Source organism: Alnus glutinosa, chromosome 10 (genome assembly GCF_958979055.1).
Source record: "Alnus glutinosa chromosome 10, dhAlnGlut1.1, whole genome shotgun sequence".
NCBI lineage: Eukaryota > Viridiplantae > Streptophyta > Magnoliopsida > Fagales > Betulaceae > Alnus > Alnus glutinosa.
This window is the reverse complement of record NC_084895.1, coordinates 1429791-1501040: the sequence shown is the minus strand read 5'-3', so window position 1 is coordinate 1501040 and position 71250 is coordinate 1429791. Positions and strand designations below refer to the sequence as shown.

General features: G+C 34.5%; 6 protein-coding genes and 1 non-coding gene across 12 annotated transcripts in view; 2 read left to right on the top strand and 5 right to left on the bottom strand.

Moving 5' to 3' along the window:
• Positions 1–2612, top strand: part of LOC133880578 (uncharacterized) — a 7285-nt gene extending 4673 nt beyond the window's left edge. For 4 of the 5 annotated variants that reach the window (XM_062319562.1, XM_062319559.1, XM_062319560.1 and 1 more), the window contains exons 11-15: positions 315–368; positions 459–548; positions 1101–1160; positions 1241–1279; positions 2144–2612. In XM_062319562.1, coding sequence (XP_062175546.1) covers positions 315–368; positions 459–548; positions 1101–1160; positions 1241–1279; positions 2144–2251 — 351 coding nt within the window. In that variant the 3' untranslated portion in view covers positions 2252–2612. Of the gene's footprint in view, positions 1–314; positions 369–458; positions 549–1100; positions 1161–1226; positions 1280–2143 lie in introns of all 5 variants that reach the window. The other variant, XM_062319563.1, reaches the window with a different exon arrangement.
• Positions 2613–2910: 298 nt separating this feature from the next.
• LOC133879768 (fimbrin-2) lies at positions 2911–13575 on the bottom strand. The gene is made up of 14 exons (XM_062318546.1): positions 13250–13575; positions 12963–13133; positions 11417–11658; positions 11139–11310; positions 10575–10613; positions 10277–10345; positions 10051–10167; positions 8110–8321; positions 7593–7748; positions 7170–7369; positions 6820–6977; positions 5974–6070; positions 4526–4617; positions 2911–3353 (listed from the first exon to the last, which is right to left on the bottom strand). The coding sequence occupies exons 1-14, from the start codon at positions 13334–13336 to the stop codon at positions 3168–3170; spliced, it is 1998 nt and encodes a 665-aa protein (XP_062174530.1). The 5' UTR covers positions 13337–13575; the 3' UTR covers positions 2911–3167.
• A 7506-nt stretch (positions 13576–21081) lies between these two features.
• LOC133880021 (protein PEP-RELATED DEVELOPMENT ARRESTED 1, chloroplastic) lies at positions 21082–31346 on the bottom strand. Its single transcript, XM_062318878.1, has 9 exons — positions 30929–31346; positions 28844–28999; positions 27804–27872; positions 27532–27702; positions 22940–23083; positions 22489–22647; positions 22323–22388; positions 21993–22052; positions 21082–21293 (listed from the first exon to the last, which is right to left on the bottom strand). The coding sequence occupies exons 1-9, from the start codon at positions 31241–31243 to the stop codon at positions 21249–21251; spliced, it is 1185 nt and encodes a 394-aa protein (XP_062174862.1). The 5' UTR covers positions 31244–31346; the 3' UTR covers positions 21082–21248.
• Positions 31347–31438: 92 nt separating this feature from the next.
• On the bottom strand, positions 31439–31511 carry TRNAK-UUU (transfer RNA lysine (anticodon UUU)). Its single transcript has one exon. It is a non-coding gene; the product is annotated as a tRNA-Lys (tRNA).
• A 14289-nt stretch (positions 31512–45800) lies between these two features.
• LOC133880464 (uncharacterized protein At5g48480) lies at positions 45801–47392 on the top strand. Its single transcript, XM_062319411.1, has 2 exons — positions 45801–46217; positions 46889–47392. The coding sequence occupies exons 1-2, from the start codon at positions 45937–45939 to the stop codon at positions 47109–47111; spliced, it is 504 nt and encodes a 167-aa protein (XP_062175395.1). The 5' UTR covers positions 45801–45936; the 3' UTR covers positions 47112–47392.
• A 6947-nt stretch (positions 47393–54339) lies between these two features.
• Positions 54340–56186, bottom strand: LOC133880005 (putative lipid-transfer protein DIR1). The gene is made up of 2 exons (XM_062318848.1): positions 55711–56186; positions 54340–54562 (listed from the first exon to the last, which is right to left on the bottom strand). Exon 1 carries the CDS (start codon positions 56021–56023, stop codon positions 55712–55714), a length of 312 nt encoding a protein of 103 aa, XP_062174832.1. The 5' UTR covers positions 56024–56186; the 3' UTR covers positions 54340–54562; position 55711.
• A 2608-nt stretch (positions 56187–58794) lies between these two features.
• On the bottom strand, positions 58795–69859 carry LOC133880222 (uncharacterized hydrolase YNR064C). Of its 2 annotated transcripts, none has more exons than XM_062319125.1 (13): positions 69604–69859; positions 69252–69309; positions 68940–68995; positions 67547–67647; positions 67295–67364; positions 66332–66401; positions 64725–64781; positions 64572–64639; positions 64371–64451; positions 63670–63747; positions 63415–63570; positions 60220–60372; positions 58795–59114 (listed from the first exon to the last, which is right to left on the bottom strand). In XM_062319125.1, the coding sequence occupies exons 1-13, from the start codon at positions 69730–69732 to the stop codon at positions 59031–59033; spliced, it is 1161 nt and encodes a 386-aa protein (XP_062175109.1). In that variant the 5' UTR covers positions 69733–69859; the 3' UTR covers positions 58795–59030. The 2 variants fall into 2 exon arrangements, with proteins under 2 accessions (XP_062175109.1, XP_062175110.1); XM_062319126.1 differs by having other exon boundaries at positions 69252–69306; positions 69604–69858.
• Between the last annotated feature and the right edge of the window lie 1391 nt (positions 69860–71250).

Below are 71250 nucleotides of genomic sequence, written 5' to 3'. Positions count from 1 at the left end.
AAATGGCACTTCCACCCCCTTGGGTAAGGGGTGGTGGGTGAGAGCTCATGGGTTAAAATCCCGTGAAAAAAAAAAAAGAAGAAAAGAGGATAAAGCCAGGGCTATCCAAAGCATTGCCAAGTATTCCTTTCTTTTTTTAGTTTAGCTGATGAATGTAGTCTGAATTCCAGCGATCAACGATCCAATTTGATCTAATGAATAAAAGTATAACGATATTAATAGCTTCTCTAAGATGAATAAATTTAAGGTTTCACAAAGCTTTGCCACTAATTTACCCCTTTCCACTCTTCTTTTTCCCCCTAATGTTTTGACAGAATGACTTAGTTCATGCATGGGGCTTGGATTTTCAGCTCGGTTACTGTGTTCAGGCAATTTCCACATCCTTTAACTATATACCTATTTTTCAATTTTTTGATTTCCATGAAGATATGTCTTATGTGCAAAGCATTCTTTAACAGGGTAATCGGACTAAAAATATTGGAATTGTTGATTCCGAATACGTAGTCCATTATGGTCTTCCTACACTGGGGTCATCGGTGGCGAACAAGGTTAGAAATTTTTTTATTACTAAATTTAACTAAGCCCTAATCCCACTAGTTGGGATTGGCTGCAAGAATGTTAATTTCCAGGCATTTAACCTATCTACAAGCATATTTCTTTTACATCTTTAATGCTCATGTTGTTCCTCACAACTTCCACCCATGTCATTTTTCGTCATCCTTTATTCCCTTTCAATCCAGCTTGAATCAACTCACTCTTCTGCTCTGGTGTTTACATATTTTGAAATATCTCATTAATTTGATCACTTAGCTTGAAGAACTCATATTGTTAGCTACTTTAGTTTGTATTGCCTCTGTCAAGGCTACATTTTGATCACATGCTCTTCCCATACATTTAATGCACCCTATATGTCATGATGACCAAACAGTCCAAATGCCTATTGTTTTCTCAATTAAAAAATTATTTCTTTTAGAAGAAATGTGGATTGCAGTCTTGCAGATCCTCTTTGATCACATGCTCTCTCTCTCTCACACACACACACACACCACCATGTGTAATTTCTATCTGTTACGAACTTGTAATGATGATCATCAATGCAGAAAGTTGCTGAAGCTCCTAATCAATCTACTCAAGATATGAGCTCCAGTTCAGGACCACTGGTACTTAATCAAAATCCAATATGCCATTCATCACATTCTTTTGTTGTCTGGGCTGAATATAAGCAGCTTTGAATTTGCAGGAAGCATCACAGTCGCATCAATCTGATGGTAGAGCTGGGGTAAGCCTTTCAATAAATCTTCTATTCACAGAAGCTCCTCACTTTATCTTCCCAAAGCCAGTACAAAGGGAGCAATAATGTTTTTTTTTTTTTTTTTCATACACTCAAATGTGATGAAGTATAAATATCTCACTTGATCATATGGAAGTATTTTCCTGTTAGGGTGGAAATCCAATGGAGGACAAACACACAGTCAGAGAAGTTAGAATAGAATAATTTGGTTCTGACCCCCAATCTATATATAGAGTGTAATGCAACTCTTGGTAAAGAGTTGTATTGTTTCTCTTTTCAGTAACCTCCATGGAAGTTATTATCTTCCATGGGAATAATCATGTGTGGGGATGACCACACTTGTTATGGTGTGATCATCCCTATGGCCTATATCATGCCCATTGTGCATTATTAGCTGTGCGTAGTGCCTTTTTGTTACTAATCAGATATTTTGATGCTTTCTGCATCCAAAAGGGTTTGTACTTTGATTGAGGTGTTAAATCACCAGTCATCCCAAAATCTTAAGTGAATAAGAAATAATGAATTTAATTTTTTAATTAATATTCCTCATGTGTGGGTCCAAACTCCTTAATAAGTAAAGCCCAACACAGAATATTTTTTTTTCTTATTATCAAAAAAAAAAAAAACAGAGAATATTTAATTGAGATATGAAGTAAATTACATAAATAAGGTCGATCATGAACTCTATTGTATTGTGATATCATATTAAATTACCACAAATCTCAAAAGCTTAACCTGATAGGAAATGGTAACATAATAGAGCTCCACTCTAGTATGAGTCGTATGACTTCTTTATATGATCCCGGTTATTGAAGGATACACTGGCATCCTTTGATCATTGTTCCTTTGCAGGTGAGAACTCGGTCCTATATTGAACTAGAGATCTTCAAGAATAGATGGAAAAAAGCAGTTAAGGAAGATAATTGCTGGGTTGATTCTTATCAGAAACCACTATTGTGAGAAGTTGCTGGCTGACCAAGACATACACAGGATGACACAGGCATTGACCTAAAATAAGCAAGAGGAGGACAATAGAGCAGCATTGTAGAGATCAAGTAGTGAAATAATACGCCTTCCCAAACATAGATGACGTTTTTCTTCTTCACTAAGAAAATATAGATGAGATACTTAACATTGCTAATATATATGGTACATATTAATGTAGTCTATGTAGACTAGTGCCATGACCATTATCTTGTAATTTTCCTATCCATTATTTGTGAAACTATGTATACAATTTCTTTTTTCTTCTTAAGATAGCAAGAATGAGAACCGAATCCGTTTATTTTGTAACAGTATTAATCGATCTTCATGACCTTTTAATCCTTTCTTCATAAGTCCTCAGAAGAGATTAGGCCGGCTGTCACATGGAAATTATGCACAGATTTTAAAATCAGAGGAAGAGAGGCCACCTTAATCCCCTGGTTCTATCTCTGGTGCAACTGTGCAAACGGTCCTGATAATCAAGTAGAAACTATAAATTTGGAATTTTAAGAAAGTGTAGATTGTTTCTTGGCTCATATAAGTGATGTATTGGCTATACAAATATATGTAAATTGTAGACCATTTCACTTAAATAATTCAATCAAAATAATCATATAAATTCACTTAATAAAAATTGGGGTGGTTAATATTGACTGCCCAGAACAGCATAATACAGCCAATATGTCACATAGTTGATGAATAAAAACTAAGTAAAAAACACTATTCACAAAAGCAGATGGTTTCTGCAAATTTTACTTTAAATCGCTCATACTTCTACACTGTCAAATCCTGATCTTTTCAATCAAAAGAGAAAAGCAGGGGAGGGGGTTTTGATGCAAAAATGAAGTAAAAAATAATAATAATAATAATAATAAAATCAGCCATCAAATATTTACATATTCCCATTCTCCTCTATGGATGACTCCGAAGCAGAGTCATCTATTGTAGAATTTGAGATCGTCTCTGATTGGCTTCCGCTTTCACTATCTGAAGTTCCAGATGGCCTATCTTCCACTGGGTTTTTCAAGAACCAATACATAATACTTGCAGTTAATGTAAGAATCATCTTTTGATTTACCTGACAAAACGTACCACCAAGTCAAAGTTTAGATACATGCACCAGGGCAAAATGAAAAAAAATAAAAATAAAATAAAATAAAAAAACACTTTTTCGGGGTAAAAGTTAATTTTAGAAGAATTTGTTTAGGGATAGGTACATTGGGGATTCTTTTTAGTGAGCCCATGTTGAGACACCACACAACCCCAAAACTTAAGCTTATGAGTTCGGGCCCAATAATGCTATATAAACCACTCACTCTTCTAAAACCTTAGCAATGTGGGATTCAACACTCACAAGTGCACTCACACCAATCTCACACTCACTTGTGAATGACTTCCACATTGACCCAACTCCCCCTCACTTGTGAGTCTTTTTTACATTTCCAAGAGTATCACACGTACCGGAGATGGAATAGACGCATCCAGACACTTGTCCCAAGAAACTAACCATGGCTCTGATACCAGTTGTTGGGGAGATAAACGGTTAGGGAGTTTTTACAAATAGTACATTAATATACATATTTGGACACCACTCTAGCACAAAAGCCTAAATTAATGGGCTTGGGTCCACTTAGGTATATTAACTACTCTTTTTCTTTATACTGTCTCAATGCAAGACTCAACTCTCATTCCAGTTGTTAGGGGATAGACACATTGGGGAGTCTATGTGTTTAGTCCAACAATGTTATATAAACCACTCACCCTTCTTAAATCTTAACAATGTAAGACTCAACACTCACACGTGATGCCAAATTGATTTTGATAAAGCAAATACAAATTATAGCTAAAATTTTCCTATGTAAGAAAAAAGGCTATCATTTTAATTGCTAAATAAAACACAACTGATTGGTACTATTTCCATAATATATCCACCAACCCCAATGCCAAATAAGAAGAAATCGAATATGAGCCCTGTTTGCTTGGGAATCCAACATATATATCTATGGTGACACCTACTACGCTATGATGGGTGTCAAATATAAGACATAAATTTCCTCTAAATTAGATAAGAAGAAACTGTCATGTGGCCCTTAAAAAACCATGTGTTTTTTTACATGCTCAAAGGACACAGTAGTTTTATAGACTGAATTGGAGAAGATTCCTCCGATTCAGTTTGGAGAAAGATTTTGACCTCAAATTTATGCCAAGTACATGAACAAAATAAACCAACGGTTATGATTTCAAAAGTACCTCAGTTATGTCTTCAGGCAGCAAAAATATTGAACACCCCAACTTCCTTGCAATACTAATGATGTAGGTGGCATTCATCTTTTTCTCCTCATCTGCATTACGTCCATGGTTTGGAAAGAAATAATTAGTGGAAAATATCTAAAACATAATAATAATGAATTTCAGCTCAACTTTTTCTATTCAGCAAAACCCAAGATGAAAGTTTACGGTAGTCAAGATCACGAAGAGTTCAGATTTGCATACTTAGGAATGTAAATAAGACTAAATAGTAAGGATTATCAAGGTAATCAAAGAAAAAATCTCCGTGGACAATTATATAACACCAGTAAACAGTATCCCATCTGTATGCTTTCCAGCGGGAAAAAAAAAAAAAAAAAAAAAAAAAGCCTCATGATAAATATAGTGAATTCCAACTAAACTCACAGTTGTGAACAATTCAACCATGGCAAGCCGTGCCACTCAAACCATTAAAACAATAAACAGTTACCACCATCCTATACTGGGAGTCTAGGCTTTAATTGGAAGTTAGGTTTTTGTAATAAACCTAATTGAGAAAAAAAAATATATATATATATATATATTAACTTCTACATGAAAGCCATAAACTGTTGCATATTCACAATTAATAGATACAATTGTATGAAACAGATCCAATAGTTTATTTGAATTCTTGAATTATAGATTGTTTATAACTTTATCTCATATCTACAATTTGAGTAACTTTTTTTTTTAGTGGTTTATGGATTATTGTAGTTACGCCACTCCTGAACGATTCCAAAGCATCTAAATTCTCATATTTTGCATATAAAATGTTTTTTTTTCAAAGGACTTCTTAGTTTCTTATAGATTATTGTAGCTGTTTATGAATTTTCTTTTTCTTTATCCCTTTTTTTTTTTTTTTACTTTCCTTCAATATCACCAGAATTCTTAAATTTATAATAAATTAAGTATATTCTATGAATGGCTTGTCCAACTCAAACCTAAAAGTTTCACAATTCCCACAAAGTCTGTCCGTGCCATATTTATCCTCATTTTGATTCAGGTACCTTGTCCAATTCCACATTCATCTTCAAGCAATTAATTTTGGCTTAATACAGTTATAGGCCTGTCCTTTAAATGATCAAAAGATTTTAATCCAAATTAGCCGATAACAATGATTTACCGAAACTTTTCATTGAATAAGGTCATAAAGTGGTTGGACCCCCATTACTGAGCATGCACCATACATCTACCAAAGGCACTTTATACCTGTGCTTTATGATTCCATTAAGTTAACGAAATCTGAAGCAAATAAAAGATTTCCCTGATTCTGAGAACAAAATCCAATACTTCAAAGGAAGACATCAATTTTGCATTAACACAATAAAAAATTTATAAATTTCCCACACAGTTTAAGCAAATGACTAATTGAAGAAACTTCAATCATGTAAAATTAAAAGCAGACATACCTGTTCTCCCTTTGGTAACAAGACTCCAATTTACAGCTCTAGGCTGCACAGAGCTGAGCAGCTCAAGGAAGAAAATGCCATCTGACAAGCTTTTATCCTAAAAAGTTGAAATAGTTATAATCAACCAATCAAATTTCTGCCACTCACAAAATTAAAATGCACATATTACCAAAGTACTATGTTAAAAGAAAGCATATACTAGTCTCAATCATAAAGTAGAAAGTTCTTATGAATGCCATTTTCTGGATAATAATAACAAGCGGTATCAAGAACAAGTTAAGATGCAAACAAATATCAGTAAGATAATGAAAATGATACACTATAAATCATAAGATAGTCTAGCAATTCTAATCGCATCAAAATCAACCAATTAGATTTATCGAGTATCTTTATAAGATGGTTTTTGAATCTGTGAGTGCTAGAATTCCATTTGAACATTTGAGGAAACCGTTTGTTAACCTCAATCATGACTACAATATCTTACCAAATAAACAATGAAAGAAAAGGTGGAATTCTATATATCCTCCTGAGTGGTTAATACAGTATGCATCCATTGTAGAAGGTTGTACTTTTATGTGTCTAATCATAGCCAGGATGACCCTCCACACAACAAAAATTTAAGGTAAAATGTTTGTGTTTTTAATTTTAGATCGCTCACTACATTCTAAGTAATCCACAGGAAGTTAGAGATACTGGATTGTTGTGTTATCTGATCATATAACCAGGAAATACTCAAAGAAACAGCATACCAATTTTTAGCCTTGAACTTATCAATAATCAAACAGCAAAAGCTAGCACTAGTAGCAAACACTTAAATGAGAGGAAAAGAGCTAAAAAAATGGTTACCTTAAAACTATAGATGTGACTCTGGCTTCCTGAGTTTCTCACTTTGGTGTTAGCCCATTCTAGAATATCAGCATCTGTGATTTCCTTACCGTGAGAGTGAAATCTCAGGTTTTTTAAGAGTTGGAGGATGGTGTATCGCATCAATTGCCACAAATAAGCTGAAGAACAATTAACATTCTCAGAATCAGACAATAACGTAACCTCACCGGACATCTGATAAAAAAATTACTCCAAAAAATTGTGATGCAAGCACATTTGGTCTAAAGATGACACAGTATACTCATTACAATATGTTGATAAGTTTTCACAATAACATCTAGTCTACTGGTAATATGTGGTAGGGAGCATACCTAATATCAACTTTTTATTTCCCTGCACGATATCATTTCCAGCAATATTAACCAAGGAAAACTTCAATTGTTTCCCAATTTTCACTACTTGGTTACAATTTTCTACTTTTTTAAACGGCATCTTAATCGGAGGCTTATTTGCAATCTTCCAATTGACAATCCCTGTTGACACCTTGTCTAGGGTCTCCAGAAGTACCCACCTGCAAGGAACAGCTAACTTCAACCCAGGTTGAAAAACAAAAATAAAGAGACAATTTGCAAGAAGTTCAATTTGATTGGGAAAACTGACATTAAGACACTAGGATTCATGGTTGTGAACATGAATATGTTGAATGAAATATAGCTTATTTACATTCGAAAGTCCAAGATAAAGAACAATGATAAGAATTTATGATCAAGTAGTAATTGCAAAATATACCCCACCCGTTTCTAAGATCTTCAAAAACATTGTTGATATATGTTGAGTTTCCAAGACTATTCATCCAAAGGCGAAATGCTCTCTCTTCTCTGGATACTTGGGCATCATCTGGCAAAGTTTCAAGGAAAGATATCTGTTTTGTTTGGGTTGAGAGCCCATTCCTACATGGAAAAATTAAATATTAGTTTCACCTCTCTCAATTCTTTACAGACGAGAAAAAGTAAAAAAAGAAAGGAACATATAAATCATCAATTCATCTTGACAAACAAAAATGTAAAAAACAAGAATAATAATAACAGCTCATTAAGAGAATTTATAAAAACAAGTAAATGATATAATGTCCGCTATCCATTCGGACAAGTTTACTTTAAGGAATATAACTATAGCATGCATGACACGTATTTCTGGATGCAATCATTTGTTCTCTATATCAACTAGCAGGTTCAGAATGTTCTCAAGTTGCCAGAACATCCACAGCAACCATTTAAAATGCAATTTTTTTCTCCATGGATCCATTCTCACCTATGCTGGAAAATATGTGCAACAAAAGCAAGGTTCAGATTGGGGGAACCTTCCACGATATCTTTTGCAGTTAAGTATCTCTTGCAACCCATCCTATCTGCATGTTCCAGAACTAACTTCGCTCTTGCCAAAGGATCTTTTGCAGCCAAAGTGGATGGATTACTGTGCTCTGGCGCAAGAACATTTAGGAGGTGAGCATAAGCTTCTCCATCCTGCAGGTCAAGCATCTTACACAGTTAAAGACCAGCCAAGTACCAACTACAAATACTTAAACCTGTAGCTGGAAATTTATTTTTAGCACTACCGAGTGAAGTTATTGGTTTTCTTGTTTTTGGCTTCTATAAAGGAAAACATTGACCGATTCAATTCTCATAAGCAAATGGAAGTTAGCATTTAATTTAAGAGTAAAACCAGAAAACCTAAAATTTAATCTGACAATACAGCAACAGTTAGTGGCAGTGATCTTTGAACCAAATGGCTTCTTCTCCCACTGTAACCAAATGGCTTTTTTCTTCTTCTTTATTAAGTCTAGCTGGAAAGCCACCAAAGAAACTGGAAAAAGAATATAGCTACTTGCCATGTGAATTAAACAAAATGGATTTCTATTATCCCATAAGTAACAAATGAGAAGACAGCTTGAAGCATGATCAATTACGTGCAAATGGTATACTCAACGAACAATCTGTTGGGTGGTCTTAGGCCTCTCTCAACCCCAAAAGCTAACTTATGGGGTGAGGTTTTCCCTCACACTTATAAACTGACCACCCAGTCCCTTCCACAACCGATGTGGGATAACTCCAATACAATCACCAATAAGGCCATGATGCGTGAAATCAAAGAGAGAAGAAAAATAGCAATTACTAAAGAAGGTAAAAACTTGCCATGCCTAGGTAAATCTAATTGTGAGATGATTTCAAGCATCCATTTTGAGTAGAAACAATGCTTTCAAATTAATGAAAATATTAAGCATGCATAACCCACAACATACCGTTGCCAATTTAAATTTTCCTAAAGCAATTTTAGCAATCATGTAAAAGGATAAAAAGAAGTCTTATAGTAGTAAATTAATTTTAGGAAGCCAAACCAGTTGACTTCCTGTATCAAAGATCTTTAACAGAAGAGAGGAAGAGAAGATGTTTCTAGTTTTAATGTACATCTCTGTTATACGATCTTTATGAAAACAAGTAGGCTACCTGGGTCTAACAAGCTAGGCTTTGTAGAAACTTCAATTGCCAGTTAAGTGAGGATGACAAAAAAAAGATGCAAGGTCCATATATAGGACATGTAGACACATGCAAGCCCCTCTATAACCTAAATCCATAAACAAATACTATGGCATACATACCATTGAGCACATATATTTCTTATAGCAAAAAGAAGACAGGTCTTTCAGGTCAACGAAAAAAATGGATGGATTTTGCAACCCCAGGTGCCAATCAAGGTGGCTCAACCAATCAAGTAGCAACTAAACTAGCATGGGGAAACCAAAAATAGGAAGATAATATGAGGAGCTGCAGATAGGATGCAGTTGTGATATGATGTTCTTCTATATGACTTGTGTAGTTTGCGCTCTATCACTTGAGACTGTAACTATCAACTAAATCTTCATCATAAAGTATAAACCTGTCAATGAATGGTCTCAAAGTTTACAGTACAATACCTTCCTCACTCATAGAAATTCAGAATATCTTCAACTACAGTTTAAATAACAAGATATCATTAATCTTATTGATAGATGATCATCTAGAAATGCTTAAATGAGTTCAAGTCACAATTTGAGCTACATATATGCCATTCACGAGAAATGGTATTCAAAGTTTTAACAAAAGCCAATAGTTGACAACATGTATTCACAAAACGAAAATAACTAGATAGCCATTAAAGATACAAAAAGTGAATTTTTTTTTTTTTTTTTTTTTACGCTAACTTTTTCTCATCTACCTTCACATCAGAGGAGAAGTTTGTGACTATCTTTTTGTATCCAGCTTTCTTCAATTGAAAATTCATCCACCTCAGTAAGATCTTCTCTGGTGATAGACTCATCAACTCTTCCACATCCTATTGGTTTTAAATATCAGAAGATAATCTATCAGAACGTTTATTGATGTAAACTCCTGTTAAATAATTTTTCAACGAACCAGAATTTCTGATGCAAGACTACATTTACCTTACTATCATCTACCAACTCCACCAGCTGAGGTGTATTCTTCAAGTTGAGATCTGCTAATAATTGTATCTATCATAGCATAGCCATTGGAAAAGTCAAAATTTAATTTCAAACATACAGTATGAATGCTAATGACTATGCATTCTCTATCAACTCAATGGATCCAAAGCCTCAAAGGCTTGCATTAGATAACCATAGTTAAGGTTATATCTTTAAAATAATACAAATTTAAACTTAATGATCATGAATCTTATATCTCCGTAAAATTAACTTAAGTAGATAACCGTGAGACTCTTACCTTAATGATCTGAGAAATCACTCCAAGCACAAGATGACGCTGAAACAAAACAAATAGAACAGTGTTCACATTGACGATTAGAGTTGTTAAAATTGCTGAGACTTATTTATTTTAAAAAAAAAAAAAATCAGTTTATGTTCCTGCTCCAAATATAACGTTGTTCTGTCCAATAGTTTTAAAAAGAATCAGATTAGAAGGGATGGTTCTTATTAACAATTGACAACTGGGCAGATTTTTCACAAAGTCTTCAGTATAGTTCAGTTAGGATAGTTTGAAAGTAATCCGCCCAAACAAACTTGGATAACTATAAAGCATACTTTAACCAGTCGATAAAAGACTCCCTAAACCAGAAAACTCAAATGTAGCATAACCTTTTAAGGCAGGCACCATATCACTAGTCACTTGGTTAGTAGGAAGCTTTTAAGCACTAGGACAGACTCATAATTTGGTAAGATACTTAAACCTTTCTAGATTTAATCATTTTAGCATGGAAATTAAGAATGACCCATTAATATAATGAAAAAATTGAAAAACATTGCATGTATTAAATGGATGTATACATACCCTTCCTTCAATAAAGTCCTGAGTCCCTATATTGACTACGGTACATCCAATAGCCTTGGCAGAGTTGAGGCAGAGTGTATGATTCTCATTCCTTTCCCATGGATTGAGTACTCTCTTAGTGTTAATAGCACGTTCATCAATGGTTCCTGGGACTGCGACATTAATTAGCTTACTGCACACAAAAAAAAAAAAAAAAAAAAACAAGTCCTTTCTAAATAAGAAACTCAAGAAGACTAATCATAAAGCTCAATGAAACAATAAAAACGATAAGTCATCACCAGAGAAGAACTCCATCTTTTGCAATCTCAAAGAGATCGTTAGTTGAAGGATCGATAGGAAGGTATCGGTTCAGAAACTCATCTTGTGCGAGGTAATTATTGATGTGCCCAACATAAGAGGCCTTCTCGGATTCACTAATGGTGTGAAGCAATGTGGTAGTGGCAGCCTTGAGGAACGCAGATGAATTCTTTGCATTACTTCCAGTTCTAGCAGTTGCATGGCCTTGGAGTGTCAAATACACCTGCCATGATTTTAAATTACACAATTATGGTTCACCTACTAATAATTTCTTCCTACAGTATTTTGTAGGCCAAATCATTTTCAAATTTATAAGTGAAAAACTGAAAAGTTACTGAGCAAAACCGAAAAGCTGTGCCAATCTATTGGGGGGGGAAGTAGAAACAAAATTTAATTTCCCTTCTTTCTTACATTTTTTTGGTAACCAAAGAGAGCATTAATCAATTCCTCAACAGCGAATCAGAAGAATCAAAAACTCAGGTCTCAAATACAACCATCAACAAATAAAATAAAAAAGCCAACAATATTCACATTTCTTTCTTGCTTACGTCTTCTCAACAACCAAACAGAGAATATAAGATCTTTCCAGTCAAAAGTACAAGAATTAGAAATTCAAAAAAGTTACTGAGCGAAACCAAATAGCTGTGCAGACAATTCCAAAAGTGGAGCTAAATTTTTAATTTATATTATTTTTTACATTTTCATGGAAACTAAACGGAGCACTAATCAATTCACGTTCCTCAACTAGAAATCAGAGGAATCGAGAACACCGATTTCAAATTCGAACTTTAACCAAAAAAAAAAAAAAAAAGCTGACAAGATTCACATTTCTTTTTTGCTTACGTCTTTTTAACAACCAAACAGAGAATTCATCAACTTTTATAAGATCTTTCCAGACAAAACTAGATGAATTAGAAATTCAAATAGCAATAAGAGTTACCGAGTGAAACCGAATAGCTGTGCCGTACAATTCAAAAGGTGGAACTGGAAGTACAGTTTTAATTTTCTCTTACATGTGGAAACCAAACGGAGCACCAACCAATTCACATTCCTCAACTAGAAATCTGAAGAATCGAGAACTCAGATTTCAAGTTCAAACCTTAACAAAAAAAAAAAAAAAAAAATGAATAGTTGACGAGATTTGCAGTTCTTTTTTGTTTACCTTGTCTCTACAACAAAACAGTTATAAGATCTTCCAGTTTTAAGTGGCAGAATTAGACACTCAAAAAAAAAAGGCTACTGACAGAAACCGAACAGCTGTGCCAAAAATTCAAAAAGTGGAACTAAAGTTTTAATTTCCTTTCTTTCTCAAGTTTTCTAGGAAACAAAAAAACGGAGCACTGACGAATTCACATTCCTCAACTAGAAATCAGAAGAATCGCGAACTCAGATTCCAAATACAAACATTCACAAACAAAAGAAAAAAAAAAAAAAATAGATAAATAAAAGATAAATAATATAAAATAAAAGGCTGAGATCAAAAAACAAGATCTACAGCGTCGTTTTGATGAAGCAGTAGTAACTGACTCTGAGAAAGTACTCGAAATCGACGTCGTCGTCCAAGTTTCGATTCAAATCGTGGATAAACGACGCTCTCTCCTCCTCCGTCAGATTCTCTCCCACCACCTTCAAACGCGACATCTTGGCCGCCAGCTCCCCCACCGTCAGCTTCCCGCTCTCCCTCCTCATGTTCATGAACTGCACATCACTCATAACCAACCAAACTTACCAAAACCATACATCACATCATATCCAAATTTGAAAAAAAAAAAAAAAAAAAAATAGAGAAAGAGAGAGAGCTCGATTAGAATTACGTGAGCTTTCAAGCTGCGGAGCTCGACTTGTGTGAACTGGTTTTGCAGCCATGGATCGGAGACCAGAATGCCTACGAAGCCGGACATTTCTTTGGTTAAGTAATCGGTGAAGAAGAAATGGATGAGAAAATACACACAGATTGATTGATTGATTGATTCAAAACTTTTTTATTTCTCTCTGTTGTGCTTCTCTTTTTTTAATTTAAGTGGTTGGGTTGTACGGAGGGGAGAGGAGAGACACAGTTGGGACGGGGCAGAGCTGTCACAGTTCAAAGTTAGTTTGTTATAGAGGGAGAGAGTCTGTGGGGGAGTGAATTCAAATTATGGCAAATCTCTCCCCCTTGGGCTAACACTTGGGATGGGGCCACGCTGTCGTTTTAAGATTCTTAAATTATGACTTATTTGTCCCTAACCCCCCTTATTTTATGTCCCTCTAATTATTATCTCTTTTGGGCTTAACGGTCGACTGGTCGAGTAATAAATGATCCTGAGCTCTTCTTTAACTCCAAACAAGTGACAAGTGGTCAGAAACTAATGTCGTTATATTTAATGTTATAAATAACATTATATTATTTAAATATTTCGAGTGGCCTATTAATATATTTATTTATTACCTCTATATTGTTAGGTAACATTAAATTTTAATAATGACTCTTTTTTATTTCACTTGAAAATTGAAAAGATTATGTTGCCCAAATTGGGTAGTAAAAAATAAATTCAATCTAATTAATTAAACTCACATCAGTATTTGATTTTCACATGCATTTTTAATAGAATTAATATATGTTAATTTAATAAACTGAATTATAAGAATTTTTTCTAACTCAATTTGAAGAAATTTTTTGTTTGTTTTAATAAGCCGAGATCCTCTAGGGTTCTTAAATAATTGTATTTTTTTTATCATTTTATCATTAAGTGAGATAGAATGAATTAAAAAAAATGTAATAAATACTAAATTAGTAAAATCTAAATCATATAACTTGAAAACTCCAACAACAATAGTATCATAATTATCATATCATTTATTAATTGCTAACCTTTATAAAAATGCCATTTATGATTCAATAAACATGCAATAGTTCAAAAAGAGTGTAATAATTGCTTATCATGTCATTTATTTATTTATTTTAAAATATATATATATATATATATATATATATATATATATATATATATATATATATATATATATATATATATATATATATATATATATATATATATATATAGTAATCTTTATTGAATAAACATCAATTACCTAGGGGTACAAGCTCTCTAGATATAATACCACAGATAGTTATATACAAGTTAGAATTTATTCAACCCAAACTCTATCTATGACACATAGAATAATCAATTTAACTATGGTGTGAGCTGTTATATTCACATCTTGCTTGACAATATCATGCCATTTATTATACGGCTTTTATAGTCTACTAAAACTTCTTATGAAAATGAAATTCTAGGATTTAAACTATTCTTCTTTGGTATACAATTTGTGGCATTAGGCTTTGTTTCATAACACTATTTTCTTTTTCTCTTTTGTTTCCACTTTTCAAAACAAAAATATCAACAAAAAATTCAAAACACGAAACATCCAAAATTATTTTCACTTTTATGTCATATGAAAATTGTAACGACTCAGGAAAAAGCGCTAGCCACATCTGCGTTATTACCCAAAAAGAACTAGTCAATTTGAAACTATCATAAAATCTCTTATAAAAAGCTCAATTTCACCTAATAGCTATGCAATGTAAGATTCAGCACACATGAGTATCTTTATAAACCATTCACTCTATATGAGCTATTCATCTCTTTCCAATATATGACCGAGATGTTATAAACTCCCCCTTAAACCCCTAACGTCATTGTCATGGCCACGTCATGTGATGCTCCAACACCATATGACCTAAATACCATCTAAAAAAAACACCAACAAACGAAAAAAGATTTTCTATCACGTGCGAAAAATTTAAAAAAAAAAAAAAAAAAAAAAAAAAAAAAAAAAAAGCATCAAAATAAAAACCTTATCCAAATCCTATAGGGAAATATTTACTTCTTGATTTTCATTTGACAATTAGTTAGAGTGAAATGAGGTATAATCTTCTCATAAGCATAACGACATGTTCAAATGTGATATTGTAAGGATAGTTCGGTCAATGAAATAAAAGAGGACGATTTCGCCATTTTAGAATTGATGAGGGGTCCACAGGATAAAAAAAAAAAAAAAAAAAAAAAGTATGCGTGCTTTTTTAAAAAGTGGAGATGATAACAGAACGGTCGTTTTTGACGTTAATCGGAGCTTTGAATGAACAATTTGAACCACCGAAATCTCTTGAACAGTAGTAACAAAGATTCAAGCCTTAAATCTTAAAAGTAGTAGGTCACCTTCAACCTTCGATTGTAGTACCTCCCTTCAAGGCTGGAAGATAAGTTTTTTTTTTTTTTTTTTTTTTTTTTTTTTTGTAAGTATGGAAGATGAATATGTTAATTGTACAAAAATTTCTGTAACCCACATATAAAATTAATATGTGTCATTTAAGTATGTGAGAATCACATATTTTTTTATTAACGCTATTAAAAAAGAGTGTGAGAAATACATGCTATTGACACATGTCGATCTTATATGTGGTTTGTAGATAATTTCTTAGAAACCGGTTTGTAGAAAATTTCTATCATATATGTATTCCGTCCTGATTGGTAAATTTTTAAGGAAAAAATGTTAGCAAAAAATAATATATATATATATATATATATATATATATATATATATATAAACAATAAAATATATAAATATATAAAAATGAAAAAGAAATTCAAGGACATAGTCGGACCACCTCAGATTGGCCAAATTGGGCTGGTTCGCCCTCCTTTGAATTTCTTTTTTATTTTTATTTCTATAGGGAAAAGTACACATATTCCTCTCAAACTATCACTATATTGTTAATGTCTCTCTCAAACTATCAAAGAATGTCAATATCTCCCCTAAGACCAACAAAAATATGAAAGAGACCCTATAATTTTTTCAATAAGACAAAAATGTCCTTATAAATTCGAAAAAAAAAAAAACTGAAAATTAGAAAGACAATTTTTTTAAAAAAAAAAATGAAGAAAAACTAGTTTTTGTTTTTTATTTTTTGTTTTTTGTTTTTTATTTTTTGTATTTTTGTGTTTTTGTTTTTTGTATTTTATGTATTGAGTCTCACTTGTTAAATGAGAGTTTAAGCTCACACGTGAGAAAAAAAAAATTAAAATATTAATTAAATGATTAAATTTATCTTTTATTATCAGCTTAAGCTTTTAGGTGGGGCATTATTGGGCATAGGTTAGAAGAAACATCTTTCCTAAAAAAATTTCAAATTCCCAGGTTTATGTTGCCGATGTTTTTTATTTCGCTTGGACAAATATAGCCAGAAGCTATGTGCCAACAAGTATATCTTAATTTATTGAGTAATGTTATAAACAACATTTTTATCCCACAAAGATGACGTGACAATCTCGACCAACCTTTAAATCATTTTAAAATATATATATAAATTAATTAAAACTATCATATCAACATTATAAAATAAAAAATATAATTTTCAGCATTACTCTAATTTATTTGGTCATTGTTTCAAGTCTCAATCGAAAAAAAAAAGTAATTTGGGTTGTGAGATTAGGTAGCAGAAAGGGATTTAATGATAATGATGAATAGAAGTGATTGTAAAACCAACTCCAGCTCCTCGTACGTTTCCCTATAATTGAATAAACCAGTTACTCATTGATTATGATAGGAGGAAGAAGTAGATCTATGACCAAAGTTATTGACCACTCAAGAAAAAAAAGTTAATTATATATATGTGTTCTCACTTTAAAAGAATTAGTTAAATTGTAATTAGAGCGTCCTATAATTTTTTATAAAGTTTCAGTCTCACCGAGTAAGAAATTAATAAATTACTTAAAACCTATTAAGCTCATTTATAATCTAATCACTCTGTGTGAATTAATCATTTTCCCAAACAAAAGTACACACTCATTGTCGGATCAAAATCTTTTACAATTTTTTTGAAATTGTAGATTCTAAAATTTAGTGAATTCAGATTGTTCCTTACATTAAACGACTTGAAAAATGCTACATATTAAAAATGTGGCATGTGCTCATTCTTTGTCACCTACAACGGGTTATCTCCAAATAATGCTCTACAATTATTATAGTTTATGAAATGCTCCTCCAACATCTGAATAAATTTAATCAAATTGTTTATCGGTAATTAACTAGGCCCCAATGGACGAGCTAATAGGGCATAATCTTAAAGAGACGTGTTATACGTCGTTACATCTTTCAAAATCATCACTGGATCGGTGGGATCATGTGTGAGATATACATGAGCTCCACAAATCCAATAGTGATTTTGTGGAAAGATAGAAGAAAGACCATGAGAGGAAAGCAATCATTTCTCAATCTTAAACTCCTTTGAAACCTTCGTGCTTCTGCTTCATCGCTCCTGTTTCGAATTTTGACAATGACTTTTTCGCTTTTACTTCATTTCGATGATTGTTGCATTTTCCTAGTGGGGATCAGATAGGTTTGCCCCTATTAGTAGCCATTTTGTCTCAGTAACCATTTTATGTAGCCCATCAGAAAAAATCGAGTCACTTGTTTGGCAAATTTTATACTATTTGTTTTTACTTCTGCACAACTATTTTTGTTCTGGGTCTGTTTGTTGGGAAGCTCACCCCTATTATGTGTTTTGATCCTTCGTAACCCTTTCTCAATTTGATTAAAAAAAAAAAAAGGCCCCAGTGTGTTAGAATATCAATAATGGGTTAAACATTGTTTTGGATGAAGTTCAATGAGTGAGATTTCTCACCATCATCATAAAAAGAAAAAAGAAAAAAGAAAAAAAAAAAGAAAAGGAAACCCTATCATTTAAAGGATATGTCTAGTACAAGTTAAAAGGAATTTTTTTTAAAAATAAAATAAAAATAAATAAGAGAGAGAGAGAGAGAGAACATTGAACTTTATTGGTGGGGTAGGGGAGATGAAAAGGGATATTTTCTGAGTTTCTCCTCTCTTTCTTTTTTTTCCTTTTTTTTTTTTGGCATGGTTTGCTGGTAAAAAATTTAAGGAAAAGAAAGGTCAGGGAAAACTTGTCTTGCTTATAGGACTCACAGGTTAAGATAAAGAGTACATGAGTAAGGCTAAAAATTATACTATTATTCTATCAATATCCTACTCTATTAATGTGGTAGTGTCAATTAGTCAATAGATTAACACTTACATTGACTGTTTTATTGACCGATTGACATTACCACATTAATATATATAAGGATTGATTGACACTGTTACGTCAACGTAGTAAAATAATAATAGGATAAAAGTATAGTTTCTAATAATACTCTCTGTAGAACTGAAAAAGAATTTTCCTCTCATAGCTCTACCTCTATCCACATAAATGATGGAAAAGATTTCCCTTCATGTTTCTCCATGCAAATTTCTAAATTTGGCATTGAGTAGAAAGCAGGTTTCCAAAGCTCTGTCTCTTAATGAACAATGTGTACTAACCAAAAGCTAATTCAAACATTGGAAGGCAAATGAAAATTTAAACTTCTTTGAGTTAAAACTGAATTGAATGGTAAAATTTCTCTTCCCCAAGGGAAGGATGTGGGTTCAGTTCCAACTATCCACCCAGGGTAATTTTTTTTAGTTGGATAAAAATCAAGTATAGTTGATGGTTACAGGATAATGGTTTTCTTTAGTAACAATACTTCCTATTTTACTTTTTGTTTTTACTCTTATTTTTATTAGATGAAACTCACTTGAAGCCATTAACCATGTTAGAGAATGACATGAAAGGTCATCTCATCTTTAATGTGCAGTTTTCCCCCTTTTTTAGGAGGAGATATTCTACAAAGGTTTCGCTGGAGTCCAATTTTAGTTAGAATTGGACCCACTTGTCTCAATCCCAACGGATCTAATTTCATCTGAAACTGAACCCAAGCCGAATCCATCTACACAGTAGGATTCATGAATCGCGTCAAAATTTAACAACTTTAGATGACACGTGTTAATTTCGAATCATGTCGAGACATTAATATAAAACTATATAAGTCAACTCTAATCCGGGTCATTTAATTAAAATGGGTCAAACTCCTCAACCCTAACCTGCTAATTTCATGTTGCGTTCGTGTCAAGTTTACTGGTAGTATAAAAAGTTGCTTGTCCTAATTTTGAGCCTTAAGCTCTCCTTTGAGATGCCCTTAGACCTAGAAGTCATTCATTTCCATATCATGTTGGGAATAACTTCAATCCGATCATGGCAGAAACTATGCATTTTTTGCCTTCCAATGAAAGTATGACACGTAAGCACGAAACCAAAAAATCAAATAGAAACAAAACAGACGACCACTTCAACCAAAAAGTCAACGTATGCTAAAAAACAAAACACCCTCTGTTCTTCAACCTATGCTAGTTCTCTTAACCGATGAATCGCCGCCCAATCCGAACGCCGTCGACGCTGCCTCCTCCACCGGTCGTCGCCACCCAGGCCTGAACGTCGCCACGTCGGGACTTTTGAAAAAAAAAAAAACCACACTGGTAACTCTCCGGTGTGGGATTTTCTCTATCTGTGTTCTCTCTCTCTCTCATTTCCTATTCGTCTCTCTCTGGATTTTTTTGTTTTTTGTTTTTCTCTTCTATTAATTCATCTTCGGTCCTGATTATGAGAGGCTCTATTGTATAATCTAAAGGAAACAATTTTTTTTTTTTTTTTTTTTTTTTGTATAATCTAAAGGAAATAGAAATGCTAATATGCACACAAGGTGTATGTTGAAATGTCTCACCCACACCGGTGGAGGAGCAGTGGTCCAGTCCAGGCGATGATTTGGTGACAGCGGACGGGCGATCGGCAGACGTGCAGAGGTAAATTGGGGCAGTGGGTTTTTCTTTTTATTTCTTTTAGAACGCAAATATGGGATTTGTGAGATGGATTGGGTATTTTAGCATCATTTCATTTTTTTGTTTTTAGCTGACTTGTTAAGTGATTATTGGTGGGCATATAAACCTACTGTTTTCTGCCACTGACGTATAGAAGGGGCTCTCTATCATGTATAGTTGTGAGGCACTAGCTTGAAAAGACGGCCAACGTGGGCAACTCAACTTTAGAGGCTCATCTCATGGAGAATAGAAGACCCAAGAGATGTACACAGAGGGGAGCATGGTAGGGACATAGGGAGACCAATGTGGCTGAAGCAAAGAAAGAAGGCGTGGTGCCAAATCCTAGTGGGTGAAAGTTGAAGTACATTTCAAATATGCTTTACAGAAAAGGCAAATAGAAAGAGGCATGTGGGGGAAAAAGGCTAATAGATAAACGGGGAATATCCAGGTCCAGCCATTCTTGCTTGGTTTCCTTCTACTACTAAACAACATTCAAAATCATTACAATGATGCAAGTATCAACATGACTTCTAAACTGGGGCCTTTTCACACATGGTGTTCCACTCTTGTTAATTGTATTTTCAATCTTTAATCAATGCTAGCTGATTCGGGACATAAAGAAAATCATTGCTTTGAGGTGTACTAGGACTTGATTTGATCTATCATTAGAGATTCACTCGATGATTTCAATTATGACTAGGAGTGGCAATTCATGTTTAAATGTCGGGTTTGGATCGTGTTGAGACATAAGTACAAGACTATATAGGTCAAATCTAACCCGACCCATTTAATTAAATAGGCCAAACTCTTCAAACCTAACCCACTAATTTCGAATCGAGTTCGTGGGTCGTATAAAAAATCGCTAGCCTTAATTATGACTAACAATACACAAAGATGAAAGTTGAAATCACAATGGAGTGAAAAGTGTTCATTCTTCTATATTTTACATATGCTACAGTATTTTATATTTTAGACTTCCTATTAACAAGACAACTTACTTTCTCTCTTGTCAGACAGCACATGAGGATCAAAAATGAATTTATGATATAAGGGAAGCATTTGGCGGCTAAAACAAAATGGCTAGAATGCTATTTCCTGGAGAACTTGGAGTGTCTTCTGATGAACCTGGATACAAAGATAAAACGAACAAAAGATACGAGTCATTTGAAGAATAGTGAAGGAGATGGCTGATGAAATAAATAGATGTTTATATGGGAAATGATTCAACGAGCCTAACAATATATAACGTTTTGTGATTGAAGTGGGGGTTGATGTATTGGAAATATATGCTGTAAAAGTTTGCCTTCTTCATTGATTCAAGAAACAAAAACTATGAAAAACCGATTAAAAGATAAACAGCTTGCATTACTTTTAAGCACAAAATTACTGACACTACAAGTTTGCATTAAACCAAAAAAAGGGAGGGGGGGGGGGGGAGCATAAAATCAAGTTTGCCAATAGCCTTTGGGTGGCACTTGCCTCTTACACAAGTATGGGATGCTGGGCGAGGTCTCAGTTCAAGTCATAGAGTAGGTGAGACACCAAATTTTATTTTTTTATTTTTTTATTTTTTTAAGCCTTTGGGTCAAATGGCACTTGCCTCTTACACTAGTATGGGATGCTGGGTGAGGTCTCAGTTTCAAGTCATATAGAGTAGGTGAGACACCAATTAAATTTTAAAAAAATAAAAAATCGAAGGAAATAAAATTGAATGCAATTTATCATATTGGCTGTGAATTTGAAAATATATGATGCTAATCTTGCGGGATGGGAGCCAGGGGCAGATAGAAAGAGAGAGAGGTGATCAGGAGAAAGGGAATTTACCCATTCTAGATGTTGTGCTGTGATGCCAGAGTCACTGCCAGCATATATGCCACCTAAGACCTAGAAAGTCCAAGAGTTAAAAGTAATCAGTACTTGTCCATGCATAATTGCTATTCTGGAAGTTACTGTATATATCGATGAGTAGTGATTGAGTTAATTGAGCCCATGTAATACAGAGGATATGTGAAAGAGAATTATGGGCTTGGGAACATTTGTTTCTACATTCAACAGTTTACCCTATTCCAATGCCTACTCGAACATCCTCAATATTGGGGCTTGAAACAATCTAGTCGCAACTGAATAAGCGGATAGCAACATGAAGTGACTTACCTTGGAGACGGTCTCAAGAAACATGCCTGGGCGCACCGGAAGTGGCTTCCTCCCTGTAACACTTTTCTGGGAATCATGACATGTGGGTCAATATACCTAAATACAGTAACTTTTACATGCATATAATAACACCCAAAGGGTATAAATGGAGTGTAGTAAAACCTACCCTTCCTGCAATTCCACTTGAAACCCTTCCACCTGTACTACGTTCCTCATTACTGTCAGAATTATCTGCACCTTCATCTTTTCCTTGCATTACATTTGTTATCATCTTCTGGACAGTTTTCCCTGGTTTCAAAGCTACCAGTTTGGTTAAGAAGTTCACCTGCACTGACGATTTGCAATCATGCCGAGATAATTATTAAAATAATGAAACTAGTACTAATTTGAAGTGACAATAATAACATGTAGTATATGTACAAAGAATTCTTTCTCATCTTTTCCATTGATAGGAAATACAACTCATATACCAGTGTGGGATTGAACCCATTGCCTCAGCCTCCACCCTTGTTTATGGGCGGAGGAGATGCCATTTGGTCAGACAAACTAATGTCAACAAGAATCCTCCGAGTATCTCATAAATTTATCTAGCATCTTAAAAATGCACGCATACAGACCTCTGCTTCAGGAAGAGTATTTAAACCACGGTCATTTCTCTCATCCAATATTCCACCTCCCATCATATTCCGAGCTTCCTCTCTAATCAAAACAAGCCTTGCAAGTAGTTTTCTATCTGGAACAACAGGCCGAGTTTCCATCGTCTGCATGGTAATTGAGAGCTTGATTAGGAGGGGAAAAATGTGCAGACTTTGTCCACAATCCATATGGCCACTTTAATCTAATTCATATAGGCAACTTGTAATCCAATCAGGGAACAAGTAAAAGTCTTACATTTAAAAAAAATCAACAATTAACCTCAAAGAGATGTCCGTAATACATGATGATAATATGAAAAATACATTAAAAAAAAAAAAAAAACATAAGCCATATTAAGTAAGATCACAATAAGAAATAACCATTGTTGAAGTAGGGAAAAGTAAGTTACAACTTACAAGTTGCAATTAATTTAGATTGAGTAATGCTAGAACCACATTTTTATCTCGCAGCTATCCCACAATAATAATGTGACAGTTACAACTAATCATTGGATCGGTCCTAGTTTAAAAAAATTAAAAAAATAATAATAATAATAATAATCAATGATTGGTTGGGACTGTCATATCAGCATTGTGAGATAGTTGTGGGATTAAAATGTAGTATATAGCAATATAGCATTGCTCATTTAACAGTATTAGGAGTCTTTTATTGGATTTTCTTAGGCCTTTTGGTTTAGTAGTCAGATTAGGAATCCAAATCCTAGTAGATTATGTGATCGTCCTCTGGGTCAGCCGCTTGGGTTCCGGCTGTTTGCTGAGATGGAGATTAGTTTTACCGTGGAGTCGAAGACATTTGTCTTCTCGGTTCTGGATGGGGCGTCGAAGATGAGGGTGGGGGAGAAGAGAAAAAGTTTCTCCGGCGTAATTTTCATCAGTCCTTCGTGCTCTGAGTGGTTGGCTTCGACGTTGGAGTCACTTGTGGGTGTTCCGGAAGATCAAGCTTTCATCAAATCTTTCAGGGAAGGTTCGAGAGTTCTGATCGCTCGGAGAGGGTGTAACCAAGCCGGCCGTTTCTTAGAAGCAGCTTCTTTCGGGATGGGTGGTCGGAAAGGGTTTATCCTGATTCCTGAGGGACGTAGAGGGTGGGGATGGATCAAATTCTCCGAAGAGCTGAGGAAGTCCGCTGCTCTTTTCTCTGCTTCTGTGGGCGGGGAGAATGGGACCGTGCATGAACTGGCGGAGAATAAGGGGAAGGGAGTTGAGGTTTGGCCGGGTTTGGTTCCCTTTTCGAAGGGGCCCTCCTTTGTGGAGGTGTTGAAGGCAGGCTCGGTCGGTGTCGTGAAGAAGGGGCCTATCATGGGGGGTAATTCTACTGTGAGCCTGATCTTCTTCCGGCGGCGAGGGTGCTAGATGCAGATCTGAGGACGGCGGTGGACTGTTCTACTTTGGAGCCGTTCGATCCTTTGGGTAAGGACCAGCATCGCCGTCCACTGGGTAAGTCTTATCGTCCACGTGCGAGTTTGAAATTTGAAATCTCTAAGTTGCGCACGTGGAGTAAGCGGGTCATAGGGTCCAACATGGCTTTGGGCCGGGCTGTTAACAAGCTTCTGGGTCGTCTTGCAAGGAATGGACTGTGTCGGAATGGTTTGCGCTTGGGATGCCTCATGCCGAAACCTAGTTCTTCACGGTCGTCGTTGCCGGAGACGACTTCGGTGGATTCTTCTGGGCTGTGCAATGGCGTTTCGTCGGAGATGGTGGTTCCCAGTGGGGAACTTTTGAGCGGAGACTGTTCTGAGCCGGCCACTGCGTTCGTCTTTCCACTGCCGAGTGCGGATTTGCCGTCGCCGGCGACCGCTGTTCCTCCGGCGTCGTCTGGGTCTTTGAGTGGTGAAAAATCCTCTGGTTTTCCTTCCCTCTCAGGAGCCAATGAGCTGGGGAAGAAGCTTCGATCTCCCTCTTCCCCCTTCTTGCTAAGCTGTCCTTTTAAGTATTACTACAGGAGGGCTAGGGAGATCAGGGCAGGGCAGAAAGTGGTATGGAATGATGGGTTGTTAGATGATTCTTTGGTAGCCTCAAAGCATTCCGCAGATCCTATTCCTTTTAAGGAAACGGGTGGAGAGTCTCGTGCGAAAAAGAAGAACCAGACCACAGCTAATCAGGGGCTTTTTAAGAAGGGTTTCCTCAATTTACCCCCGATTGCTTCTGTCCCTCATGTTTTGCCGTGTGAGGTGAAGGACGTTGGGGCGGTTGGTCTCTCCTCTCCTATGAGTGGATGCATCGTTCCATGTTCCATTGAAGGAAATGGTATTTCTCAATCTCAGAGGTGGCCCATCGATTCTGATCATAACGGGGAGATTGTAGTTTGGGAGGAGGAGGAAGAAGATTATTGGGATGGCTTGCCTTTGGATTGGGCACTGGAAGGGGCTTTTGGGGAGGAGGCCTTGGCAATTAGGGATTCCATGGAAGAAGAGTTTCAGCGGGAGAAAATGATTGCGCGCCAAAAGACTAAAGGAAAAAGGGAACTTCTTAATTTGCAGAGTTCCATCAACTATGGTGACGCGAACTATCCCTCTAGGCGTAGGATAGCCGGTCGGAGGATTTGTCAGGGTTCGAACATGGGTTCGGAGTTGGTTTCGGTCCCGGATCCCGTTCTTGTCACCGATTCTTCTCATTTTCCTCTCCCGGTTTCTTCTTTGGCTTCCTCAGAGGCTGGTCGGAAGCATTCTGTTTTTGAGGACTTAGGGAGTGGGTCGGAGAATTCTGCCGTGGGTCCACAAGTTTCCATTGAGATGAGCTCGTCGGAAGGGAGGAAGCCAAAGCCGGTGGTGGGTCAAGGAAAACAACTCCAGCCTTTATCTCCTATGGAGTTGTCTATGGCATGCTCTTTGTTTTTCGGGGAAAAAGATGAAAAATCTATGGCTGTACTCTCTGCCCTTGACGAGGAACATACGCGATGGGATATGATTGAAGATTGTGAGCTTTAGGGGCTTAGGGGTTTAGGGGATTAGGGTTGGGTGGTTTCGTGGACTGTTTTTAATGGGGGCTGTTTCTATTTTGGGTTTTGGGGCTCTCGAGGGTTTTGGGTGGTGTTGGGTTATGGGGTTTTTGAGGGTCTTGTTGGGTTCTGCTTTATGGGCTAGCTGGGCTCTTCCTTTGTATACTCCCTGTGTACTAAGGGGCGCCTTACGCTTTTTTTAATGAAATTTCTACTTACTTATCAAAAAAAAAAAGATTAATGAGGATAAAAGGGAACAAGAATTCACGCAAGTTACAATTAATTTAGATTATTAAGGGAAAAAAAGTACAGAAATCCACGCTCTATATGGTATGATGGAACTTTTTCTTTCATTAGCCCGAGATATAAGCGAACATCACATCAGGAAAGAAAGAGAGTCCATGCTGTTCAATCAGACTAATTATCATCATCGCTGTAGTGCTTGCAAGTTGTAAGTCATCTCACTAAAAAACATAAGCCATATTAAGTAAGATCATAATAAGAAATAACCATCATTGAAGTGGAGAAAAGTGAGTTGAAGTTGCAATTAACTTAGATTATTGAGGAAAAAAGACTACAGAAATTCATGCCCTATATACTTATCAAAAGAAATTCATGCCCAATATGAGGAAACATCAGACCAAGAAAGAAAGAGAGTCCAAGCTGTTCGATCAAGCCAAATATCATTATGGCTGTAGCGCTTGCAAGTTAAAACCACGTTACTAGGAAAAAATTGATGTTTAATGAATGTACTTGTTGTCCAACCTCAATAGTTACTGGGATGTTCTACACCGTGTTCACAATTTGTACATATTGAATCCTAGAGACAGAAAATAGACTGCACTAATGCCACTATTCTCAAGAAAATTTCAGATCCAAACACAACTCACAGCATATTTTATTATATAAACATAGAACGAGAACTTTAGGAAGAGAGAAAGAAACTGCTGACTGAAGTGGTAGACTCGGTCTTTTCTGCAACAGAATTACTAAATCAATTGTTATCTTCAAATCTAAAACAGCTCTCGCACCAGACAAGCATTCATTCTAAAGGAAATAGGTGATTTTGATTCCTGAACAAGAAATCTCTAACCAGATATACTATTTTATAGAATTGTTTTACCAACTAAAAGTTTGAATCTGTTGATTACGCCTCAGTATGTCTTACCCATTCTTTGCCTCATTGTTAAGATTTATTCATGGAGCTTTTACAATCCAAAGATACATCATGCTAGGTTCTTCTTAGCCATACCATTACTGAGTTTTCTTCACAGGTTTCTTTACCTTAATAAATCTCAAATCACATTGAAGTAGGTTCATCTTCTTTATGCACAAGCCACAATGTAATTATCAAAATGGGTTCTATGAATTTCTTTTCAGGAGGAGAGGCAGGAGGGACCACAAAGTAAAAGACAAGAGCTTGACTACATATTAAAATTAAAGCTCATGCTTACAGAAAATGAGCACTCTGTTAACAACAAAATAGACAGTTATAGAAACTGAGAGATATATACGTCTGCAAATATACAATAATATGTGTGTGTGCACGCGCGCGTACTTGAAATGCCTGAATAGTGAACCAGAAGATGATAGCGTAAAGGTTCTTTTGATGGATTACCTCCAGTAAATCATCAGCCTGGTTAGCTATATCATTTAGATTTGCGCCAGGAATATGAACTTTGGTGCCATTCTCACTTTTAAACACGCCACCACCAGCTGCCACTCGGCGTAGCAGTTCATGTCTGCTTTCTTTATTGGGAGTTCTACAGAGCAGGCCAATCACTTGAACCTATAAAAGGAAAAGAAGCACTAAAGTAATTATCTGGCAGTAAAGGAACTAAGTTTTGATCAGAAATAGAATCGAGTATTTGGCTTACGGAGCATCCTTACATGTGGGGGACACTTTTTTGTAAGGTGGGCTAATACTGTCTCCTTGATCACCTCCAACAGTGTCTTACGCTGAACAGAAAGATTAGACAAATGGATAATACCAATTGCTAAATCTCATATAGCAATAGCCAGCAGAAACTATAAATCATGGGACAACAGCATTGTCTCAACAAAAGATAAAATGTTACTGATGACAAACAACCAGTTGTAAAGTTTGCCAAATTTACCTAAAAAACAAGACGTTTATAACGTGCAAACAATTATTTGAGTCCTAAACAGTAACAAAAGTAAAAACACCAGGATAATCAAGCAATCCACAATTTTGGCCATGAATGTCCGACAGCTGCTAGTACCACGGTTGAGTTTACATCATATTATGGCACAGATCAATAGTAAACCAAGCTACTGAAGCAGTTCTAAACAACCATTATTATGGCAAAGGTGCAACAAAATGCGTATTGGGAACCGTTTAAGCACGAAGTAAATAGATTGTTTTCGCAAGAATTCATTTTTGTACAACTTACCCTATTCATTTAAGCAAGAAGTCAAAATCAGAAATGTAATTATCAAACTATTTTGTCAAAAGCAGAACTCTTACCACTGGGCAACTGCCTTTAATTCTAATATTTCTAGGTTTTATGTTTTTCTTGATCTTTTCTCTTCCTATAGTTAAGCGAATCTCTTGTATACTTCTTCTGTACTTGAGTTGAGTCTTTGTGCTTTCACAAAAAAAAAAATGCAAAAGAAGATTGTAAACTAGACTTTATTTGGGGGACCTGGATAATACTTCAGCTAGTGACATGGCCTGACCATTGCATGACTAGGCAAGTCCAGCACTATGTTGGTTGCTTAGTTAGGATGGTCTTGGTACTAACATGACCATCCGGTTCAGAGAGATATCTTCTACATCAATAATTATTGAAAGCATTCTACATCAATGTTGAAATAAAATGGTCTATAATTAGTAAAAGCAACTGAAGATTGGCTCAAAATAGTACATGTCAATGCTGAAGAACCAAAACATGAAGTCGAAATAGTACCTTATCATCTTGGTCCTTCTCAGCAGTTTGTATCATGTAATCTAGGGCCATCATAAAACCTGATTCCATCTGATCAACTCTCTTCCCTATAACACCTTGCGCAGCCAACTCCACAGCTACCTCCTCAGATGCTTCATCCATGCTCATATCTTGCAACTGTACCAACAATATATGATAGAAAGCAAAGATAAGCACCAGTTGAGTCAAGATTTTAAAAATACGCATGAAATGAGCACAAAGAGGTATAATATTGGAAATTCAGTCAAAAAGCCTAAAAACTGAAAGTGGTGCATTGTAGAAGTCATTAGACACAAATAGTACTCAAGAGCTGCAAAGTAGGCATAAGCACATAATTTAAATGGACAATGTATTTATAACGGAAGACTAGAAATACTAGCGAATCCAACTATAAACATCCTTAGAGCCTTGACACTAGACCTGTGCATTACATTCCCTGCATTGCTTTCATAACACTCCAAGCCACCATCAGTCAAAGTGTCAGCATTAAGTACTCAAAGAAAAATCCTACAATCAATTGCACAACTAATCAGGGAGCCATCACCTTGACTTTTGAGGCCAAACGTCCCCTAGCACATAATCACTGATTACTATACTTTTATAACAAAAATAATATAATTTTTAATATTTTCCATGTAGCTGTATTACCAACTTACATGACTATAGGCTTATGAATGGAAGCAGACTTATGTGAATAGAGGCTGAAGAAATGGATACCTGCAGGGCAACACTGTTTCTATACAGTGATAGAACATCAGACACAACAATCCACCAACATCTACAAGTCACAACTCCATGCATTTTGGTGTTCACACCTGGCGCATGACAATTAGACTTGATACTCACATGACACTCCTTGCTACTTCTATGTCAGTCTAAAACTTATTTACCCATTGTTTTTGCAATTGACGATATTTAAGGCCGTGATCTTTCCAATCCAAAGACAAAATTCTCCCTTATTGTTTCGCTGGTCTCTAGATGCTGACAAGGGCACAGAGCAGAGAAGTATGTATATAGACTCTTACCATGGCGAACATTTTAAGATGAATAGAATGATTTTGAAAAATACTAACTTAAAGAAGTAACTAGAGCAGTTCAAACACCATAACTTATGCTTGAAATGACATATTGAGAATAAAAATCTTATTAACATCCAAAATGTCACTCTTAACCAAGTCTCTACAAGCTACTAACATTGCACACAAAAACCTCACTCCAATGAAGATTATTAAAAGAAGAAAAGAACTGTCAGCAACTCAGTGAGGCAACCTTCTTGAACCTTAAAACCCTCCAATAGAGCACCTACTTCAACTTTCCCTAGAAGCCTACCACAAGCCTCGCAAATATTGCATCAGAGAACTCAGACAAGAGAATCACTCTATGGAATTACTCTGAAAGTCCTAAAGAATCATTGGTGGAACCGTTTCCTTGACGGCCTAAACTAAAAAGAATAAAACTCATTCTAGCGGGAAAAAAAATAAAATATATATATATATATACTAAAATGATAATGAATGGCAAATTACTGCAAAACATAGCTAGTACACACTACATAGCAAGCGTCTAGATCTAAAAGTTTGAAGTTTTAAAGAATCTTTGTCCCACATTTTACCACGAAGAAAAGAAACACACACAGACAGACACAAAACCATATTCCCACTAACATAAAGAAGAACCACCAGAAACAAGCATACACCAATTACTATGGAGATCAGCACAAGCTACACGATTACAGAACCCAACAGGCAACAAGGACGCAGTAGAAAACGCAGGCAAAGACTAAACTGTTCAGTCCAAGAGCTATACAGCATGTAGGCAAAATGAACAGCAGACTATGCAGCCAAAAACTTCCAATTTCCGATGCATACTTAAGAAACAGTTTTACAACCTAAAAACAACAGAAATTTAGCCTTTTGGGTGCTTCATTGAAGCATTTTTCAAAAACAGATTATCAGAACATTGAATCTTAATTTTTCTTTTCTTTTTTTTTTTCCATACACTTTCCCTCCATTTTTCTCAGTAACCAAAAATGAAAACTTTAAGAAAAGAGAAGCAGAAGAAGCTTACAAGGGTTATCATTTCTTCCAGAACAGAGGTGACCTGTTCACCTCCTTTGAGGAGAGCTTCATACTGGGAAGCATCCATCTTTTGTTGGGCACTTCCACTTGTGCCTTGATAGCCCAATTCTGCATCTGGGTAGCCTCCACCCACCTCATAGCTTGTACACAACCCCAAAAGCTGCCTCCTTTTCTTGGGTTGCTTTAGTTGCTGGTGTTGCTGGTAATAGGAGGGAGTGCTGAATAAAAGTGAAGGTATGGTTGGGTTGGTGATGGGTAGAGATGTGTGTGAGCAAGCGGCAAATAGCATTGAACTGTACGACATTTTTTTGTGTTTCTGGTTATGTGAATTTCTTGATTTTGTGTTTTGGTTTCAGGGTTTTAGAGAGACACGAACAAGGATTAGAATGAAAAATTATCTAGCTAAGGAAAATTAAAGCCAAAAATAAAAATAAAAATAAAGAGAGAAAATATCTAAAAGTTTTAAATTCATAATAAAATATGAGAAATAATACGGCAACGCCGTCTGTGGGAATCGAACCCACGACCACACGGTTAAAAGCCGTGCGCTCTACCGGCTGAGCTAAGACGGCTCTGTCATCGTTGGTAACCTTATTTTTATTAAAATATTAAGTCTAGTTGTGTTAATCTAGAATGAGTAATATTAGAAATTTGATTTGTATCCTTCCAATAATAATATAGCTTTCAAAATTACCATTAAACTTGTAATTTATCATTGTTAAATTTTAATCAAATTATAATTTAAAAAGCCATCTCATTATTGGAATAACACAAGAATGAGTTATAAAATTACTCTTATGGAATTCCAGAATTAATTTCCTATAGTTATAAGTTTTTTCTTTAATAAATCCAGCAAAGGTAGCATCTAAGTGGAAAGCTTCTAATAGAACTTGTGGTTGTAGCCCAATAAATAAATTGAGTGTGTTTGGTAAAGATTATTAAGGATAATTTTTTTAATAGTAGTAAGAAGTGATTCATATGGTATAAAGTATAAAGAATTTGTATAGAAATATTAAAAAAAAAAAAAGTTTTGTTTTATGGTTAGTTTTTTTTAATTATTTGAATAATAATAATAAATTATTGATGTGATATAAAAAATAAAAAATAAATAGAATGTTTTAAAGTTGACTGAAAGGTGGTTACCAAACATACCCAATGTATTTGTACTTTTATCAATTTGATGAGTTTAAACGTCAACACTGTGAATGAAAGTTTTTCTCAATATTAAGTTGGAAGAAAATCTTGACATATATTTTTTTAAGTAAGTGCATTTTTAAAACAAGTGTGAAAATCATGTGTTTTATTAAAAATGCATGTGAGAATTATATATTTTAAATAAATATGTCAGTTTAATAGATTGAATTAAAGAAAGCTCTACGATACAAATTGAATGAAATGTGATCATTTCCATTTTAACTGAAAAATTGAATATAATCATTTTATGGTCCATATTATATTTTAGAGCATTTGACTATATACATTATATCATATCATTTAAAATTTAATTAATATAATAACATAAAAAAAATTACATCAGTAAATACGTAAAATTTTAATAAGGACCATAAAATAATTCCTCTATGTTTCACTTTTACTTTTCCTTTCTCTTGGTTTTTACAGGTGACTTTAAGATATCGACACTTGAACCCATCACTCTTAACTATTTTCTATCTCTCTGCCATATACACTGATTCTCATGAGAGTAGAGATGTCATATGAATGAAAAAGGCATTTTGACAGCCATGGAAAGGTGCAACCATTAATAGTGTGAACTTGAAGCATTCATGAGCAAGCCTAGTCCTGGCCTGTAATATATATTGATAGAAAATATCTACAATTCGACTGTAACAGAAAGTAGGCTTTGTTTGCCCACCAATAAAAAATTGACACGTAAGCCTGAAGCAAGAAAATCACATACAAGCAAAATACCCGATTTTTTTTTCTCTGTTTGCAGTGAAATAAAGAGAAGAGATCGAGGGAGAGAGATGAGAGATGGAAACCCAACCCCAACCACCGACCCCGACCCAGACCCAGACAACCAAACCGGCGTAGCCCATGGAAGCCGCGCCACCACGTGGCCGACCAGAGTTCGACCCCGACCACATCGCCGTTCACATCTCCGGTTGAACCAGAATGCCGAGAGCACCAAATCACCGACCAAATTTGATCGTCGAAAACCACCAGAGGGCGCGAGAGGGGAGAACGGCCGGCGAAAGGGAGAGATCCCAGGAGAGGAGGAGGCTCAGTTCGGATCTGTGGCCGGATCTTTATCGACGGTGTCGGGAGGTCGCGAGAAAGAGGATCTAGAGGCTCACCTGTGGTCGCCGGATCTCTGTGACCGGATCACTAAGGTTGGAGGACCGGCCGTCCGGCGACGGGGAAGAGGCAGTCGGCTGACGGGTTGGGTTGAGGAGCTTCAGTTTTTTTTTTCATATTTTTTTTTCAGTCCAAGCGGACGTACGGTGATTTGAGGCGGATTAGGGGTGGACCGGCTGACGGGCGGACGGCGAATGGGCGGATGTTGGACGGACGTGCAATGGGGTTTTTCTTTTGTTTTGGAATGGTGGTACTCTGAAGTTGTGAGAGGGATTGTCTATTTTACCAAAATTTCTTTTTTTTTTTTGCATTTTTTTTGCTTTTAGCTGATGTGTCAAGTGATTATTGGTGGGCATAAACTCCCTCTTTCCTGCCACTACCGTATAGAAGGGGCTCTCATATTGATTATGGGTTCTCAATATTTAGGAATAATTTCCTTCTAACTTTGATCTTTTATCATGTTTACAATTATATTTTTAAACTTTAAAAAGTATCAATTTAGGGTATTCATCTTTCAATTTTTTTCAATTTCAACTCCCGTTAAAATTTTTTGATAAATCTTATCAAAAAATTTAAAATACCCCTTTTTTTCAAGAAAAAAAAAAAGGAAAAAAAATGAAGAATTTAGGTGTTTGTCAAAATTTAAGAAAATTTACAAAAATACCCATGTCTGAAATTTGAAAAATTTTATAATTCTTTTTTTTAAAAAAAAAATATGAGTATTTTAAGAATTTTGATAGAATTTAATGAAAAATTCTAACGAAGAGTTAAAATTAAAAAATAAAATAAAATTGAAAGATGGATACCCTAAATTGACATTTTTTAAAGTTTGAATACTTAATTATAAAAGTTATGAAAAGTCACAAGTTATAAGAGATACTTTCCCAAATATTTATTATCAAATTCAAAGGATATTCCTTACTAATAATCCATGCAATTCAGATATAAGGAGAGTCACACTAGGACCACTCAATAGATTGGGAGATCAAATCCAGTCCAAGAGATATCTTGTACCTTTGAAATGCATAGAAGTATTGGTGTGCCCAGTTTTGTTAGGCCTATAAGACTCGTCTATCTCAGACCCTTCAAGCCTAATGCTCCGTTTGTTTTGACGTAAAATAGTTTTCGTTATAAAATATTTTCAACGAAATCATTTTTAGAAAAAAAAATTTCCTTGAAAATATTTTCCGGCGTTTGGTTCGCACGAAAAAATTACGAAAAGTGAAAATGCAATTGTTGCCGGAATCCGGCAACGTCCGATCGTCGTTGCCGGATTCCGGTAGGACTCCTCCGGATTCGATCAGATTCAACCGGATCCCGGCCATTTTGGCCAGATCCGGCCGGCTTTTGACCATGGCCGGATTCCGGCCAGATTCTGCCAGAATCTGGTCCGCCGGCATCCTGCGACAGTGGCCGGATGTCGCCGGATTCCGGTGCCGGCAGTATTCCGGTGGCCGGATTCCGACGCCGGCATTATTCCAGTAGCCGGATGTTGCCGGATTCCGACAATCAAATATCAAACGTGCATGAAAGGACAAAGAGTATAATTTCGGAAAACGATTTACGGTTTTTAAAACCGTAAATCGTTTTTCAAAAATTAAAAAAGTTTTTACGGTCAAATCAAAAATGATTTTCGTTGACCATTATTTTCGTTCCTACAAAACACCGTAAAATACCAAAATCATTTTACGCCGAAACAAACGGAGCATAAATGAAACGAAATCTTATGCCATTAAGGAATCTATGAGGCTCGCTTGCCGAATGGCCCAATGCCCCATCAGAATAAATCAAGGTCAACAGGCTAGGAAGACTTGCTGGTCAAGCTCAAGATCAATCCTATTCCAAAACTAAGATACACATGTACTTCTATGAGATGCATCACAACCGATTTCCTCTCTTGTTATGTTAAACAACGACTTTCCCATGCCAGAGACCTCCCATGATATTTGTGAAAGGGAATCATTCACGTCCTCAATTGCATGACCTCAACAAGTACCAACTCGGGTATATGTATAATTTAACAAAATGAATTATCTCCAACAATACAATTAAAAGCATTTTCATTTGAAATAATTTCATTTTTGTTATATAAATGAATTGAACAATTAAAGGACCCATTGTTTTATTTTTTATTTTTTTTTTAAAAGAATGAACCTTAAATATGTTCAAATTTACCAAATTCTTTTTTAACATAAAAAGAAACATATAGCTCTCTTTCTATAATATTGTCTTGAGATTTAAAAAACTTCAAGAGTGTCCATTTGCAAGAGTAGCAACCAAGGTTTTGTGCGTGCTTTCAGATGAGAGAAGCCCTACACTTCCCTTCTCCCTAGTTGTTTTGTTCTTAAGATCTGGCTATCAATAAGTGTTCTCCCAGCCTTTAGGGCTGTGGGAGTTTCTGTTCCTCCCGGGCTAGATCCGATGAAGGTTGTGTGTCTCCGAGCCTTAGGGCTTTGGAGTTGTTTTTTGTGTTTTTCTTGGTGTTCTCTGGCAGGAAGGCAATAGAGTCGTCCTTTGGGAGTTTCGTTGCCCGACAATCTCTGGCCGTTTCTTAATTCGTCCAATATGCATCTTTGAAGCTAGATCTGTAATTATTCGCCGATATTCTCTCGACATGAGCCCCACCGCTGTGTTCACCGTCATCTTCCGGTCCTACCGCTTTAAACCACGGCATCATCGGAGTTATGGTGCCCAGCGCGTGGCCAGCACGCGCCAGTGAGTTTTATCTCTTTGGCTGGCGCGTGTTCTACACGCACCGTCTCCGGCGACGGGATCTACCTTTTTATGATGACTTTGTGTGTGGTTTCCTGTTGTGTTGCTTTCGTTTTGTTGTTTAGTTGTTAGAAAGTCTATCAGTGATTTTCCTGTATTACTGGACTGTTTATGGCTTGTTAGCTCGGATCAACCCTCTTTTCTTTGTTAGAGGAGCGTTATTGTCAAAGAGTGGCTCAAATGTCTGTCCCTGTAATATTTGTGATTTTGTTGGCAGCACTCAAGTCAATCTTCTAGCTTAGTGTGTAGGGTCTCGTTGTGCATTTATTCATTGTATTTGCCTTCGGGCCTTTCAGATTAATGTGTGTTGCTTCGGTTACTTTGTTCAAAAAAAAAAGAAACATATAAAACAATTACCATATCAAAAAGCTTTTAATGAAAAAAATAGTTCAACAAAAACAAGACCCATACAAACGAACCAGTTGTTGGGAAATAATACTGACCCTGCCGAATGGGCCAAAGCTCCGATCCACTAAAGCCCAACCATGGTTCATCAAAATGAAACTTATTGGGCTTATCAACGAAAAGGCCCAATGTATCCTAATAGAATTTTACCGAGGCCATTTCATCTAGAGTCGGTAAAATACCGAATGAGGACTGATTAAAAACCGCCCCTGCGATGGTCATGGAGACCAACCCCACGATCTGCACGACGATGACTATAGCGGAAGATGTCCCACGATCTAGAGTCGGTCAAAGACCGACTCCATAATCCCATGATCATAATTCGTACACCGCAATCCACGATTTGAGCAGTCGAAGACCAACTCCACAGTGATCATGGATACGTATTCCACAATCCCATGATCCAGATGGTAGAGAAATGCTCCGGACTAGACACGTGGCCCTGTAAAGCCACCAGAATATCCTCGACACTTTGCCTATAAATACCTCACAACTACACAGGTAAATGATTCGATGACTCTCAATGAAAACAGAGATTATTACGCTTGAGATAATTTTGACTTTAGCATCGAAGTGTGGTTGTCGGGTTCCCTCGACACAGTGTTTTCCTTCTTAACATATTCGAAGGCAGGCTCTTCCAGTGCTCCACACCAAACCGGAAATTGTTCTAACACCAGTAATTATTGTTAGGGTAAATGTATCAAGCATTTTTATTTCTCTCTTTTACACATTATGTAATTGGGAATTTGGAACCAATAAAGACTTACTATGATCCATTTTCTATGTTTTACACATTTGCTCAGAAGAAATAATTTCACTTAAAAAGCCTTTTTTTTAAAAAAGAAATATATATTCTAAGTCAAAACATTATTTCACTTCAAATGATGGGTAAACTTCTAAAATCTAAAATATTGAGAACAAACTAGATAGGAAATATTTAACCGTATTTTATATATCTCCTTTCTAACTAAACAATATTTTTGATGAATAACAAATAATTAAGCAAGCAAAAATTCAACAATACAATATGATATACCTGCATCCACTCGAATGGACCCGAGCTAGACAGACCCGTTAAAACCAAACCCAACAAAAATAAAAAAGGTCATCCACAGTACAAAGAGTAGCACATTAGAGCACTAGTAATAATTTTCCTAAATTTTAGTCTATTCTCTATATATAGAGAAAACTCCTATAAAAGACATATTGAATTATATTATCTTGTTGTTCATAGGGATGGGCAAAATATCCGACTACCGCCCGAACTGCCATCGATCGCCCATCGACTATACCAACTTATTTCGGTATTGTCGCGCCCTCATTTTAGAATATAAGGAGAAACGCGAACTTGAGTGCTAAAAACATTTAAATGAAAGTGTACATATAAAACATATAGTTTGTAACTTCCTATTTTATTATTTATGCCCATTAATAATTCTTTACAATGCCATGAATTCAAAAAATAAGATATACTATACAATATAATGGTTTGGTCAGTTCACAATGATCTATTGCTCTTAGCGAGGTCTACACCATTACAAAGAAAATAAGAAATAACATTGTCTTAATGGGTCATTTGAAAAGATTTGGAAGAAAAGGGGTGAGTTTGACAACTCAATAAGGAAATTACAACACCAGGAAAATAAAACATGCTATAATATAATTAATAATTCAAACAGAAATTAAAAATAAATGTACAAGGAACATAAATAATGGCATATGAAATTTATAAATAATCAAGTAAATCATTTTCTTCTATTTTCTCTTAAAAATTGTAATTGTAGTTTCTCCCTTTATAGACTCTACGCCGCTATTACCCGTGAGCGGAGCACGTTGACTTTTGTCCAAAGGACCTATAGACTCGGCCTGTCGTCACAGGGGAGAGTCGCCGAGTTGGAGAACTTCCCTAGGTGAAGGCCAACCCCGGCCGGTAGCACACACCTTCGCGTAACTGCCCTTCGGTGTGCTTGCCATGCTATCCTATATGGTACCGATCATAACTGTAATAGTGCCTCAGGGTTAAACACTTGCTGTACATTAACGTTTTCTGTAATTCTGTAGGTTCTGCCATAACTGTACACTTTACTTTAAAACTGTAAGAGCTGTTTTCATAACTATAGTCATGTGCAGATTTTAAACTTTAGATGTTCTTTTCATTCAAAACTGTATTCATGTATAAATCATAAACTTTGGAATGCTCTTTAATCATAACTTTGAAATGCTCTTATCCATAACTGTAAATATGCATAATTTATAACTTTGAAGTGCTCTTGATCATAACTGTAATTATGCATAAATCATAACTTTAAAATGCTCCGAATCATAAATGTAATTTATGCACAAAATTTCATGAATAATAACATATGAGTAATAAAAGCTTGACATTGAAATAATTAAAATCACGTGAGTAAATGCTTCGTAAAATTCTCCAGCACTTTCTCAAAAGATTTGTAATAAAATATTGTTGAGGGTTTTTCGGTGTTGTATTCCCTTACCTGGACTGGCCATTAGCATCGGGATTGATCTTCTACCTAAATAAATTGCAAGAAGAAGTCTAGAGAAATATTATGAGATTTGAAGCCTAAAACTTAAATTAAGGTATCCTATACCATGTAACCATAGATCTCCAAATTATACTACCTATCAACATTACTATTTAGTTGACTAAATTGTCAACATAATCTAGCACAATCTATAATCCATTTTATATCTCAATAACCCAAAGGAGTCCAGAGAATTTGTGAGGATTACTTTGAGGATTTTTATAGAAAAACTACCGGAAATCATTTTATCAATTATCGCTTTATCCAAACTCATTTTCTCATGAAAGCACTCAAACCTTTTTCTTAAAAAAAAAAAAAAAAACTCATATCATTTTCCCGTATAATTTTAGACACCCAAAATCATTTTCTTTAAACATTCAAATCATTCAAATCTTAATCTTCTATAATAAAACACGCCATTAAAACAATTACTAAAACCATTCTACCAACCCCAATTGATTAATACCCACCAAACAGAGGGCATCCAAGATCCAATTCAAATTATAGTTGACTAAAAAGAGAAATACCCCAAATCAATATACATACATAATCACAGTCAGTCAAGCCCAAATTTTACTTAAATGCAGCAAGATATATGATCTTCAAAATAGGGAAAACACGTCCCCTCAAAACTGTATATCAACCAATTAAAAAATACTACCCACAACCTAATTTAATGAACATACACGGCCAACATTACAAGGGAGAAATTAAATCTCAAAGCATCTCACCATCAGTCAAAACCAGAAATCTAACTCCAGACAACACTTAATTTAAGAAGGATCTAATTGATTCTACAAGCAAACCCATTCATCCCACCAATAACCGTAACACAGCCGGTTAAGAACAAGGGATACCCATCTCCAAAATTCATAAAATCCAACTCAACCAAAACCACTCACACACGGCCAACATCACAGAACCCAAATTCGGCCAACACACAATCACGAATTTCTACCCAAAATTCATCAACAACAAGCTCATAAATCAAACTAATTAACAATCAGTTAAATTAACTGAAAATACAAGGTTCACTTACCACAAGAATTTCCACATAAATCCACCAAAAAAATAACCCAAAAATTGCCGGAAAACGCTCCTTGCCTCATCGGATCCTCTCTTACTGGAGACCCACCGATTCAAGAACGGCCTCCAAACGCCGAAAATCGCCCGCCCCGGCCACCGGTCGATGACCCAGAACTAGACGTCACCTCCTGCTCCTCCGGTACTGACCCACCGTCGATCGAATCCTCTCTCTCCCGTCAATCTCTCTCTGTTCCTCTTTCTCTCTCTCTCTCTCTCTCTTTGTCCCTCATTTCTGTCTCTTTCGTTCTCCTTTCTCTGTTTTAGATAGAAGAGGAAAGGAGCAAACAAAGAGAAAAGAAGAAGAATAAGAAAGAAAGAACAAATAGAGAAGAAGAAAGAAACTCAGTAATATACACCGAGTAGTGCGAGTTCTGTTAAGAGAGGAGTGGGCTAATTTATAAGGTCGCTAAACTTTAAGTTTATAAACTTAAGAGTTAAGTTTGTTAACTTGAGTTAAAATAAAATATCCACTTAACCCAAGTTAAGTTTTATCCTATTTAAATTAACCTAAGTTAATTTTAAAAATATCTAGTTACCTTATGATTAACTTTTATCTAGCTAAATTAACTAGAGTTACTTTTTAATACAATCTAATTATTATTAATTACCGGTATTATTATTTAATATCTCATTAAGGTATAATTTTAAACCCGTTTTGAGTTCAGTTCGTTTCATAATTAATGTTAATTTTTTAAATATCATTATTACAAAAATATTATGTACAATATTACAAAATGATATTATATATATATATATATCAATAATATTATTCCACAAAAAAAAGATTCTAATAAAATAATATTAGGAATATTATTATCCCAACTAATTCACCAGATATTTAAGTTTATCTATTAATCAATTTAGAATAGGCAGCGTGTAAATATGCAATTATCAGAGTAATGTTGGGTGACATAAAAGTGTGGATTGATTGCCATGAGTCTTAAAATCTAGGGCGTTACAGGTACGGTAGTCGGTATAGATTTTTATTTCGAAAGTCGGTATAGGTGGTTTTTTTTTGTTGGTTAATCAAACTGAACCGAACCAACACTTTGGATAGAAACAACTTCGTTTCGTTTGATCGTTTTGTCTTCTTTTTTCTTTTTCTTTTTCTTTTTTTTTTTTTTAAAAAAATGATATCGTTTTATTAACCGATTTTAACTAACTTTACCGCTTTAACCGAGAATTTCGAAATTATAGGTTGTCGAAATTAAGTACCCACCCCTAGTTGTTTACTGAACTAAGAAAACACAAAAGGAACCAAAAGTTATACCCTATATCTAAAAGGAAGCAAAAAATGGTTTCCTTAACATTATTTTCATATAAAAAAATATATATATATCTTTACTCTTTTATTCTTCTAATATTTATGTGAAACAATATTTAAATAATTTGTCTTTTCTCTATATTTTTCCTAACATTTAATTTAAATAATATTTAAATTGTATATAAAAATGATAAATGGAGTTATTATAGAGTGCATTTAAATAGTGAAACAAAAAGTGGTTTAGTTCTCTAAATTAAAAAAAAATGTTGTTAGTGCTCTTACAAACCCCAAAAAATGAGCTGGAACAAGTTGTTATTTATTGCAAAATACTTTTTTTAGAAACCCTAAGGCCCTATCAATCATTTATTTAAGGGGAGTTTTACGAATACTTCAAAGTGTTGGCTCTCAAGTTTAATTATTTGATGTGAGAATTAAAATCATCGTTAAATGAAATAACAAATAAAAATATACCTAGTATTCATTGATAATTTTCACTATAATATATATATATAAAGCACTTTAGAATATGTGTAATATTTATCTTTATTTAAAAGAGAAGTTTGGAGGTGGTCCTCTCTTTCAAAGCATCCCCTATGTACTTTTTCCCATTTTGTATTTGCTAAAAAAATAAAAAATAAATAAATAAAACAAATATATCGAGACTCTATAATATCATAACCATCTTAGATTTTTTTTTTTTTTTTTTTTTTTTTTTTTTTTTTTTTTTTAACACAGTGCCTTCATCTTCTTCATTGCTGAGAAATAGTCCCTAGAGGGGTTACACAACCAGAAAAGCACAATACAAGCGCAAATACAATCTAAACGCCCAAAAGCGAGAAAACAAAGCCCAAAGGCCATCAGAGTGAATTAGAGATAAAGAATCTTTACCTATAAAACCAGGAAAACCTGACTTAAAGCAGCTACCAAATGGTAGACTGTGAATACAAGCAATAATATACAAACAAAAAGCAAACAGAAACCTAGAAAGCAAGCTTCGGAAAAGAAACGACAGCTCACGTGCCTTCTCCGGGAACTCCCTTAGTGATGGATGACCTTCACGAACATAGATCAGCACCTTCCGAGGTCGGAGAAAACAACTATAGCCCACACGCGCAAAAAGGAAGATCTAAACCGCCGGCGCGTGTGGGTCACACACTGACTAGAGAGGAACCACACGGTCTCATTAGGTGACCATCCTGACCAGAAACGGCCAACTACCACATCTGGAAAGTTCTTGTTGGAGAAAATTTAGCCGAGGGTAAGAGATCTGACTTTGAGCATATCTCTACCGAAAATCTATCAACATCCACCGTTCTTCACAGGCCAGCACCTGAAAATCACTGCTTGCAACAAGAAAACTATAAAAAAGAAAAAGAAAAAGCCCAACAACTTCTACCGGTTCAAGCATCGAGAAGATCAAAACTCTAACAACCTAAAGGCTTGGAGACAAAAATCACCCTTGCCCTAAAGGCAAAGGGAAAAACATAGGCACGAGGAGGTCATAACTATCTTAGATTATTTGCACATGAAAGACATACATTGAATTCCAATTCTTTCATGCTACGAGACTTATGGAAGTCAATATATGACTTTCCTGTGCATATAAGTTTGACCAAATAAACCCCATATTTTTATCAAATAACTTTTTTACTTGATGATTTGGTGTTATTAATCTATTATGATGTTAATCTTTATTACAAAGAAAAAGCTTTTTTTTTACTTGATGATATGGCAGTATTAATTTATCATTATATCAATTTTTATATATATATAAAAAAACACTATATACGTCCATCCTTTATATATATATATATATATATATATATATATATATATATATATATGTTGTCTAGTACTGAAATGTACAATATATATATATAAATATTGAGTTTTCTTCTAAATTGAGTCGAAGGAAATTCATTCAATCCGGTATATCAAAATGATGTCTACTGAGCATGTAAAAAATACATTATTTTTTAATAATATAAACAAAATTAAAATGAATTTTAATAAAAAAAATATGTGCATCTCACGTACTATTAAAAAAAATACATGAAAATTTGATTTTCTATTTCAATGATTAAATTGTTTTTTTGGCTACCTTAGAGACATTTAAATTCACTTTGATACGACAATGAACGATTTGTAATTTATGCCAACTATTTTGTAATTTTTTTTTTCTAATACAATTTGAAAGAAATTTATGTAAATTTTTTTTTAAAAAAAGTCAATATAATAAAAAAAAATATAATTTATAGGAAAATGGTGCCCAATTTTTTTAAAGCAAAAGCAGGCAGGGACCGCATGACAAATAGTGCCAAAACGTTCAAAATCCGGTGGAAAATCCTATAATCAAACTTTCTTGATACGGTGTGTCAGACGGGTCAATAAGGATAACGTATTCAATTCTTGGTCTCCTTGCTATAAATACCCATTCTTCTCTTCAATTTTTCAACATTACACACCTTGCCCCCTATATAATACAAAATAGTATATAAAACAATTATATATATATATATTTTTTAAATTGTTTTCAAATATATAAAAAATTGTTTTAAAAATAAAAAAGTGTTTATCCAAGTCAACCTAATTATGTTTTATAATAATTATGATATTTAATTTGTTTCATAAAAATATATGGGAATCCCAAATTCTTATATATTTCGTTACAAAAAATAACAATATTTATTGAAAAAATTTTCTAAAAATAAAACATATATGTAACTTTATAAAATAAAAAAGAACACGTCACTTTTTAGTGGTTGAACTTGAAGAACTTCTACAGTCCATATATATATATATATATATATATATATATATATCAAAGAATAATGTTTCTTACACAATTTTAATATTTTTTTTAAGATAAATAATTGAATATTTAAGTTCACATGTAAACAAACAAATCCAATGGTTAATCATAAAAAAATAGTTAGAGTTGTGTAAGAGTTGTACAAGAAACGTTAATCGTGATCAAAACATTTGAACAACACGTTCCCTTATTACAATATCAGATCTGGGAAGAAATTTCTTCCATCCAGATGATGTCTACAATACGGGTGACAACCTCTCGTGCTAAGCCGTGAGCTGTCGTATTAGCCTCCCGTTTTACGTAAACTAAATTTGTTGTTCGAAAAGACTACATGCCAGATTTTATACCCTCTACTAGATGTCCGTATCTGCTCAAATCGTACATTTTCAATTTGGGTATTTTCAAATTTATTACATTTTCAATCTTGCATTTTCCATAAATTTATTCGAATATGAGTACTTTCAAATTGTATAATTTAAAATCGCTATTTTTAAATTACACTTTATAAAATCATGAACAAACCCTATGAGTGACCAAAAAGACATTGTTATCTAGACTAATCTAGTATGATTATGGTCAAGAAGATGGTTCCAATTTTCGTGGATGGTCCCTCTATATTTGTTAAAATTAAGTGTTTTTCAATTTTTTTGGTTATTCTTAAAACAATATTAATAAGAAATTTGAAATACAAACACACAAAAGTTTTGAGTAAGAGTATTGCTACATATTACACTCCTATTTTATCCTCATTTTAATGGGATGATCTAAAATATTTTATTTACTTTTATGTCATATGAGAACACTTTTTTCAAACAAAAAATAAAAATCAAAGCTAGTATATTTTAGCAAAACATTTTATACATATAGTGTTAGGGGTTATTTTTTTTTTTATTTGAAAAAAGTGTTTTGATGTAACATAAATGTAAAATTTATTTTTATATTTTGAGAATTATTTTATTGTTTTTTATATATTTGCCTTGAAAAAAGTACACAAATAAATATCACCATGATTTTTTATTTTTATTTGTTTTATTATTATCAAAAGTTGATTTATAAGCGATATATCATTATTCAGGAGATTTATTATTTCGAGAAGGGACACAAAATTTTAGAAATATCGCATTTCGCTTATAACTAATAACTCATTTTGTTCAAGGGCACTACTCGCAATTTGAACCGCAAACCAGGGGTAATAACATAGCGACTAAAATATCATAGTGCCCGTCGACTAGCCTCTGCCTCTGCCTTTGTCGAAAGGAAAAAACAAATGAGTAATGCTACGCATCATCCCCTTGTCTTTTTTTTGTCACCTCAAAATTGATGTGGCTCTTAAAATCGTCATTAGATTAAAATTCAATGATAATCTATCATAAATCCAATGGTAATTTTAAGAGCCACATCAATTTTAGGGTGATGAAAAGAGGACAAGGGGATGATGTGTAGCATTACTCAAAATAAATTGGACTCTTTCCAAAATCCAAAAAATAAAAAATAAAAAATGGACACCGCATAACTACAACCACACAAGTGGCACCCCTCGAAAATAAGACAAAAGAGAAGGGTAAATGTTATTCCCCACAAATACTTTAATACCCGTTTTGTCCTCAAATTGCACAGAGACGGTTCCGCTTCTCTGCTTCTATAAATTCTCTGCCCCACCTCCCTTCTCAACCCCACGCCATCTTCATTTTATCCATTTCTTCTCTCTCTTAGGGTTAGGGTTTCACTCTCTCTCTTTAGAGCTTGCTTTTTGGTTTTTTGGTTTGTCTTTTTCTCTACAGAAGGTACGGTACGGTATAATGGCGCAGCAGGAGGTGCAGAACGGAGGAGCAGAGAAGGCGGCAGCGTGCGATGCCGTTGTGTCGTTCACGGCCGTGAAGCCGCGGGTGCTGGTCGAGGCTCCGAAGGCGAACGACGCCGTGCAGTTCTACAAGACCGCGTTCGGCGCTGAGGAGCTCGGCCGTACCACCCACCCCAAGCGCAAGGCCGAGCAGGAGCTCCCCCTCGTCCTCTCCGCTCAGCTCAAACTCGGTGGCTCCACCATTATTGTCTCTGACGTCGTTGCTGACTCTGCTGCTCCGTAAGCTTCTCTCTCTCTCGTTTTCTTTCCGTACGTGCTTGTTTTGACGTCCTTTTTTTTAGATCTGTAGGGTATATAGTCTGGTCTTTGCATTTTGATGAGCTCTGGTGCTTTTTTAGTTTTATTAGAGTAACTCTGGTGCCGTTTTGGTCATAGGTGTTTATGATATATGCTTCGGATTATGCTTGACTCGTGTGGTTGTCATTTTTGCTTCCATATTATGGCTTCTGCTATGATCGGTTTTTCATTGACGTTGACATCTTCATTTCTAACTGGTTATGTATTTTTTAGCGTATTTTCTAGGTTAAATCCTGTGATTTTCTCCGAGTTATTCGTGTTTCTTGTTATGTATATTTTTTCCCCTTCCTGTTGTTTCGCGGCGTAGGTCAAATCTTTACACGAGTGTTTATTTTTCGCTCACTCTTCTGGTTCTCTCTCTGGCTTCCACTTTTTTTTTTTTTCCTTTGATACGCTATTTTTTCGTTTCCTTTTCGCATGCTTTTGCTGTTCTCATTGTTCGTTTTAGCTCTGCTCATTGTTCTTTCCTCCCCGTGTAGACCTCTTTTGGTTCGATCTTAGCCATTAACGGCCTTGCATTTGTATGATTTGTGTGATGGATAGTCATTTTGCACAACTTCTGCACATTTAGAGTGTGAACTGTGTTTGACCAGGGCCAAGACTGAGGGGACCGGAATCACTCTCTGCCTGGAGACCGAGAACGTCGAGGCTGCCATCGCGAAGGCCGTGAAAGCCGGAGCTTTCGCCGTGGGGGAGATCGAGGAAGATGAGGGCGCGTGCTTTGGCGGGCGCGTCGGCAAGGTGAAGGACCCCTATGGGCTCGTCTGGCTCATCAGCACACCGGCCAAAAAGACTTGCGTAGACGTGGACGCTTGATGCCCGTCGGATCTTATCAACACCTGTCCTCTCTTTTGTTGGCTTCGTGTGGGACCCCCCTTATCAGAAGAAAAGTTTCGTTTCTAGCTGTTAGGATTAGGTGATCATAGGTTTTTAGGCCTAGTAGCTATAATAGCCTTTGATACGGCCTTCATGATGGTTTCGTCGTTTTGAAAAAAATTAAAAATGTCTCTCTCTGGACACCTGGCGGTTAACTGAATTTCGTTACTTATATCCACTCTCTTGGTTTAATATTGACGGCATCTTTTCGGTTCCCCTTCTTTTTTCGATTTGTGTGCTTTTTTCTCTCTCTCTTTATTTCGTTATTTATTTGTGGATTTATTATACGTACTCCATATATAAATGCTTAAAGAAACTGTGCATCGGAGGCCTGGACGAATGAGGAGGCTCGTTGTTGGTGAGGCAGCCAATGGGCTGTCTACACGAGGCCCCTGGCCTTGGTACGGATCAGTTTCTGATGGATTCGAAATCCGTATGGGCGTAGCAGTTGGTTGGTTGGTTTTATGTGGTCCTAAAAAAGCTTTGGGGAAAAGGGAAGCGTGTGATATGGCGAGGATTGGATGGAGTGGGGAACCTCGTGACTCGTGCGAATGGCTTCCAGGTTTGAAGGTCTTTGTAATGACGCGTGTGATATGGCGAGGATTGGATAGAGTGGGGAATCTCGCGACATGTGCGAATGGCTTCCAGGTTGAAGGTCTTTGTAATGATGGTCTTTGATTGCATTTAATATTATGGTTTAATGTCATTACTAGGGCCGACGTTTCGAATTCAAAGAAGTGTTCGGTGCTAGTTTATCTCCGGTGATAAAATTGGATTTTTCCTGTTTTCTATGCAATATCTATATACCCTTTCCTAAATATAGAGAATTATTTAAAAACCCAGCTCCGTTGGTATTCTTTAAAAGAAGCCATGTTACACTTCATTTTTCATTCATCTCTCATACATCCCTCAATTAGATTTATGAGGTCTGCATATGTGAATAATGGATATACCCGTCCGTATGCAAAGAGCTGGGTAAAAGATAAGTTGAAGGATAATTTGTATCAGTTCTCTCTTTAAAATAAGAGAAATCTGAGAGAAGTTAAGTAGCATTTTTGCTTTTGATTTTTTTAATCTATTATTTTATTAAAAATATTGTTTTTAAATAGTTTATATTTAAATATTAATTTAAAAGAATATTTAAATAACATAAGAAAGGATAATATTGTGAAATTTATTGTAATAAGAAAGCAAGAAAATTTGCTAGAGGCGAGAAGGGGCCAAAAAGTGGTTTCTTAAGAAGTTTCCCTTTCACGCAATTTTCGATTGGAAAATGACACGTGTAAAATAAATGAGCTTGTTCCACGTAGGTCAAGGCGATAAAATTGGATTTAATGATTCTAAAGTTCTATATTTTCATTTTTAAATTTTTGAATGGCTTGTAACCAAACAACGGGATCCAGCGCTTCCGTACAAGTCAGAGCCCAGGGCCAGCAGAGTAATTTTCAGTGGGAAATCAGTTAGATAATTTGGAAGTTGGAACACCGGACCCAAGCGGCCATGCTCTCTACTCAGTAGTGAGTACAACAATGGTTTATATAAATTTTTTTTAATGGAAAAATAGTTAATTAAAATTTATTTTATCTAGTTTAATTAATGCATAAATTCGATTATTTGTTCTTTACCTCTATATTATTTATTTATTATTTTTTTTATTATCGTACTTTTTTACTATCCTTTTTGTCAAACAGTCATATTCGTCAACAGTTTTTTTTGTTAAAACCGTCATATTTTTTAATGCAAAATTTTCAACGCAAATCATCTGTAAACAACACTTTTGTAAAATTAAACTTTAGAAAAACAAGATAATCCAAGATCTTCCATCCAACCCAAGATTTACAAAACCCATTTAGTTATCTACCAAAATTTCATCAACAAACAAAAATTAAGAAACTCCCAAAATTAGAAACAACTCAAGGCCTCTCAAACCACCAACAAAATCAATCGCAAATTTGCTCAAGCTGTTAATGCCAATACACGTTCTGTTTTGTTTTGTTTTTTTTTTTTTTTGTGAAAAAGTAAAAAATAACTACTAATTAATTATAACCACCGGTAACCGTGAAAAATAGAAAAGAAAAAAAGAAAAGAAGAAAAATAGAGAGAATGAGAGAGGCCCAAAAGAAATATTAAAAAAAAAATACATTTGTGAATAGTGTAACTCTACATATAGAGTTATACTATTCACAAATCCAAGACAAATCTATTTTGCATTTGGAATACATAATTGGATGGAGGAGGTTTTTGAGCTTTTGTTTAGCTATTTAGTCTAAAGTTGCAAATAGCTAACCTATTGGGAATGCTATATAGAATAATTTTTTTTTTTTTTTGTTAAAATATATATGTTAAATATAAAATAAGAAACAATATGAAAGAAAATAGAACAGAGAAGAGAAGAGAAAGAGACATATAGGCTACATTTTATACATTCATGTATTACAATACTCTAAATTTATAGAGAAATTAAGAGCGGTGAGCAAGTAAACATAAAAGAGAGTTCAACTAATTAAGGAATAGAGTAAACCTCACAAGAAAGTAGAATAAAAGAGAATATAAAATTGTAATAAAATCAAACCTAAATGAAAAATATTCTTATAAGAAAAATACATTATCGTAATATGAAATATGTATTATAAAATATGTCTCCCTCCGTACCCAGCAGAGTAATTTTCATTAAGATAATTTGGAATTCTAATAGGACCATGCTCTCTACTTAGAGAACATTTTCAGTAAGATAATTTGTTTGTTAATTCATATTTTTAGGAGATTTGTTTTGAATTGATTTTTGTTTTAAGTTGGTTGTTAATATTTTTATGGGAAAAATATACAAAAGTCCTCTTAATTAATAGCCGATTTTAGAATAATCTCAATAATTTTCAAGTGTGCTAAAGTGACCTATCAAACTATTAAGGTGTGCAAGAAGATCGTTTTTTTTTTTTTTTTTCCTGATGATAATACCCTTATTATCTTAAAAATTAAAATAATAATAAAAAAAACTCGGAAAAGTGGCTTATTAACTTCTTTTTTTTGGATTCCTTTAGTACACTTAAAAATTTATTGAACTATTTTTAAATCGGAAGTTAAGTTAAATGAGCTTATATATATTGAAAATAAATTTTTAACAAAACATAGCCATAGAGAGGCTTTGTTTACGGTTTGGCATAGGCAAATATCAGAAATGTTCCAAGGGCTTGCTAGTTGGTAGCAATGTTTCCAACGTCTATCTTGGATACCTTTATTTCATTAAAAATAGGGAAAAATAAATATATATAAAAAACCCCCTCACTTAACAATTAATTTAAAAATAGTTACATGAATTTTTAAGTGTGGTAAAGTGGCCTATTAAACTACTAAAATATATCAAAAATGTCATTTTTTTTTGATTTTATCTTTATTTTCTTAAAAACTAAAATAAAAATATATATTTTTTATTTTTTATGAGCCATCATTAAGAGTGGCTCAAAGGCCACCCCCGCTTTGGGTGGCGCACGACCACCCCCATGGGCTAAGGGTGGCACCGCTAACCATCTCTAGGTTTTTTCTTCTTTTTTTAATTAATTTTTAATTTTTTTTAATTTCTTTAACTTTTTAGTTATATATATTGTATTTAACAATGACAAATGTTGTCATTTTATTGCTCAAAACTTTTTTACAATATAGAGAGCACGAACATTATGAAAATATATTCAATTTTCAACTATAACATGCCACCTTTTTAACATGTAGCATTTTCTAAGCGTTTCGATGCCTAAAAACCGCAAAAATTATGTAATTTGAGACCCAATCTACAATTTATTTGAAATTGTAGAACATCCTAATCTAGAGTGGTTCCGGATCTTCTAATACGGAATTAAAACATAATAAGCTTCAAGATTTTCAACAATTTTTTTTTAAAAAAAAATTGTAGATTCTCAAATTACGCAATTTAAACCGTTTTTAGACATTAAAACACTTAAAAAATGCCACCCTTCAAAAAATAAAAAAAATAAAAAATTACATAATTTGAAAATCTACAGATTCATAATCATTCCTTAAGAACTGTTCGTTGCTTTATACATGAATATATACTATTCACTTCAACTACCGAAGGTTCCTGCATTGCATTCATTAAGAGACTCGTTCGGCTTTTAGGTTGATTTTTTGATTTTTTGATTTTTTGATTTTTTTTTTTTTTTCTGTAAAAATATTAATAAATAACTTAAAATATAAAATATAAAATACTCAAACTACTTTCCACCTTTGTAGCACATTATAACTAAAAACAAAAAATAAAATCTAAAAGGTTTTATCAATCTAAAAAAACAAAGTTTAAGGACAGATTTTTACTAAAAGTACTAAAACATTAAGGAATAACTCAAAATACAAAATACTTAAAACTACTTTCACCTTTATATCATGTTATAACTAAAAGGACAAAAATATAATTTACCAAATGAACCGGAATTCAATTCCCTTTTGGTCCATAGTGGTAAGATTCAAATGTTTCCCACATTACCCGCATGTTTTTAATTAATTATTGGCCATTATATTAGTATAATATTGAAAAAGGTACCAAGGACAACCTTTATGAGAGTTGATTGGTGCACAACAGTTGTGTAATTGTTGTGCACTTTTGTAGACACATGGACAAATTTCGTACAACTCTAACACTTTTTTAAGAGAAATGATCCCTACACTCATTTCTCACAACAGCCCCACAACAAGCTGATGTGGCTGGTAATATTTTATTACTTTTTTTGTTTTCTTTTGTTTTCTTTTTGTAAAAAAATAATAAAATACTACCAGCCACGTCAGCTTGTTGTGGGGCTGTTGTGAGAAATGAGTGTAGGGATCATTTCTCCTTTTTTAAAGATCAATCATTGGATATTAATGGCTCACATGTATGAAAACAGATCCAATGGTTAATTTAAAAAAAAAATTGTTAGAGTTGTACAAAAATTATGCAAGAAACATTACTCATATATATATAAAACCAATAGAGACATGTTACATATACATCTTTTTGTACATCTCCTATGCATCTCTTTTATAAATCAATCATTGAATTAGTAGGATTTATATGTGAGTCATCCAGATTCAATGGTTATTTAAAAAAAAAAAAAAGATATATTGGAGATATACGATAGATTTATCTAACCGATATAGATAAATGTATATATGTATAAAAACTTGACATTGAAATAAATAGTCTAGAGCCCAATTAACGAAAAAGGCCCTCCAGGCCCACTACATGGCAAATATTCATGCTGACATATATATAACAAAGACTATCTCTAAAAAAACATTTCATAAAAGAGCAATGTTATTTAGTATATTACTATACAACTGTCATATAATTAGTATGATGTGACAATAAAAATTAGTTATTGATTTTATGTGAAAAGAGGTCTTTCAAATTTATAAAAAATCTGGAGTTGGTTGCTAATATTTGAAAAAGTTATAATCAAGTTATTTAATTTGTCGTAATTAATTCATTTTGTCTGCTCACTAATCGATTCACACTCGGCTACTCAAAGATTATTTTGGTTAGTCGGATGTAAATTTGAGTGAAAAATAATCCATTTCGACTAATTATTATAACAAAAAATTTGACGAGCTGCTATAGTACTCACCAAATATAAAAATAAAATAAAAAATTATTATTATTCTATGAGTTGAAGTGGGTAAAAAAGTACGAGAAATGATGAACGTCCCTGTCATTCACTTTTTAATAAAAAAAAAAAGCATTTTTATAAAAAAAAGTATACTATTTTTTCATTTTTTTTAATTAAAATACATTTTTTTTAATAAAAAGTGACAGACATAGAGAGTTGAATGTCCCCGTCTATCATTTCTCAAAAAGTACTCATAATGGAATTGATCAACAACATTACCACAGTTCATGGAGGTGTATCTTTATTTGACAGAGCAAGTGAACATACTCGTGAAGGAAATGATATTTACATGGAAATGAAAGAACATGGAGTAATCAATGAAAAAAAATATTGTTGAATCAAAAGTGGTACTAATGTATGGTTAGATGAATGAACCGCCAGGAACTCTATTAGTTGATGCTTCTCCTCTAATTATCGTCATAATCGCTTCCTCTACGGGAAAAGAAGTTCATGACCCGTAGGCCTTCTACCTCCATGCGAGATCTTCTCTTCCTTACTCTTTCTACTAAAGATGGCATCAATGAGGCAGACCCTAAATATTATCCAATATATTGTTTACCACATTCATTAATCCATTTTCTAAACAATTAATGTGCATAAAACCCAATAATAAAATGATCACTCAATAATATTTAGGCGGGCATGTATATAATTATAGGCTATAATTAATATTTAATCATATGCCTTTTGTTTTGGTTTTTTTTTTTTAAAAATAAAAAATAAAAAAATTCTGCTATGAAAGTGTATGTCCTAATTCAAGGATGTTTAAAGTACTGAACATGGTAGCTTAACAATACATAAAAAAAACTAATAAAAAAAAAATCGATTTGATACTCTTTCCTTTTTGGGAATAATGAAAATGGATTAATTTTTTTTTAAAAAAAATATAATAGTAAAAGTTGATAGCTAAACTGTTGAGCCGGATAGGGAAATGATAAAATTACAACCCTTACACAACTATCCCACATCCCCAAGACATATTGGGTGGGACCCACATGTAGGTGGATTCCACCTCATGTGTCTTGATTGTGGGATAGTTGTGCAATATGAGTTGTGCATGAATCACTTTTCGAGCCAGATATATGTGCTTTGAAAAAGTGGATAGCTACAATAAAAAAAGGGATTTGATTCTTGTACAACACCAATACAACAACTGTACAATAACCCCTCACATGAGGGTGGGCCCCAGTATGTGGGACCCACCCTCATGTGAGGGATTGTTGTACAGTTGTTGTATTGATGTTGTAAATATAACATTTTCCATAAAAAAATGTATTCTTTAGCTAAATATTTGTGAAAAATGATTAAAATACTCACACTACACAACAACACAACACTAAGGCACAATGGAGTGGTGGGCACCACTCCATTGTGCCTTAGTATTGTGTTATTGTTGTGTAGTGTAAGTGTATTTGTTAATTAAGTGGCGCGCATGTGAATGATTTTAAATCCATCACCTTGGCCCGTTTTAACCCCCATACCTCAAATTGGGCTCCACCATGATCATAACAAAATGCTCAATTAAACATATTTATTTTCAACAACAAAGACGTTTTTTTATATATTACATAAAACATTTCAAGATTTTACGAATTAAGCAATTTGAAGATTACATGGCATAATCCAAATTACTTATTCAAAGTACATTCAATCAAGCTAGTAAATATAAAAACAGACTTGGCGAATTACAATGGTCACTAATGACAACCCCATCAATGCAGCGCAGATACCTTAAAAAACCTGAAAGAAGTGAAAAGGCAACAAGATTAAACCCTAATTTGTACTAAACCTAAATAATATATATATATATAATGTGAAAGGTCGGTGCTCTATAAAATCAATGGGATCTCAATTTCATACGACTTACATATAAGATTGACATGTGTCATTTAGCATGTGATAAACACATATTGTTTTAATAGAATGTTTCTCACACGCTATTTTAATAACATTAATAAAAAAATACGTGCTTCTCACATGTTTAAAGAACATATGTCACCTTGATATGTGAGTTATACGAAATTTCCTACAAATCGATTTGTAGGAAATTTCTGTTCATATATATATATATAGAGGATCTTTTGCCACCCTATATATATTTAGGGTCTTTCTAATATTATTAAAATATTAATTAAATTTATTCTTTTTTATCGATTTAAGTTTTTAGTATGTAGTAGTAAGGGATAATTGTATTATTGGTTATTGGAGTTGGTCTAAATTATAAATTACTCCCTGTGGTATAAAAATTCATGGATGATTCTTGTAGTAAACTATAATTACAAATCAGTCCTTGAACACGTTTTACATCCACCAAATTAACAGATTCTATTAGTTAGCTACATCATACCCAATAGGAAGCCAACACGTGTCCAATGCAATGAAGAAAAAAAATCTAATAAAAATATAAATAAATAAAACAAAAATATTTGTTTATATATATATATATATATATATATATATATATATATATATATATATATATATATATTTTAAAAAAAAGAAAGAAGAAAAAAATTGAATCGGCGGCAGCCACCCCAAAGGTGGTTGAGGGTGGCGTACGTGCGGCCACCCCTTCAATTATTATTTTTGTTTTAAAAAAACAAATATTTTTATTTTATTTATTTATATTTTTCTTATTATTATTTACTTTGATATTATGTTAAATTTTCAATTATTTCAAAATTTTAAACGGGTAGAAAAGAGTAAATTTAACGTTTTATAACTAATTATACATAACACGTGCCAAATGTTTTCTTTGCTGGAATAGTCTTCGCAAAATGAGTAATCCTACTATTTAAACTCGTTTATTACACTAATTTTAATTATATCGCGTGAAAACTTACGTACAGTACGTGTGGTGTGTGTGAGAGAGAAATAAAGAGATCGACCTTAGCAATTGGCAGGAGGGGTGAGGTTGCACTTGGCTGGCAGTGCCATGGCAAGTTTAGGATCAATCCCAAGAGAAGGCAACACCAGTGAGTTCTTATACGAACACAGGCATGTCAGATCAGCCCCAGAAAGAGCCCGGCAACACTCCGGCGTTGGGTCAGCCGGATTCGGCTGAGTAACCGACGGCTTGCAAGCTGAAAGGCCATCGTCGTCCATGTTACACAAGGTGAAAGCCCTCGTCGACGACCCTCCAAACAAAGCAACCATCAAAACGATCACCATGATCACCACCATCCTCCTTCCCATCTCCATGCTTTCTGCAAGAAGCTGCTCAGTGATCGATCAGTTCACTGACTCACACTGGCATCATATCACATGGTGATCATATATAGAGAAGGGCTGGGATGATTTGGAGCCACGAATTTGGAACCCGTGAAGGAGAATTGGCGGGATTCGGGGGTCACGGGGGAGGGCTTCTTGGTCGACTTTAGTTTGTGCTTTATGGTGCTGCATGCATTTCTGGCCAGTATTGGCTTTGTTTTTGTAGGTTACGTGTGTCAGGGAGCGAACTCTTTAATGGGATAAACTCTAAAGGAATATCTTGATTTGTCTTTTTTGTGTTAATTTATTCATGTCTGAAGATGGATGGATGGATGAGGATGGGCTGAATTTCACTGAAATTCAGAAACAGTAATATTAAAAATTACGTTTTTATTTTATAATATTGACGTGCCAATTCTAACTAATTCTTAAATCAATTATTGTTAAAAAGAAAAAAAATAATATTAAAAATTACACTTTTATCTCACAGTTATCTCATTCCTTTGATGTGACATTAATACCAATCAGCTTAGATCAACTATTGTTAAAAAAAATTTAAAGGTGGATTGACATTAGTGTGGGATAAAAATGTAATTTTTAGCATGACTCATTCGGGCAGCTCAAGATAAAGGGATTGAGGAGTTCACCTATCCTAGATAGTTTAAGATGCGTGGCCTACTTGTTTAGGGCATCTGGGTTCAATAGCCCACTACTCTCTTAAGTTGTTTGAATTTTTATAAAAATGTAGCACACCACACCAATAGAGCTACTACATTTATATCACGTACACCAATATCACACAAATATTTCACTATACGGACATGATATGATATAGCAGTCGTTGGATCAACCTTTGTTAAAATAATGAAAAAAAAAAAGAAAAAAAAAAGAGAATCTAATGACTACTAGACCTTACCACATCAACATATTATAATATTTGTGAGATATATAGTATACAACAATACTCAAAAACTAAACCAAGGCATAACATAGAAACTATTATAACATGGAAAATATTTTGACAATATAATAATAATATAGTCTTTTTCTTTCTATTCATTTGTTTATTTACTCTATTTGTTTTCTAAGTGTTTCTTTTGGAAATTAGAAAAGGTTCACGGCGTACCTATAACCTATGGGCCGAACCAGGATTTCTCATAAGGAGGGGTCAAAGTATGAATGATAAGTCAAATATATTTTTGGTATCGGCCATGACCCCTTTGTCTATATATGGGTCCGTCCTTGGAGACCTACGAGGTTTATTGGTGGATTCTTGACAACCCCTATATTTTTTTTGCCGTCCCTATAATAATAGGGGCTTTCTATACAAGGGCCCAACATAATTTCTCACACTCCCAGAGCCATTTATCACGTTTGATAGTCAGAGTGGTGACTGAAGGGGTTGGACATGAAGCAAGATTTGGGAGAGAGACTGAGTTTTAGGGCTTTCAGTGATGTAAGGATGGTGTTGGGAGAAAGAAGGAAGAGAGAGCGAGTAGTTTGGGTTAATTTGAACGGATGAGATTTAGGTGAGAAAATCTGAGGGTTGAAATTGAATGCAAAGGATGAGGAAGTAATGGCTAGGATTGACTTGGGGAAATCAAATGGCGAAGGAGAGAATAACGTGTGTGTGTGGAAAAGAAAGATGGCAAGGTATTAATGTGGTGAAAATGTAATGGCTTTTCTTGGGAAAATGAAAAGGTCATAATTAATGTACCATTATTGATCTTGTATGCACGTGTGTAGGCCACCATGTACGAGCACGTCTCCATTATTGCCAAGCCAGAATATAATTTAAAAATATAAAAAGATGGTGGCTCGCCGGAAACAGGAAAACCCTAGCCCACAGGTTGGTAGTGGCCTATGGGTCAGGATTCCCTTCATTTTTTAAAAAAATTTGAAATTCAAATCAAGCCGTTTTTTACATTAAAATGACGTAAAAAATGCTACATATTAAAAATATGACATGTTAACAGTGAAAAAAAAAAGAAAAAAATCATTTCAAAAGGTTTTTTCTTCACTTTTGAAAAGACGCTTCTTTTTTACTAAATTGAAAGACAGTTTTTTGCTCAAAGCTTTTATACGACATAAAATGTAAGAAAAAAATCTTTTCGAATGATTTTGATTTTTGATTTTATTGTTAACATGTCATATTTTTAATATGTAGCATTTTTCACGTCATTTCGATGTAAAAAAAGAGCTTGATTTCAAAGAAATTTGAGAATTTCAAATTTCTTTAAAATTGTAGAGAATCCTAATCCGTGGCCCGTGGGGGACATCCCACCCCACGAGACGTCAGGAATGAGGTCCCTTGTGGGGGTGAGGTTTTTCCAATCCCCAGCGACCATCCGATGAGAAACCTTTTTTTTTTTTTTTTTAAGTGATAAGCACATGTGGCAAAAAACTTAATTTTTTTAGCAGAATATGGACGGAATGAGTAAAGTGATAAAAAATGAAAGCACGGGGACTATTTCCATCACTTTTGAAAAGTCAGGGAGCAATTTGTTAAAAACGCTAAGTACGTGGACCAAAAAAGTATTTAACCGTATATTTAATCAAGAAGTAACCTAGAATCATTGTTATTTGACTAAAACCTATTTTAAAAAAAAAGTCTAAGACATTTCGAATTGTTTGTTGACTCCATATACCTCCTTTCCATAATTGCTCATATCTAGCTATTTTTATTTAAATTCTATTTGTCTTCTTAGACAATTTATCAATCATTGAATTAGTTTTATACATAGAGAGATACTATAGACAAAGATCCAATCAACCTTGAAAATATATATAATTGATGTCCCATAATAAAAATTAAATTATTAGTGATTTGTTAACACATGGGTGCTCATCTTTAATGGCAATGGCAGTCTTTATTTTACAAAGAATATATACTGAATGGTTTATATATTGCAAGACTATGTATACTGAAGCCCTAACTTATGTCACAAGGTAAACATTTGGAGCATTGGGTTGCTCAAGAAGCAACAGTGCTGTATCATCAAATTTGGCTCCTTTGACTGATAACCTTAGAAATGAGTTGCCCAAGTTCTTCACCACAATCTTCTTGTACATGATGCCCTGCCTGCAAAGCACAGCAATTTAACTCAAACTTTTTCCCAACTTAACAACTGAAATATATACCAAAAAAAAAAAAGAGGGAAAAATAAAACAATCAAAGGGAAAAATTAAGAGAATAAAAAAAAAAAAAAAAGGAAGAGAAGAATGCTTTTAGGTTCTTACCAACAAAATGTCAAGTCACAACTTATCCCCAAAGCTTAAGAAATAGGTAAATTTAATCATTTAATCAATGCTTTAACACACCTTTCATGTGTGGGTTCAAAATTCTCTTTAATAGGTGAGGCCTAGCACGTGAAATATTTAACTGGAATTGAGTGTGAATTGACAGAAATAAGATTCGAACTCAAGATCTTTTGCTTTTATACCATTTTTAATCATCAGTTATCCCAAAAGCTTAAGCTGATAAAAATATTTAATTGAAATGAGTGATAAATGACGGAAACAATGTTTGAACTCATTACATTTGCTCTGATACTATGTCAAATCACCACTAAACTCAAAAGTTTAAGTTTATAGGAAATGATAAAGTCAATCATTTAATCAATAGTTCAACACAAAAATGTGAATATTCAAACAAAAAAGGGGCAAAATTTCTCTCTCTCTCTCTCTCTCTTTTCCAAAAAGGGACAAAATTTATTTTCAGTGAACTGAAGGAGTGACAAAATTAATTTCTTTTGGGAAACTAAGGTTAAATATGACAGAAATTTGAGAAATTTTTAAAATTAAGGACATGCAACTTTAAAGTTTAGAGAGGTCGAGAGGATATTGAAAATGAACCCATTTAGCAAAAACTTATTTATTGCATGGGAGGTGCTTTATTACATGATGATATGCAACAACGATATGAATTTGGGATGTCCACATGAAAGGTTACAAGCATGCAATTGTTAATTCATATGTACAAGAGCGAACTTATGTTTTATTTTGTTTTGTCCTGTTTTGGTCTTATTGTAAAAGTGATGAAAGATCGGGGTTATAAATGAAGTTTTTCCTACGTTTTATTTTGTTTTGTTCCGTTTTGGTCTGATTTGATTTTGTTTTAAGGGTGAGAGGAATGGTAAATTGAGTTTCCAGGTCCATGCGCATGCAAAACAGAGAGCATTTTGTACCAGTGGTAGTTCTACAAGCTTATGGTTGGAATCCTTGCAGAAATCTTCAACTCCATCATAGCTCAACCAGCGGTCCCTTTGGCCCCAGAAAACTGTAGTTTTCACTTTCCAATCTTTATCCGTGAGTATCTTCCGCACATCCTCCACATGGGTCTGCCAATAAGGAAACCAGACAAAAAGCAGAGATAAGAAAAGCATTAACTACTCATTATCTTTCCCAAAAGAGAAGAAGAAAAAAACAAGCTTCATCAATCTCTCTCTCTCTCTCTCTCTCTCTCTCTCACATGCACACACACACGAAAACAACCAGCTTTATCTGCCACAAGAAAGTTCGAAGATTCTTCTTATAAATAAAATCTACCACAAGAAAGTTTGCCATTTGAACTTTTCAAAGGTATGAAAAAATCAACACTGACTGAAAGTCTAGCACAATCAGGGGCGGAGCTACGTTTGGCATGGCCCCCAAAAATTTTCAAAGCCTTCTAAATTTTTTTTTTTAAAGGTTAAGCATCTGGCCCCGGCAAAAATAAAATTCTGGCCCCCCCAAAAAAATCTACTCTATTATCTACTTAAAAAATAATTGAAAATTTCTACTTAATTTTTTTTTTAAAAACCCAGCAACGTAGCAGATATTAAACTAGAAAAATAAAAATAAAAATTACCAGACACAATAGATAAAAAAAAATAATAACAATAATCTGCAGCAAATCCTATGCAACATGGCAACTGTCAATAAAATAAAATCACGTTGCACAAGAAAAAAAAAAAGGGGACAAGATTTACTATACAACTACTCTCAAACTTCCTTTCAAACCCTCAATCTCACGTTCAACCCCAAGAAAAAAGAAAAAAAAAAATGAAAATACCGAGATGGGAGTGTAACGGGGAGGAAGAAGATGAACAGAAATGAAGGTGAAGAAGAAAGAACCAGAAGAACGTTGGAGACTTGGAGTCTTTAGTTGAAAATGAGTTTGAATTTTGAGGAGATGGATCATCGAGCAGTGCAAGACAAGACATGAAGTGACGGGCGGTTGACAGAGAAAAGCCTCTGGAGAGTTAGAGTGGAACAGCTCAAAACAAACTGTTTTATCCTTGTAAAAAACATAGTTTTATTACTTGCAAATACGCACCTTTTTATCAGTTTTGGGCTTGGGTTGTTAACACATTTCATGAGTTTTTTGTTAGTAGAATTGTTAGGAAGTTTGTAGATTGAAGAGTTATAAAAGCTCAATGTTATCAGTGGGTTGGGTATCGAAGTTGATTGTATTCTGAAGTTGAACTTGGAGCCTATGGGTGGAGCACGAATCTCTCATGCTAGGAGCTTTAGCTGAGCTCAGCTACACTATCAATATAACAATATAATTCCATTTATTTTCTCTATCCATTTCTAATTTTTTCATAACAAATATATCTACAAAATTCCAAAATCACACGACACCATTACAATGAGCGAGAGAACTGAGTCTGAGACCGAGATCTGGCTGTACGCGGTGCAATGTGCATCCACCATCGGCTATCTATCCACCTCTTCACACACCACCACCAGTGGTCAACACTCATCACTGTGAGTTATCTGCTCTTATTTTTTTTTTTTGTAGGTTTTAACTTCTAAATTTCTAATATGGTTTTGCTTTGAAATTTGAGGCTTTTCTATTTTCTTTACGGTAATTAATTGAAAGGTACTCATTTTTCTTAAGCCCTATTAACTGCGCATAATTTATTTGTCAAGTAGTTTATATTTTTTTTGTGTTTGCTATTTTTTCTAGATTAAGATTTTTAATAGATACCAACTTACTTAGATTATTGGATTTTTTTTTGTCTAATTTGATGGGTTTGATTTAGTTAATTATTCGTTTTTTTTTTTTCGAATGTTAATGCTAATAAGAACTATTATAAATTAAGCTCAAGACTTATTTTCTTTTATTTTAAAAGCGAGCGCACGTATACAGGAACTATATATATATATATAGTTCGCCCCCCCCCCCCCTCCAAGAATTTCTTGGCTCCGCCCCTGAGCACAATCATGTGTTCTTACATCCAAGGGTAATATTTTTAACATGGTAATCCAAGTCACACACCATAAGTATAGAGTATCCTTCTTGTGTCCTCCAAAATGCCATGTGGTTTTAAAATCATCATTGAATTTGAGATGATCATTATTAGATTTTGAACCAATAGTGAATGGTAATTTTAAAGTCACATGATATTTGAGAGGACATAAGTAACATTACTCTTGTGTATATAGCCAATGGTCCTCATGTTAGAGGAAAGCTTGAAACAGCTTAAGAATTAGGATTTGTTAGAATATTCTCTATATTAGGCCTTTACGCAGTTTCCTTGTAGGACTATCAATGATTTTCTTCCTTGTTTAGCGTAGGTTTTCTTGTTCACTAGTACTCCTTAATCCGTCTATAAATATCACTCATTGTAACACAGACTTCAATAGTTAAGATGTAGCCCTAACGGTCTTCATCGCTTCGATTATATATTTCTATAGGATTAAATGGTCATATTAACATATACCCATTGAACTTGCACCTCAACCACCGATCTTTTACACATTTGACTCACATAAAGATGGTAACCTGTGAAGAGGTACTGTTTATTCAGCCCTCCACAGCATGCTTCAAGGTAATGATAAAGAAAGCTGCAGTCATCTTTTTCCAGCTATGAAAAGGAAAAACAAAACGAGAGAGCCTAAAAGCTATTCAAAGAACCTTCAACAAAACCCCCAAAACTCAATAAAGAGGAGCAAAATCCACTGGCTCAGAATCTCCATTCGCATAGTAAACTAGCTTGCAAAATCAATTGATGCTAATGAAAGAAATCTCTATGTAATCCCGGACTTCGGTTGTTCCAGTGACAAGTTTGTGTTATTCTACTTTGCAAGGAAAGAATTCAATAATAACTCGATGTGTTTCCATTTTGTTTTTTGTTTCATTCTTCTGTTTCTTTTTTTAATTTGTCAAATAAAAAATTACAAATGGTAACATGTTCCTCTGGCAGCAAGAAAGCTTAATCCATGAGTAAAAACCAGTAGGAAGTTCTAGACAGCATGGGGAAATAGGACCATTTTTACCTCGTTTTCTTGAATATCTTAATCTGTTATAGTAAATATAGAAACCTACAGTCCACAATGAAGAGAATTCAATCTGATAAAGAAGTAAAAGGAAAAGAAAATACGAAGAAGTTCACCTTTAGCTCTTTTCTCATGGCTCTGCTAATTGCATTCAATGCAAAACCCGACGAACCAGATGTGAGATAAGGTCTTCTATAAACCATTGCATCATCCTCCTTCATTTTATAAGGACCACAACTCGTCAAGGCTTTATCACTAGCCCTTAGAGGATCCTAGTTGCACATAGAAGCAAGAAACGTATAATGTAACAGTGCACCGACAAACATCTTCACCAGAAAAGAAGAAAAGAAGAAATCTTAGAACCATCCTACCTGAGAAAATATTTCACCTAGCAAAAAGTTGCTGAATATGGACAAGGTTGATGGAAGGTTGGCATGTTTGGCTGTTAGCTTTAAAATCCAGAGGAAAGAACATGTTCATTAGTTGTTATCATCCCATAAATAACCAACAGGGAAATGTTGATTACAAATATGCATAATACCATCATTATCACATGATCACAGACAACATTAAATAGATACATTTCGGTTTGAGTAGTTCATATTACAGAATCTCCCATGTTCCAAAAATAGACCAACTTTGCTTGAGATATTTTAAACTTAAAACTCACACCTAGAATTTGCAGTTTTGCACTCACTTATTTGATTATTTCTATGATTGACTTGCCATATGGCAAACGACCCTCATAACACATAAGGGACCTACTTCAATCCTCAATGTGATATGTTTCATCAACTGCAGCTTTGAGAGAATCAATGAGAGCATTTCTTTTACATGAAAAATCCAAAGTGGGAAATGAAGGGTAAATCGATACAGAAAACTAATTTCATTTTAGAAACACTGAAGGAGATCAGTGATTTTAAGGAATCAGAGGGAAGGCAGAGCTATATCGCAAAACCATTGAGGAGATTTCTGCATATGATATATAGATCACCATGGTTTATGATCAGAATGATAGCATATCAGGGGAAAGAAAGTCCAAGCTAAATGGTAAGGTTCAAGAAATGCTTACAGGAGGATTGAGTAGTATTAAGTGATTAAGCTTCTCCTGATGACTCATAGCATATTTAACAACAACCGGGGAAAAGTAGCCCTGGGAAGTTCACCAAAGATTAAATGCACCCTTCAGTCACATGTTACAAAAAAAAAAAAAAAATAATAATAATATTAATTGGTACATCCATGCTTTAACAATCAGGAAAGGCAGAGGTACCTGGACAACAAGTGAGACCTTATTGGTGGTACGTTCATTTATAAGAGACTCCAAGGAAGACACATATTCTGCATTCATAACGAAATTTACTATGAAGATGGTAAACAAGAAGCATATATTATCCACCACTGTCTAGGCTAATAAAGCAATTACCATCCAAAGTGTAGTCAAATCCATATCCTGGTTGAGGCTTATCTGAGAATCCAAAACCTATAGAAGAGAGGAAAAAAGGGCAGGAAACTTCTCTAATTAGCATATGATGAAGTATTAATTCATGGTAAGATGCAATCTGATAACTGCAGCAACATTTATTTTCAAGTAGAAATTGAAATATTAATGAATGCTTTTTTTCTCCTAGAAAGGGCATGATAATGAAATTGTGCCCAATTGTGATGCACTTTTAAAACTAAAACTAACTTTCAGAACAGCATGCGCTGAATGTATTTGCATTGTATAAAACCAAATTAAGATTCCCTTAAAAGAATTCTTTTTTATTTGCTGGTTCTCATCATTGGCCTCATATTGCAGTTCATGCTTCTAAAACAGTGACCAACCTATGACCAGAAAAAAGCCAACGTGCAATTTGGAACCCCACTATATCATGGAGCCCATGTTTGAAATTTACATTTCAACCACACTTTCTTAAGCAAAGCCAAGCTCTTCTTTATTTATTGCTTAAACTGAAGCAAGCTCTCCACTATAGACACAAGGCACTGGAAAGCCTAAGTAGTACAACTTTAAGTAATATATTATAATTGGCTAATCTCAAGCGTACATGAAAAACTGAATCTTTCATAATTATGCAAAAGTACAGATCGTTTTGTTAAGAAAAAAAAAAGTAAATGTAGTGTAAAATTATATTGATGATATAACTGGAATGGTATAAAATTGTATGGATCATATAATCAGAATATTAAAAAAAAGGTTTCTTAACTCTTAAAAATCTAACTTAAAATGTGCTTTTGATGTTCTGAAAGATGATGGAGCCTTATAAGCAAAGAGGGATTTCAGGAGAGTGGTGGTGGCGGAGGAGGCTGGTAGTAGCGATGCGGCGGTGAGGCTAGTGAGGGCGGCAGCGGCTACTGAAAACAGAGAAAAGTTTTAGGTTTTTAATGACGTGTTAGAATCTGGACAATTCATTGGAAATTAGTGGTATAGATAAAAGCTATTGCACAGCATGCAATACCCTAGGTATTGCTTGCCATCTCAATCCAACGCCTATGCTCTTTATTGGTCAGGATCATTGATTGTGCTAAAAAATCTTTAGTAGTACACGGGTGGGAACAATATTCATCAAAGTTACGAAGATTTGTTGAGTTTCTCACACAAGTCTTGTAAACAACCCCTTTAAGAATTATCCGGACTATGACCAGAATGAGCATTACTCATCAATGCTATTTTTCTTTTTTGGGTGAGTAAAGGCATTCCTGGAACTTTGAGTGCTCCTCAAAGTCTCAGGTTCAAAACTCACTGAGTGCAAACTCTTGGGGCCAGCCTCCTAGGCGAAGCGCGACTTAACCGATATATGCTGAGAGGGGTGCAACGCATGGGTCTTGAGTTTACCTGATAAGGGTGGGTACATGAGGTAGCCCTACCTTGGAGGGGTTCCCGGTATTAAAAAAAAAAAAAAAAAGGCATTTTCCATAATTTCCTCATAACTACCATCATTTGAAGGAAATCACAGAGAACATAAAACTAAAACATAATGTGATTTAACAGTTTCTACCATAATTCACAGTAAACTAAATTTATGGACTCACCTAGCCAGTCAAAAGCGATGGCATGATAGTTCTTAGAGAGTATCGGAAGAACTTTACGATAAGAGTATGCCTGTCAATGGTAAAAAGTCTGGACAGTAAAATTGGTATTTTCTATTACAATTAATTTTACTGCAATAATCATACATTTATGCATCAGCAAAGAAAGAAAGCTAGAGAGAATATGAATTCATATCTATATCCATATATCTGGCTGTGCAGAAATGGGCATCTCAGCAAAGACGGGCTCTAGGATTAGATATTTAAAAGAGAAAGGCGCAGATACATATATGTATCCACAGATCTGGCTTTGCAAAGATAGGCATCTTATGTGACAATCATAGCCTCGAAGCTGGCAAAAACATATGAGAGCTATAACATTGTTCTAAAGATCAAGTTTTTATAAATGAAATTATTTTCCTGTCTTATATGAAATGAAAGTTCAGTACAATGGCTTCAGAGGTGGTATCTACACATGTCATCAAAATCAACATGACAATTATTTAAAATTTATTATATGGTGTGTATATATGCCAGAGATTACGAAATTCTGTAACTATCCTTTGACATATGTGATAAAAGAAATCATAGGCTCTGATATATATGACCCTGAAAAACAAGAAAAGAACATTTAAAGACAGAAATCACAAACTTAATTTTAGCACCCATAAATCAAGACCTAATACAATCATTCATTACCTTATCATGCTAATTACAGTATTTTAAGTTCAAAATTGAATTTTTTAAAGAAAAAAAAAGAAAGGGAACAGTTGTAAAAGACTGTAGTGGGTGTATCAGGAAGAAAAAACTTAGTCACAATAAATGAATAAATTTCATATTTCAAACAAATATTGTTATAATCCTATAAATATCAAAATATGAAATGTCAAATGGCTAATGGAATTCTTAGAATATATGACTGACAAAAGAATAACTTCATAAAAAATTAAGGGAAAAAAGACTCACCTGTGAAGGGAAACCATGAATTAATATGACTGAAGGATTATCAGCACTTCCACTTTCAACGCAAAACCATCTATTGCACAAAATCATATATACAGAGCATGTTTCAATCGGAAACCCTGCAAATAATCCAATCTTAATTTTTGCATTTTGCAGAGACCTAAAACCACTTAAGAATCACAGCTGAAACATACTGGCATGTCAAATGTGACTCCAAATCAGGCAATATTTTCTTAAAGATACTTCAAAATTTACCTAAAAAAATCAACTGCAGCCTGAGAACCAGCTCCCATTTTAAGGCCAAAAATGGGATCCTTTGCCTTCTCACCAGAACCACGAACACGATGAGCTCTCACCTAAGAAAAATTCTATGATCAACAATAAACTAAAAAATGATGGGGATGGAATTTCAAATGGGACATAGTGTTAATTTGGGAAAACATAACATCCATTATTCAAGACTATACAACCAAAACCAATAATGGAATAAAGTGTCACAAGAAGATACTAGAATATTGATAAGCATGCTTTTTATACACTGAATATGCAGGCAATGGTACAAAAATATTGGGACTTTGATACCTACCTAGAATGAATGTAATGCAGTAGGGTAAAATATCCAAGTATCGATACACTTAACATTATCTAATTACTCCATACAAAACTTTCTATTTCTACTGGTTTATACTAGAATAAAGTGAACTTTTTCTTGATACCAACTTATTGTTAGACCAAGATATTTAGTGCCCAAGAAAAAAGAAAAAGGGAAAAAAGATAGGCTTTTAGATGTCATTGAAAATGAGAATGCATGAAATTTGAGGAAATTCAATTTTTACGAAAGTAGGCAGCTCCCATACTGGTTGCATACTTCTTCTTTCCTTTATTTCTCTCAAATGCAATTCCTTATTGCAAGCACAACCTAATTCTGTGCTGCACCCTTTTTGTAGTCATTATGCTTCTTCAATTGCCATTGGCAGAAGCCCTTAGAGCGCGTTTGACATTGCAATTTCGCAGGATTTTAAACCAAATTGCTTAAAATATATCGTTTAAAAGTGTGTTTTTAAAAATTGAGATTTGAAAATGTGGAAAATTTTGCGTTTTCAAATCGCAGACAAGATAATGCATTTTTTAAAATGCACGATTTAAAAGTTAAATTGCGATTTTAAATGCCAAACTACAATTTTACCAAACGTTTAAAAATCGCTTTTCAAATCACACGTTTTAAAATCGCAAACCCAAACGGACCCTTAGTAGGGAACAACTCTTGTAGCCCCATGACTCTCAATGATTATTTACTCAGTCTCTCTCTCTCCCTCACGCGCACACGCATATATCTTAAGCACTCGAGGTTTGGCATCTTAGTGCCACAACTGCTTTTGGTAACATCCATGTTTATGCCCCCACAGACTCATTTTCATCATCATCATCATCTTCTTCTTCTTCTTCTCATTCTCAATTACACAAAAGCAATTGTCAGTACTGTAGGGCTACGAGGATGATTAAAGTCTCTCCAACGCACCTAGCAGTTATAAAACCATAAGGCCCCAGGTATAGCAATTTGAATATCCAAACCCCCCACCAAAAAAAAAAAAAAAAAACTTAAGAAGCGTTAGTAAATTAGCCACTATTAAGGAACAAGAACACTCACTATCTTCCCTTGCTTAAACCATTCATCTGATGGGCTCGGCCCCTCTGAATATTTTCCTGTCAAAAACATTCAATCCACATTTTTCAATTGAGACACACACTACGTACACACAAAGTTTACAAACGTGGAAATAAACACCACCACCACCAATAATAATGATTGAATTATCACTTATTCCAAAAATTGAAACTAATGCAGAAATATAATAAATTCAATCATTTAACTATTATCAAATGGGCCAATACATGAGTTAGAGTTTAAATTCAGGAATAATAACTATAATGTATTTAAAACAAAACAGAGGACTAGCACCTCCGCTGAAGGAAAAGCCATCGCCAACTGAAACAGGAGCATCTATCAGATAATCCTGCCACAATATTGTACAGAAATGCTCGAATCAGTCGGTGTATGCATGGTAGATAATCTCTCATCAGCTGAATTTGAAAAAGATGTACAGACGTTGAAGGTATATAAGGTGATGATTTGCTAGGATCCTATAACTGGCCTTTGGGCTTCTCTGGAAACTTTGAAAGTTGATTAATTTGGACAAATAAAACTCACCCAGATGGAATTTTGTTAATAATACTACGGCACTGTAACTATGCCACACCGATGATCACTTCAAAGATAAAGGCGAAATAAAAAATAATAACTAGAAGCATACTTGCTCGTTATCTTTGCTGTTGGATTTGCAGCTGAGTTTAAGAAACTTTCTTCTTTGTGGTTGCGAAGCCGTTGAGCTGAACGCTACACCCAGAGGAGACAGGGATGCGAGCATAGCTTGAATTGCCATGCTAGTATTAGCCCGAGATTGAGATGTCAGACGTAGAACCGAGAGAACAGTGGACTCTTCGGTTTCAGTGCATGGAGGGTCTGGTTTGTTTAACGGATATAGATTCTCTGGTTCTCGTACGTTATGAAAAGTAAGCACCTCCAGGCTACACGTCGTATATTATGGATTGGGATAATATAACATAAATGCTATTTAGTAGAATAATAATAGTAGTCATTAGTAACTGTACGGCATTGTGACCGTGTGGGGGTGCTTATAGGGGCAGCATGCCAACCATGTCTATTACTCTAGCTCGACTTGGCTGATAGGTGAGTTCGAGCTTGCACAAGATTTTTTCCTTGGTGAGCCGAGCTAGCGTTGAAAAGTACGATTGAAACTCGGCTCGAGTTCAAATTCGAGCAATGTTTGAACGAGCCAATCTTGAACATATATACCCAATTCGTTCGAGTTCAGCTCGTTTGCATCCTTACTACATTATGAAAGTTGTGATAGTAAAAATTACCTATTAGTTTTTATTATTATTTAAAAAGTACTAATCCAATGATTAATTTTCTTTACCACACCATCAAGTTGTATGGCAATAATATAATAATCTACTAAATAGTATTACTTTTTACTCTTATTTAAGTTGGAATGGGCCTGCAATAGGCGGTGGCCTCAAGTGTCGACACGTGTCGCTATCTTATTAGCGCTGACATGACAAACTAACGGATTTTGTTAACGGAAAACGACTTCAGGGAGTGATTCGTAATTTTAATTTACCACAAGAACTTTACAATAATGTTTTATACCACATGGAGTGATTCATAATTTAAGCTAACCTCAGATACCAATGGTACAATTTTTTTTATTTTTTTTATTATTTCTCCCTCTTTCTCCCCCTCTCTCTCTCTTGATATTGCAAAATTATCAAAATTTCTTTTCTTCTCTAATTCTTCTTTTTGGAGAGTGACTCTCTCGAATCAGTCAACAGTCAACCCGATCTTCTAATTAATAGATACATTTCATTCCTTCTATTTTCCTTTAATTCATCCTCCATCCGTCCAATTACAATTCACATCCCAAATATATCATAGAAATTACAATCATAAAATCAGGTGTGTAGCACCGGTCCCCGTTCCACCCTTTGTAGTCACCGCTTTTGTGTGTGCACCCCATGTGCCACTGTGCATATGTTGATGTCATTTTAAGTCTCATGTGACAAATCTTAATTAAGCTCTTATATTCTTGCTCGCTTGTGCTGAGCGGCCGTTGTGACATCTCATAGAGAGTCAAAAGCGGACAATATTATATTGTTGGGGGTGGATCGATATCGTTATAAATGATATCAAAGTCATTGCACAGCCTGAGATGAGGGAAGTGTGCACAACCCCATGAGGGTCTAGTGGGGACGTTGGGTGCAAAGAAGGGGTGATTGTGACGTCCTACATCGCATGAGGATGATGATGTGCTTATATGTATATTCGCACCCTTCTTGACACAACGCATTTTAAAGTTGTGTTTCTATGAAGGTAGTAC

Bases quoted from the DNA above. Each gene is read 5' to 3' on its own strand.
- LOC133879768 (XM_062318546.1), bottom strand. From the start codon at position 13,336: ATGTCCGGCTTCGTAGGCATTCTGGTCTCCGATCCATGGCTGCAAAAC. The intron at 13,134-13,249 runs GTAATTCTAATC...AGTGATGTGCAG, and splicing joins TCCGCAGCTTGAAAGCTCAC to TTCATGAACATGAGGAGGGA. The intron at 6,071-6,819 runs GTAACCATTTTT...TCAACTTTTTAG, and splicing joins GTCACATCTATAGTTTTAAG to GATAAAAGCTTGTCAGATGG.
- LOC133880021 (XM_062318878.1), bottom strand. From the start codon at position 31,243: ATGTCGTACAGTTCAATGCTATTTGCCGCTTGCTCACACACATCTCTA. The intron at 27,703-27,803 runs GTAAGGATGCTC...TTCCTTTTATAG, and splicing joins CAAAAAAGTGTCCCCCACAT to GTTCAAGTGATTGGCCTGCT. The intron at 22,389-22,488 runs GTAGGTTTTACT...CATGATTCCCAG, and splicing joins CAAGTGGAATTGCAGGAAGG to AAAAGTGTTACAGGGAGGAA.
- LOC133880464 (XM_062319411.1), top strand. From the start codon at position 45,937: ATGGCGCAGCAGGAGGTGCAGAACGGAGGAGCAGAGAAGGCGGCAGCG. The intron at 46,218-46,888 runs GTAAGCTTCTCT...GTGTTTGACCAG, and splicing joins GTTGCTGACTCTGCTGCTCC to GGCCAAGACTGAGGGGACCG.
- LOC133880005 (XM_062318848.1), bottom strand. From the start codon at position 56,023: ATGGAGATGGGAAGGAGGATGGTGGTGATCATGGTGATCGTTTTGATG.
- LOC133880222 (XM_062319125.1), bottom strand. From the start codon at position 69,732: ATGGCAATTCAAGCTATGCTCGCATCCCTGTCTCCTCTGGGTGTAGCG. The intron at 67,365-67,546 runs GTAAATTTTGAA...TTTGTGCAATAG, and splicing joins GCTGCAGTTGATTTTTTTAG to ATGGTTTTGCGTTGAAAGTG. The intron at 64,452-64,571 runs GTACCTCTGCCT...TGAACTTCCCAG, and splicing joins AGGTCTCACTTGTTGTCCAG to GGCTACTTTTCCCCGGTTGT.